The sequence below is a fragment of the Trichosurus vulpecula genome, chromosome 6 (assembly GCF_011100635.1).
Source record: "Trichosurus vulpecula isolate mTriVul1 chromosome 6, mTriVul1.pri, whole genome shotgun sequence".
In the NCBI taxonomy this organism is placed as follows: Eukaryota; Metazoa; Chordata; class Mammalia; order Diprotodontia; family Phalangeridae; genus Trichosurus; species Trichosurus vulpecula.
Window position 1 is genome coordinate 169,095,062 of NC_050578.1, and position 72,089 is coordinate 169,167,150.

The 72,089-nt window shown below is 40.4% G+C and overlaps 1 protein-coding gene across 3 annotated transcripts; it reads right to left on the reverse strand.

Annotated features, from left to right (window-relative positions):
• Nucleotides 1-11,052: 11,052 nt before the first annotated feature.
• KLF3 (Kruppel like factor 3) lies at nt 11,053-49,861 on the reverse strand. Of its 3 annotated transcripts, XM_036762643.1 has the most exons (7): nt 49,301-49,779; nt 46,865-46,921; nt 35,437-35,532; nt 22,842-23,337; nt 22,009-22,162; nt 16,900-17,060; nt 11,053-15,186 (listed from the first exon to the last, which is right to left on the reverse strand). In XM_036762643.1, exons 3-7 carry the CDS (start codon nt 35,491-35,493, stop codon nt 15,005-15,007), a joined length of 1,050 nt encoding a protein of 349 aa, XP_036618538.1. In that variant the 5' UTR covers nt 35,494-35,532; nt 46,865-46,921; nt 49,301-49,779; the 3' UTR covers nt 11,053-15,004. The 3 variants fall into 3 exon arrangements, with proteins under 3 accessions (XP_036618538.1, XP_036618539.1, XP_036618536.1); XM_036762644.1 differs by lacking the exon at nt 46,865-46,921 and having other exon boundaries at nt 49,301-49,861; XM_036762641.1 differs by lacking the exons at nt 46,865-46,921; nt 49,301-49,779 and adding an exon at nt 39,350-39,697.
• Nucleotides 49,862-72,089: the final 22,228 nt, after the last annotated feature.

Sequence of the window (72,089 nt, forward strand, 5' to 3'; positions counted from 1 at the left end):
GCAGTGGATTTCAGGCTTGTCTAAGCATGCAGTGGCTTCATACAACCCAGAAAGAGGACAACCACAGGGTTTTGCCTTGCCATGTTTCAGCATATCCTCTGGAATATATCAGAGAGCAAAAGGGCCTTCTGACATTTCATCTATTTTTAATTTTATGCTACTCCATACATTATTTTCATTACCTTCTTAAAACTTAGGTGCTTTTCTTCCCCCAAACCATCATTTTCAGGAAATCAGTTTTGAGGAGCAACTGATACAAATCAAGCCTTGAATTTTGTTAGGAAATAAGCAGGTAAGCCAGTGGAGACAATGGAATTCAAGTACTGTAACTTGGTTCCAAAGGATTTTTGCTTTTAAGAGGGGGCACAGAATATAGAGCAGCAATCTCTTTGTTCCAAGTCTGCTACTCTTCTGTGAATGACCTTCCATTATACTTTTATAATATTCAGAGAGTCCTGAATTACCTGAGCCCATATAATGAGAATTTAAAGAGCTCTTTGTGTCCTTCTCAGTAATTCTGACAACCTCACCAGCCCCTTTTACTCTTTCTTTGGTTCTATAAGTCTCCCCCCATTTCTGCTAGATACTTTGGTGTGACATAATGGAAACAATGTCAGAGATGGAGGGGCCTTGCAGATCCCTTATTTTATTTTCCAAATAAGGATACTAAGACCTAGCAAGGGGCAGTGGCTTGTCTAAAGTTACAAAGTTAGTGTCAGAACTAGACTCCCAGTTCATTGTTCTTTCCCACAAAGCTAGTACAATATTGGATGAGAGGAGAGCAATATAAAACAATTCCAACCTCCTAGGTGATAAGAAGAGTAGTTTAATTTCACAATCATCCTGAGAATGGACCACACAATCCAGGAAAGCATGTGTACAGTTTGGAAAAATTCAATGCAACCAGCATTTGAGTGCCTCCTATGTGGTAGACACAGTGCTAGGTACTTGAGATAATAAAATCTGGAAATTAAATACAAATAGACTTTTAACCTTTAACAATCTGGCCCTACCTCACATGGCTAAGCTTGTTATATATTACCACCCTTCACAAACTCAACATTCTATGCAAACTGCCAATTTGTTACTGCACCATTCACAACAGTTCATCTCTCACCTCCAGGCCTTTGCAGAGACTGTACTTTATGCCTGGAATGCCCTCCCTCCTTACCTCTACCTCTTCAGATCCCTAGTTTCTTTCAGATTTAAGGCTTATCCCAATTTCTACCAGTTGCAAATGGCCTTCCTCCCCCTGCCTCCCCCACGCCAGTTCATTCTGTATTTACTTGTCTGTTTACATGTTGTTTCCTCCCAGTTGAATGTGAGCTTTCTGAAAGCTGGGACTGTTTTGTTTTGTTCTGTATCCCTAGCACCTTGTTCAGTGCTTGCCGTTTGATGCTTGTTGGATGAATGAATGTATGAATAAATGAATGTATGAATGAATGAATGAAAATGCTACACACTGGATGAGGCCCTCAGTAAAATCCTAGTGGAGACCACAACTCTAAGGAAAAGTCAGCTAGAAACAGTTAAGTAACATTGGCAAATTTGTGCTTCTAAAAAAGATTGCAATCCTGTTCTTCACTATATGACTCCTGAATAACTGATTCCTCAATAACCAGGGGCATCTTACATATCATGAAAAATAGAACCGGAGAATAGTATTGGGATAAAATGACAACTTGTATAAAAACAAAATTGCTCTTTTTTAAAAACAGTTGTATCTAGTTGAAATACAGAAATTCTTTGTCATCTCATTTTCTTTTCTCTGTTATTTAACATTGTGAAGTAGAGGTCAATTAAAGTTCAGAAGTTCCTTCATTCTTACCTACAACTTTTATTATGTTTATTGATTTGTGGGTTATTTTCTCCCTGAATGTGCTCATCATCAAGGTCTCCCAGGATATGTACACAATGGTGCAACAATGAGGCCCTTTTCGGTCTTGCTTACTTTTCCTGTAAAGTCAGGGTGTGGTAAGAATGTTTCAGTGTGCAGAGAAATTATACAGGCACAGAATTGCTTCCAGGGGTGGGGAACCTGTCTCCTCCAGGCCACATGTGGCCCTCTACGTCCTGATTCAGACAAAAGGCCCCACTTGAGGACCTAGAGGCCACGTGTCACGCGGAGGCTGCAGGTTCTCCACCCCTGAAAGGAAAGCAGGCAGAATCAGACACGATTGTCTTAGTTCTAACTGCTAAAGACAAAAACAATCAAATACCCAAAGCAGAAAAGCACTGGAAATGGAAAGTTAAGGAAGTAGAGCTTAAAGAAAGAGCGATGGATTTGGAGCTAGCCAGCCAGGTCTCTGGATTTGAATCCCAGGCTCTGCCACTTACTATCAATGTGAACTTGGGCAAGGCAATTAAAGGGTTTTTCTTCACCATAGAGTAAACAGATTAAGCAATAGTTGCAGAATATGTGTGTGTACACTGAGTTGAGTTTTTTGGTTTTGTTCAGTCGTTTCAGTCATGTTTGACTCTTCATGACCCCATTTGGAGTTCTCCTGGCAAAGACACTGGAGTGGTTGCTATTTCCTTCTCCAGCTCATTTTACAGATGAGGAAACTGAGGCAAGCAGGGTGAACTGATTTGCCATGGATTGTTGTTTGTCCTTTGTTCTCAAAGAGGACCATGACGTCAAGAAGGTGATGCCATGACTTGCAAGTGAATTGGATTTAAGTGAGGGAAGGCTATGCAGAGTCACTAGCCTCACTTTCTCCTCTGGAGCCATGTGGGTCCAGTGGCCATATACACATTAGGAGGATTGGAGATGGCCCCAGATGCAGTGGAAGACCTTGGCCTTTTAAAGCCAAGGTCCTTAGCAGGTCTTAGTTTGACAGAGGCAACACCCATTCAGCGTTTAAGGCTAGGTTAAAAAAAAATGAGACAAAAAACTGGCCTCTTTAAAGTAGTCAAAAAAAAAATCAAACTGGGAGGGGAAAACCCTCAGGGTTTCTGGCCAAAACTGAAACAATTCCTATTTACATTCCCTCTCAGTCAATTGGAGCCCAAACTATGAACAGGGTCACACAGCTAGTGAGTGTCTCAGGCCAGATTTGAACTTAGGTTTTCCTGACTGCAGGCCCAGAGCTCTATCTAGAGCTGCCTGTGAATTGAGAGTAGGATCCTTCTATTATCGGTCACCATGCCCTTCTATGAGGCTCACCAACCTTCTCCCACTATACTCCACAGCACTCAGAAATCCCTTCACACACTCTGAGGAGTGAATCCCCATTGACTAGTCCTTCATACATATATATGGAGAGCATTCCAGGGTGAAGAGATATCTGGACTTGAAGTCAGGAGAAACCTGGGTTCGAATCCTGCTTCCAAACCCCATTTGCTATGTGAACATAGATGAGCCTCAGTTTCCCTTCCTGTAAAAAGAGGATAATATATTACATCTGTAGTAGCAGTCTTATGAGGTTATTGTTGGGCTCAAAATGTCAGCTGCTACGTGATATAGAGCAAAGAGGGTGCACTTGGAGATGGGTGAAACCTTGGTTTGGAATTCTGCCTCTGATGTTTATTTGATCCACGACTGGCAAAGCCACTGAACTCTTTGAGCCTCAGTTTCCTTATTGGCAAAATGAGGAAATAATATTATGTTAATTATAATATGACAGTGTTACATTATCTGCAAAATGAGGATATTATATTAATAATAATATAGCATTAGTATATTATCTGAAAAAATTAGGAAATGTTATATTAATCATAAAATTATGATATAACATTAGTATTATATTCCCTACAAAATGAGGTTTATAATACTTACCTCACAAGGTTGTCATGAGGATCAAAGCCATAATATTTATAAAATGTTCTAGCCTTATATAGACCTGGAAGGTAGCTGCTAGATCACAAACACTATCTGGAAAGTTTATAAGTCATTCATACCTTAGCTTGAATTACTCTGTTGTCTAGCAGAGAATAGGGCCTTAAGGAAACAGGTTCATTTGATTGGAGGAGAAGGGAAGAAAAAAGAAAAAGGGCAAGATCCCAGCAGACTGTAAGCTCCTCAAGAGTAGAAACCATGTCTTCTTCTGCTTTGTCTCTGTAATGGTAATCAGGGCAGGATTTTTCACCATCCTTCTCTTAATGACTTTAATGAATCTGGCCTTTGTTTGAATCGGGCAGGTAAAGTGGGATCTTTTGTCTTAGAGTGTTTCTCAGCACTAAGGCAGTCTAAGAGTCATTGATTTGTACGCAATGTTGCTTTCCCACACCTTGGTTTCCCACACCCTGGATGGTGAGCCTCAAGCCCCCAGGGGTTAGTGTTTGACTTTTGGGGGTACACTCATTGAAAGGGTGACAGGACTCTGGGCAAGCTATTGAAACAGCCTCCCAGCTTTGTATCCCAGATGTTGGTGCTTCTCTGGTAACTATGAATTGCGATTTGATCAGACAAGGTCTGTCTGTTGATGTTTGTAATTTCTGTTTGTATTTGCCCTGAAGTTCAGGGGGCTGATCTTTTCCCCCTGAACTAAGTGAGTGATATATGTATGTTTAATTAAAGTTGCTTTCCTTAGAAAAGCAGATCAAAGAACCTGTGTTAGCAGCCTTTGTGTGTGCTCTTGTTGGTCTTATACAGCCACGATAGCTGCTAGCCACATTGTTGTTATAGTCTCTCCTCTCGCTGTGCTCCTCCAACCCCAGGTACTTGTCATAGTATCACACATAATAGGCACTTAAGGGGTATTTATTTGATAAACGAATGATGAATGAATGAAGTTGAGGGTGCTTGCTCAGTGCTGTTCAGGAGCAGGGAAATCATAGACTACAGTAGGGAGTCCTAGGAAGCTGAGAGGTAGTAATAATGATAATGATAATGATAATAAATATATATATCACTTTTAGGTAAATATGTATTTATGTATATACATATGTGTGTATATATATATATAAACTTATATCACTTTTAGGTCTGCAAAATGCTTTACTTGGGTTATCTCATATGACTCTCACAAGAACCCTGGGAAGTAAATGTTATCCCCTGTTTTACAGATGAGGAAACTGAGGCTGAGATGTGAAGTGACTTGCCTAGGGTCCTACAGTTAGTATGGTAGCATAAGGGTATTGACTGTGGAAGGGATAGAGGTGTCGAAAAAGAGAGGCTTAGAGTAGAGAGGGAAAGGAAGGGCAATTTTTTTTTCCTTTTCAATTCCTCCTAGGTCTGTTGATGATTTCAAATTTATTCTGTATATAACTCGTTTGTACAGAGTTTTTTTGTATGTTGCCTCCCCCATTGTTCTGTGAGTTCCCTGACAGCAAGGACTGTCTTTTACCTTTCTTTGTAGCCCCAGTGCTTACCCTAGTACCTGGCACATAGTAGGTGTTCAATGTTTCTTGACTGACTGACTGCTCTCCCTCCAGGACAGTTTTAAGTATACAATGAGTATAAAAACACTTTGAAAAAGTTAAAAGAAAGATGCAAATGCAATATTTCATTATGCTCCTCATCCTGTTATACTTCGTACAATGTTAGATGAGATAATATTTGCAAAGCACAGTGCCTGACACATAGTAGGTGCTTAATAAATACTTGTTCCTTTCTCTTCCCTTCTCTTGTCAAAAAATTCTACCTGGGATATTTGGTTTTCCTTGCTTGGCAATGACTTCTACTCACACCTGTCTTCTTCAAATACTCATCTGAAGATATTCCTCCTTTTTATCCCACACTGAATCCACCCCTTCCAGTGCCTTACTAGACTCCTATGACATGAGGCTCTTAGAATCATAGATTTCTAGAACCTGGAGGGGATTTTAGAGATAATCTAGTCCAACCCTCCCATCTTGTGGATAAAGAAACTGAGACCCAAAGAGGAGAAGGGACTTTGATGTCTCCAACTACTTTGGGATCAGAAGCAGGATGAGAATTGAGGTGTCCTGACTCCCAGCCAAGCACTCTTTCATCTGTACAATGGATGCTTCTGAGAATGGTCCTGTCTTCTCACATCTTGGACACCACAGTCAGAAATCCCACCTCCTGAGGGGAAGCTATCATGAAGTGGTGGGTGGACATTCCTTTTTTCAAAGGCACATTTACAAAGACATACACAGACTAGCAGATAATTTATCTCCTATAATAATAACCCAAATAAAGCATTTAAAGTTTACAAAATGCTTTCCTAACACGAGGGTAGTAGTGTAAGGATTATTATCACCATTCTATGGATGAGGAATAGACATCTCAGAGACAATGTGGTGCCTCGTTCAAGGACGCACAACTAGTCAGTGTCAGAGCCAGGACTGGAACCCAGGCCTTCTGACTTTAACCTCAGTGCCATAACCACTACATCATACACATTGTTAGAGTCTGTTCTTGGTTTCGTGTCTTCTGCTTTAAATCATCATATCCTACCAATTATCTACTGTTTTTCTTCCATAGGGAGGTAGCATTGATAACCAGTAGAAACGAGCATTGCTTCTGGAGTCAGTGGTCCTGGGTTCAAGTTTTGCCTCTGATAATTGCTACCATGTATGGCTTTCAGCAAATTTATTTTCTCTGGACCTCAAGGGATCTGTGTGTGGCCCTGGGGGCTTTCATCACTTGGACAAAAATAGGAGGGATAGCTAACATGTTGGAATACTGAACCAGGACCCAAAAAAGTTATCAACAGATTAGAATTTTAAGATAAATCTAACATAAATTAAGTCCATAGGCATAAGATGGGAAAGGTCTGGCCAGGGAGTAGTCTGTCTGAAAAAGATTTGGGGATGTTCATGGACTGCTGTTGTTGTTTGTCCTTTGTTTTTGAAGAGGATCAATGACATCATGGGGTGGTGTTTTGACCCATGTGTGAGTCGGATTTAAATGAAGCAGACTTGCACAAAGTCATCAGCTTCATTCTCTAAGTGCAGTGGCAGGACAAAAGTCAGGATGACTGGTGATGGCCCCAGATACAGTGGATGACCTTGGCATCTTGATGTCTGACCAAGCTCTAAGAGCTCCACAACACCTGCTTTAGCCACCTTCATGGCCTTGGGAACAAATTGTTCTCATCTGCGCATTCCTCTGGAGGAAGTCTTCACAACTGGGGTAGACACCCCCTAACTCACCAACAGGTTTGAGGCCTGTTGGCTACCCTCAACAGTCTTGGAGCCACAGGTGAGAGCTGAGTGCCACGTAGACACCAAAGGTGGATGGGCAGCCATGCAAAGGGCTTGGCAAGCCCTCACACCAGAGGTGCTAGTCTGCCTTGAATACTCCACACACCCCTCATGGTCAGCAAGCTCTATATGAATGAAGAGTAAGACAGCTAAGAAAGCTGATGCGATTAATATAATGTGAAGAGCATAAACAAATGGTATCCATTCAGGACTTAGGAGATAATACTTCTGCCATATTTTGCCCTGGGGAGGCCACACAGTGAATATTATATTCAGTTATGAGTGGAAGAGCATCAATAAACTGGAGAGTGTTCAGAAGATAGAAACCAAGGTACTGAAGAGCTTAGAGAGCATTACACAGGAGGACTGATTGAAAAAATTAATGAGGGGCTGTGCAGCGTGAAGAGAGAGAAGGCCAAGGCAGAAACAGCATGTCCGCTGCAAGTTTTGGAAGAGGGGTCAGCTGAGCTAGGAATGATGGGTAGAAGTTGTGAGGATGCAGATTTAAGCTCAATGTCAAGGGAAACTCCCTACAATTAGAGCCGTCTTCCAGTGGCATGGACAGCCTTTGGAGGCAGTGGGTGTCTCTTTGCTTGAGGTCTTCAGTCAAAGGCTAGGTGACCACTAGCCTGCTATATGGTAGAGGAGACTCTAATTCAGTACTCTTGTTCTAGGGGCAGCTAGGTGTCACCATGGTGCGTAGATCGCTGGGCCTGCAGTCAGGAAGACTCCTCTTCCTGAGTTCAAACGTGGCCTCAGACACTTATTAGTTGTGTGACCCTGGGCAAGTCACTTAACCCTGTTTGCCTCAGTTTCCTCATCTGTAAAATGAGCTGGAGAAGGAAATGGCAAACCACTCCAGTATCTTTGCCAGGAAAACCCCAAATGGGGTCATGGAGAATCGGACACAACCGAACAACAAAAGCAACATTCTTGTTCTAGCACACCGAACTAGATGACTTCTGAGGCTGTGGGATGGAAGGGACCTCTGAGGCCCTCTAATCCAATTCCGTCACTTTGCACATGAGGAGACTGAGGTCTAGGGGGGTAAGATGACTTGCCTAAGGTCACAGAGGCAATAAGCAGCAAAGGTAGGATTTGAAGTGAGGTTCTTTGATTCCAGAGCCAGGGGCTTTCCACTGTACCACCTTCTTCCAGCTTTATTTTTTAAAGACTCTGGGATTCTAGTTAAGTATTAAACAAGCAAACAAATAAGCATCCATGCATAGATTCATTGATTTGGTAGTAACAGGGATTTCAGAGGCCTGTTTTTTTTCCTAAGCAGTCTCAGCAAGCACCTTATGAATTGCATTTAATCTTTACTTCTAAAAATTTTCTTCCTCATTTTCCTTGTCTTTGAATCTAAATGGGTCCAAGTAAAATAGACCTGCCTTCTAGTGAAAAGGTACATTCTTCATGTGTCTGGCCTTTGACAATGCTCAGAAAGTTCTGACTTATAAAATAAATATAATAACTTAGTTTTAACTCTGTTTGGATAAGTTGACTTTCCTCTCTCCTATGTGACTTCTAAAAATGATAAGATGAATGATACGTGTTATGTCAGCGGGTAGGGATAAGTATCAGAACGGCATTTCGTTGATTTTGGGGTCATGCTGGGGCTCTATTTTTAAGAAAAATAATCTTCCCTATTTAGAGAGCTTCTGAGGAGTTCAAAGTACAGCTCATTTGATCATTTATCTCTGCCAAACTCTTGATGAGAAACCAGTGCATACATTTTACAGCCTGGAGAGATTACCCATGGCCAAGAGGACAAAATCTCAAAATTAGAATCTGGAGCTTCCAGAACCTTACTAGGCATTTGCTCTTTTCCATAGTTATAACTGGCAGGGATGGGAAAGAGGCTGATGCCCTTTACCTTGAGTGCAGCCTTGTCTAGTAAGAGTCAGGCAGAAGAGTACTCCCTAACTTAATATGCTAAGAGTATACTTCTGGGGAGACAGGAAATGATAGAAGGATGTAGCCAGGTGGCACAGTGGATTGTCAGGAATACCTGAATTCAAATCCTGCCTCTGACATGTACTAGCTGTGTGTCTGGGCACTTAATCTGTCTGACTCAGTGTCTTCCTCTGTAAAATGGGGAAAATGATAGCACATATCTCCCAGGGTTGTTTTGAGGATCAAATGAAATAATGTTCGTAAAGCGCATTGCAAACCTTAAATAAATATTAGCCATTATTATTCTTTCTACTTTATCTCATGTTATGAAATATCATTAGTATTATATTGAGCCTAGATGTCAATACGAACAATAAAATTCCACTTCCAGGTGGTTCTGTAAGTCCTTCAGGATCCTGTCTGTTCACCTTCCTAAAATTTCCCCCTCCCCCCTCCAAACTTTCCCAGGGAACTAGGGCACCACTTCTTTCCACTTGATTACACTGCTTTTTTCTGAGAATTAATCCATAATGTGTCTATTGCCCTTCTCTCTCCCCTTTCTGCCATTCTAAGGTCACATCAGATGTTACCTATCTGTCCACCTTCAACTATTTGGAGGATTGTATGGTATACTTTACGTATAAAGATGCCACTTCCACTCTGGCCTTCATCTTCACTGGAAACTTGGGACTCCGCATCCCTTTCCTGCCACCAGCTCTAAACCAATGTGCTACTCACATTGATCCCCCCCCCGCCCCCATCCTGCTCTCCTTTATGTATTTATTACTTTTTGACTAGAATATAAGCTCCTCGAGGGCAGGAGCTATCCTGCTTATATTTGTATTCTTGGGGTTTAGCACAGTGACTGGCATGTGAATTCTTCAGCTATCAACAAAAACTCATGAGATAGAACTTATGTTTTCTACTGTTTACCATCGTTCTTAATGTACATCTTCTGAGGACAGGCTCCACCAGTGATCTGCAATTTATAGAATATAACTAACTCTCAGTAACAGTGTAAACTGCATCCCTGCCCAAGAAACAATCTTTCCTCTTTCCCTTCCACTGTAAGCAGTGATCCACACTACCTTTTTCTTCCCTGCCCTAGTACAAAAGCGCATCTGCGATGTGTGAAATTCACAATGGTACTCACCTGAAGACTATGCATATGTGTGTTCACCTCATACCTTCCCAGCATCTTTCCTCTTGACCCTATTGGTTCTGACCTATTTATCTTAGAGATTGTTATGCCTTCCACCTATCTTTAATGTATGGCTGGAGGGAAAATTTCAATTTTTTTTAAAAAAAATCTTATTTCTGCTTTCTAGAGATGTAGCTTCCACTGAAGTTAATTAAGTAGGGTAAGACTCTTAAGGGGCCAATATTTTAGTTCCAATTGATAAGATTAAAAAAAATTTAGTTAGAAAAACAATACAAAGTTATTCAGCTAAGGAGCTACCCAGTATCTGCCCAGGCTTCAAAGTATCTGGTCCAAAAACGATCTCTCTGGGAGCAGGGTTAGAGAGTGTGCCGATAAAAGATTCTGAAGAATGTTTGCTATCCAAACACAACCACAGGAATTTAAGCAGAAAAGAAACCAAAGTCCACAGACACACAGGTTGGCACAAAAGTCACACAGGCAGTCAAGTAGCGCATCAGGACTGTGAACCCAGATGCTCTAACTACAGGCAGCTGGGTGGAACAGTGGCTACAATGCTGGGTCTACAGTCAGGAGGAAGGTCCAAATTCAGATCCAGCCTCAAGACACTGACTAGTTACGGCCCTAGGCAAATCACTTAACCTGTTTACCTGTTGCCTCAACTCTAAAATGGAGATAGGACCTACTGTCCAGGGTTGTGAGCATCTAACGAGGTATTGGCAAAATGACAGCTATTATTACTTGTAAAATTTATTACTTATAAAACTCCTTTTTACTTTATTCCACAATCTTGTTGCCTTTCCCTATGTAACCATTTCCTTTCAGGAAGCATCTTTTGCCCTCTCTGACCTTTGTGGGTCATACGTAATAATCATGTGATCCCATTTAATATTCAGATGGTTTTATTAACAAGTTTATAATACATATATTGCATATGGTATATAGTATATGAGGACTGTACAGTACAAATTTATGTTCACAGTTTGACATGACAAAATGTCATTACTGAATTCCCATTGGACTACCAAAGTAGAAACAGTGAAGGTACATTAAACATTCACATCTTTAGTAAGAAAGATTACCAAAATGTTTCAGTATTTGCAAGTTATACTAATGCATGCTAAAAACCTTTTACCCATTCAGTCTTATTAGCTTATAAAATATATTACACTTTATTAAAAATTTCTGCATAGTTTACACAAGTATTAAAGTACTGTAAATGTAATAATCCTGCTATATTGGCAGGTATGGTTTCAGAGATGCTAAGCAGAAAGATTATTTTGACCCTCTAACATTAAGTACATAAATAGCGGGAAAAAAAAAGTGCTAGTATTTGTAAAACATAACATTGTTGTAGCCCTCCTTTAATGCATGTAAAATGGCTTTATTTTAGGAAGAACTTTCAGTCATTTTAGAAGTTGTTAACCTTGACTGAAAGGAGAAAGAAGACAACATACTCTGACCAACTTTATGTACTCCAGGGATTAATCAAGAACTATGGTATATTTTTCAAACAAAATCATTGCCCAACCTGCTTCCCTTGAAGAGATTGTCTTTAAAAAAGAAAACTCATCACAAAAGACACACAGGGCTAAACAGTATCAGCAAAATCATCTAAAATTCTTTATTAGTGCAATACTGATAGTGCAGATCAGTGTTTCATTTTAAAAAATATACGTCTAGTTCGCCTATGAATCTGTTTCAAGGCTCTAGAGAACCTTCTGCTAATTTAGCATCTCCTTAGTTGCATGTAGTAGCTATTCTGCTAATACATTCCCCAACCCAAAAGTCCATTAGAAAGTTAATGCCCATTGAAGGTGTAGATTCACATTTAAAAACTCTAATATTAAAGAGATTTAATGTCAATTTCCTGATTTCTTCCCCATGACACTTAAGTAATTCAAGAAATCCTATAGCAAATGGAATTTTTAAAAATTCCACATGTATAAACAATTACAATTGATTACGGATGTTGTTACTAAAACCACCATTGAGAACGATAGGGTATATAACATAAAAATATGTTCAAGGGCATTTCAAGATTATGCTGTATTTCAGTCCTTCCACAATAAACTGCTAAAAATTGCTATAAGACTAGAATTTTCATCTATGATAGTAAAATACAATATTTATAAAGAATTTGGTAAAAGGCCAAATATTAAAACTAAAGATACAGAGAATAACGTGGGAACACATAATCATGTCTCAGGGTTGCTTCCCTTTTGAAGTCAATTAGTTGTCGATGGTTCTTTATTACTGAAACAAACCAATGCTAAATGAATTAAAAACATTGATGATTATCTTCGAAAGCTTGTGTCCACTATTTCTAACATAAAAATGCCAAATAGGAAAACCACAAATTTCAGTGTACCCCATTCTATTATACAGACCCATACAAGTAACAAAATCATACAGGTTACTTTTTTGAGGGCAGAACACAACAAATTACGTTCATTTGGTCAGACAAGCTTTGTATTCCATTCCATCTTGGTTCTTGAGGATGTTAACTGCATTTCAAGCTGGTGTTCTGGCATGAATGTGGTATCATCCACATGACAACAGACCTCTTCATGTTTTTTGGGGGGGAGGGGAAGGAGGAATCAAACTGCAAATTCATTTTTTTAATTCCTAAATTGAATCACATTCTGCACTACTTAGGAAAAAAACCCAAAATAATTCAGATAAGCCAAGATAATATATTCATTCCCAAAACATCTTAAGGTGGGTCATCAATGCTGGAGAAATTGGGTACAGAGATTTGAAAAACACAATTATTCCATATCTGATTTCTCGGAAAATGACTCGGATTTCCCAAGGCTTAGTTTACTACAATCGCAACTGGCTGTGCCACGTAATTCATGCAGGATTCAAAAGGTGATGGAATCTTCAAGATGGTGAATTACACAAGCCTTCTTTTGGTCGTTACTGAACCTAAGTTATACCTTTTTTAGTATCAGTCGAATGGTACCAAGGGATAAACTTTTCACTTGCTCCTCTCCTCTCCCTACTTCTGCCAAAGAACAGAAACACATCTGATCGTAGGTGTTCACTTTTAGTCCTGGGTGCCCCTACCTGCTAATTTAGAACATGATTATTTGTACTCCCAAATATCTGAGAATAGTGACAGTACTGCTCAAAAGCCAGCTTTTGAGGAAGAGTTTCCTCATGGGATTGGTGCTGTTTATTTCGATTCCAATTCAAATAGAGGTCATGACTTTGGTAATGTTCATCCCACTGTTAGGATACCTAGTATGGATGGAATCTTGCCAGTTCCAATCATTAGCCTGTTGGGAATCTGAGTATGCTAGTCACTAAGGGGAGTAATCGTGAACGGACAGACATGAATCCCTGAATGGTGGTTTGCTAAATTATTTGGAAATCTGTTACACAAGTATGGTGTGTATGTGTGTGTGTGTGTGTGCTTCATATTAACCAGTTATATTTACAAAGTGTCACTTAGAGGTCTTAAATTGAATGAATCTACCAAAGCATTAACAGATGCTTCTTTAGGATGCTTATTATAAACACAGATGAGCGCTAAGTTGGCACATTATAGCTTATGCAGAATCCCATTTCTGCATAAAATTGTGTGTGTAACCTATTAGGTTATGGGAATATTGTTTTTAAATATTTCATTGTTTAAAAGCTATGCGCAGATACAGGAAGACGCCATCTGGAACCCAAAAGATTACTAAGCTAAGGAAGGTATTCTTTTGCACTGTTACCTTGATCAACTCTTCAATTATTCATCCATATGGTTGCACCGATGACCCAATGTTAAAGAACTCAGGTGGTTTTGTGCTTTATCATGGTACGAAAATGCAAAGGCATACACAGAACATGGGCTATGTTGGAAGACCCTAGGGCCAGGGGTGAGGGAGTGGGAGAGCATCTCATTCGTCTTTGCCATGAAATGAAACATAAGGGCTGATGAAAATGCTTTCCCAGGGTGTGCCAGTACACTGGCCCATGCTAATGTTGGTGTGTCTGATGTTCTGGGGGTCTGAAGCACTTCGAATAAAATAACAGAGTTGGAGAGGCAGTCAACACCAGGTTATCCAGACCTTCTGGTCTCCCCTCGATTCCCACCCCTGCTCAACTCCTCCTTGCTCCCCACTTTATGGTGGACGCAGAGGGCATTCACTCTCTAGGACTGATGCCCCAGACTGAGTGAGAAACGCTAGCTCACCTGCCCATTTTAAAAACATTTTCTACTGGGCTGAATACAGGAGGTGGAGACAATAAACACCGTCAAAGAACATAATTTAGGTGAGACGATAAATCCAACTTCTGACAAGTGGGACCTCTTGAGAATAATGAAGAGTTGACCATAATAGCATCTCATCTCACACAGTTCTAGTTAACTCATGTCAGGAAGGTTCCATTCTTTCCAATGCAGAGCATCAAACAAGATTCTAGGTCACAAAGCATGAAGATCTCTGGCAAGAACTAGCAGTCTGCATATTGTATTTCTAATACATTTACTGGTTTGTCAATATATGATGACTGAATACATGGAGAAACCGACAAATGGCTATGTTAATTTACATATTCCCTTATTTGCAGTACATTAAACATGTCTATAGGAAGGGTTTGCTTAGCATCCCCAGAAAAAAAAAAAGTGTTCACATTCTTTAGGTCTGACCCGTGGTAAGGAGAAAGGAGGGTTAGATACCATCTATTACTGACCATATGGAAGTTTTTAATGGTATAAACTCAGTGATTCAGACCAGCTGAATCAAAATTAAAATGTACATGTAAAAAAATGAGTTAGAGAAAGGGAGGGAGACGGCGAGAGGTGGGAGAAATGGGGGTTGATCCAGGAGATGGATGTGTTCAGACTAGCATGTGGCGTTTCCTATGTAGAGCAAGGTGATCCGAGCGAGAGAAGCTTCGGTCACAGTCTGGGCACTGGAAAGGTTTAATCCCAGTATGTTTTCGAAAATGCCTTGTAAGTTCATCAGACCGAGCAAATTTCCACGTACATCCCTCCCATGTGCATTTGTAGGGTTTTTCTCCTGCAAAAAAAAAGAAAAAAAAAAGAATATGACTAATGTGTAACAAGAAGAAATGTAATCGACAACATAGCCAAAGACTGCTTAACATTTCTACTGTGGGGTTCGATGAATACTGCTCCCAGGTCATTTCCCCTACAGGGTATTTTGAAATGCGGTTCTTTAGAAGGCTGGCCAAATGGATTCATTTTCTAATGTTTAACTTAAAGAGTCACTGCTAAAGCAAAGGCAGGACCGAACAAATGCCCTGGGAGCTGCCACAAGCCACAGCAGGTTGAGGGTCTATCCTCTCCCAGGAAGATAGAGTATTTGCTCCAATGGATAAATACATTTGATTGACACTCTTAAGCTTACTTGAGAGCCAATGTGGTCTAGTGGAAAGAACACTGGATTTAGCATCAGAAAAGACTAGCCTCAAATACATGCGTATTTCCTATGACCTGTCTGATCTTGGACAAAGTCACAACCTCTTTGGGACTGGACTAACTGTTCTCTAAGGTCCATGTTCCAACACTAAATAAAACTCTATGATCCCAGCAGATTCATTATATGACTATCACTGTTTTGAGAAATACCAATTAGAAAAAAAGACTGATGGACTTTTTTAGGTCTGAATCATTAGATAAATCAAATCTCCCATCAATCTGAAGGATCCATCAAAAACACACACCTCGTTTGCTAACTTTGAAGTGACATACGCCTCATGTATTGTTTATGGTTCTAAAAAGTATAATCATTAACTGCCAAGAGGAATTCTAAATGTTCCAAGTGAAAGAGCCACAAGAAACTTCAGAGGTCATCTGATGTCACTCCCCCATCCCCCAACTGGGTCATGAGTTTAGAAGTCACGTGCCAAGGTCAAGCAACTAGAACTGTGATAACACCAGGACCAGAGCTTGAGTTCCCTGAATCCCAACCCAGGATTATTTCCATTAAACCATGATGCCTGCCCACGGCCTCTGGTCATGTTGTTTCTCTAAAAGGCAAGCACCCAAGGAGGCCCTAAGCGCTGCTCCTAAGTACTGTGGACTTTAAACATTGTGCAAAGGAATGCTTCCTAGAACCCCGGCACTACGGATCCGGGAATGGATGCAATCAATTTGAACACTTGTTTTTCCTGATCTTCCCTGGTCAGCCATGACTCCAAATGTCACCCCTTGCTTGGAGTCCTGGTTCTATTAAATTGACAATTACATCCCTAAAAATGAAAAAACAAACTCCTCCTCTACCCGCTTCATAACTCCAAATCCAAAATTTCCCACATCATCTTTGTTGCTAGGTGGTGCCATAGATCAAGCTGTAGACTTGGGCGTCGTGAAAACCCGAGTTTAAATCCAGCCCTGGATAGGGAATAGCTATGTGACCTTGGATCAAGACACTTAACCCCTTTTTGCCTCAGCTTCCCCACAGCTGGGATGATAATAGCATCTACAGCTCCCAGGGTTGTTATAAGGATCAAATGAGGTAACATTTGTAAAGCACTCTGCAAATGTTACAGTATTATATATATAAATGCTATCATTCTGTTTAATGATTTTGATAGATCTTTCAAGGTTGAGACAGTAAGTCCAGAGTTTGACACGATGCCTTTATATTACTTACTATAATCAGCTCTTCCCCCAAAGCTCAAACAGAGGCTAAAAAACGGTATCTGGGCCACTCTAGTCTAAAGTCCTTCTGCAAAGGACAATAAGCCAGCCCCGTTCCCATCCGTACCTGTATGTGTTCTTCTATGGGCTTTTAAGTGAGAGCTCTTGGTGTAGACTTTATTACACCCCTCATAATCGCATCTGTGTATCCTGCGCTTTCTTTGCGTATCCGGAGACTCCACCGGTAAAGGTCTCTTTCCAGGTTGCACTATGACTGAAGGGTGGTTCCTGTTAAAAGTTAATTTAAAAAAAAAATCAGACAAAAAGTCTAACCTTGCATCCTTCAATAATTTCATGCCAATTAATTTATGTTCACTCTTAAGCGCCTGCAATCACCTTTCTTTTTCTTTAGTTCTGTCCACTCGACAGCATTTTATCATAGAAGCAAAATGATTAGACACTTTTCATAAGCTGCCTTGAGTTCAGTTTACTTGTACTGAACAATAAAACCAGAGGCCAAATACCCGACTCAGGGAACGATACTTTAAGATATACCTTGGGGAAAGGGATAGAGAAGGGGAGGGGACAGGGGAATGGTCTCTAATAAAAGAAAATTTGCTTTTAATTTTTAAATAATAGCTTTTCTGTATCATCAAAGTAATCATTCCTTTGTCTCCACAAAGACAAGGCTTTATGGTCACTGCCACTCCTTTTAAAGAGTAACTGAGAATTTCCTGTTTGGTGTTGGCAGGCGGGTGTGGTCTCCCTTTCCCCCAGGCATCAACTCCTAAAAGAAGAGTTCAGGCAGCCATCCCGCCCACAGGATGTCTGAAGTTGGCTTTCCACCTTCACAAACAGCACCTGCTGGCTTTTAACACCAGAGATACATATATTCCTGTGAACACACACCCCTCTCAAATGGGACTTTGAAGGAACATCATTAATGATATTCATTACTAAAAGCTGCTGGTCAGTAATCTTTTGGGTTTAACTCTTTGCATCTCTAGCACTCTGCACATAGTAGGTGCTTATAGTAAGTCCTCAAATGAGATCCTGTGGGTAAAGTGCTTTGTAAACTTTAAAACGCTACAATAAACAGCAGCTATTATTATTCAATAGGAATATTAAGGGAAATTTCCCCTACTGCTTAAGAAAAAGTTGAAACCCAGTCTAGCAGCTTAGCTAATATTTTAAAATGTATTTTTCTAAGGACTGAGATTAATCCAGGGTTCATATATGTATACTTTTTACCTTTTAATTAAAAGATCCCATGCTTTTTTATAGCATCTGGATCCAATTTCAATGAAAACTTTTTTCCATTTTTATATCTGATGACAGAGAGACTGAAATATCAGCAAGTCTCAACTTGTCCCTAATAGAATTACTTTTTATGCTTTTGTGTTTACAGAATGGAAAAAAGAAATGACTACAGAAGGGGAAGAAAAAAAAGTCCCTAACCTAAGTACATGCCCCTTAAAGCCTCTTATTCTCTCCCTCCAGCTCACCTCAGGACCTGTCTACTGCACTTCATCACATTCTACGTTAGTCATTTGTGTTCTGTACCTTATATGCTCCTTGAGGGCAGGGATCATTTCTTACCCATCTTCCTTATTCCCTGAGGACCTACAGTAAATGGGTGTTCAATGAATGTTGAAGAAATGAATCAAGGGCTCAGGAATAAAACTGGTTGGAGTTACAACCGGGGAGAAGAAATTCTACGAGAAAAGATCAGGGTGTATGAGAGTTAACTAAGGCAGGAACGAGAATGAAGGAGGAAGGGAAACCAGATGAATTTCAAATCAACATTTAAGCTTCTACAACATGGTGGTGAAAATGCAGTTATTATTCAAGCATAAAGAGGTGAGAAATCAAATAGGACCACTTCCGCTCCAATGGCAGAATTTTTCCTCTATGCTCACTTACAGCAAGGCTTTATAGGAGGAAAATGTCACCTCTTAAAAATCAATAGCTGGATGACACTGTTTCGGGAGTAAATTACCCCAAAAATTCGCTCTTCTAGTCATGAACGATGATGATGATGATAATAAATGATGATGATCAATAGTAACACTGATAAAACGACTTATGTGCCAGGCACTGTGCTAAATGCTTTATAATTATTATATCATTTGATCCTCAAAACAACCCTGAGAGGTAGGTGCTATTATCCAAGTGACTGGCCCAAAATTTGCCAAGTTTGAACTCAGGTCTTCCTGACTCCAGATCCAGTGTTCTATCCGCTGTGCCCTCTTGCCACCCTATACGTATTATCCATGTGATTCAAGCTGAAGTGCAAAAATATTTCTTTTTTTATAAAAAATGAACAAGCTGAGGTATATGATTGTGATGTAATACTACTGTGCTGTAAGAAAGGATAGGCGCGTTGATTTCAGGAAAACATGGAGACTTGCATGAAGTAATGAAAAGTGAAAACAAGCAGAACCAAGAAAACACTGTATACAGTGACAGCAATATTGTTCCAAGAATAACTGTGACAAAGGACCTATGAAGGAAGATGTTATCCACCTCCAGAGAAAAGAAATGTCAAGTAGGTTGGTTTAGGTATGTGTTTGGGGGAGTGATGGGGAAGACAGTTTGGAACTTAAAATTATCAGGAAAATAAATTAAAATTTTAGAAACGTGCACTATCCACCTTTGTCTAGATTTTATTTCTGAATTTAAGTTTCATAGAGAGGGAACATATTCATCTTGTTTATGAAAAAATACTCCAACAATTATAATCTGTTCGTGAATTATAACAGATTATGACCCTTCAAAAAAAAGTGCTAGGATTGAGATCAATAATAATTTAAGCAGTAGACAGATAATATATGAACTAGTGTGGCCAACCGAGGTGGGGGAAGGGCAGTTAGAGGAAAATTTTTAAGGTTTCCTTTTGGGGGGGGATGGGAATTTTCAGCCTTTATGATGTTTTATATTTTAACACAATACTTCAAAAGAAAAGCCAAAAACTTTTAGAAACATTAAATGTCTTTTAATTTCACGAATCAATATTTAAATATTTCACATCTGTAAGCTAATTTATTAACTATTGTTAGTGGTTTCCTGTACCTCAGATTCACCAATGACCCTTTCCCCCCTTTTTTGTAGCTAAGGGTAGCAGGCTATTCCTACCACTTTTTTAAAAGCTAACAGCCTACTATTGTTAAATTTTTAAAACTGTTTTGAGACTTAAAAACAAGCCAAAAACCCTCTTGAGGATATCAAGAGATAAGGGGGTATTTTAAGAGTATGCCAAAACCTTAAGTGAGAATCACTGAGTTGGTATTTCCAGAGCTTTTTCAAAAGCCAGAAGTCCAGGGACCTGCTTGCTGGTGTGAAGCAGCTCCTCCAAATCCCCCAAGTCCCCCAGAATCCAAACTTAGGATAAGCTGTGCTTCTGAAAAAATGAGTGAGGGTCTGGTGCTTTTGCTTCTAACTCTTAGCTTCCTATTCTTTAAGATGGTGTAGCTGTTGGAAAAGGTGGCAATCTTGAAGCTCCGTGTCAGGATAAATTTCTTAACTAATTTTTCTAAGCTGGCTTTACTTATGTCTGCTAGAGTAAAAAATAAAAAATTCAACTAAAAAATATAAAAGGCAAGACATTCCATTCCCTAAAACTTTTTTTCCTTCCGAATGTGGATGCATATGTATAAAAATGAACTCTCACACAAAAAGTATCTTCACATATACTTAAGTACGGTTTAAAAACAAAAACCTGAAACATTCTGAAGTATGCCATGTCAGCATGCCATTCTTCAAAGAAATTAGTTTTGAAGCCTTATTCAGTGTCTCCAGAGTAAGGAATACATAATGGAAATATCACTGGAATTGTTTGAAGCAATGCTATTAAGCTATAGGCTGAGGGTTACAAGTGATTCTTTCCTGGCTAGCTAGTTTACTATGTGGGACACCACTGGTTATGTTCCAAGACATGACTTAATCACATCTGTGTGTGAACAACATTCATCCAGGAGCACACTGTCCAAGTGGTGGAAGACTTATTTGTTAATAAGCTTTTGGTAGTGTATCACAAAGTGTAACAACCACTCATTTATGTCGTGCTTTAATCGGTATTTAAGTTTTTGGTAATGTTAAAAAATGGTACTTTATCTCTATGCAGTAATACAAAGTGTAACAATCATTCTTTTATATAGTACTCTAAGGTTTGCAAATAAAAGATTTTTGCTATTAGTTACAATAATAAGAAACAGCATCGATTAGAGATTTTATAAAACAGAAATAAAAGTTTATCTGCAAGTTGTGGTGTAGTTGGGAGTTATAGGCCTGGGTTAGAATCCGGCTCTGCTATTTACTTCCTGAGTGATGAGATCATTCAAGACAACTGAGTTCTCTGGCACTCCTTAATAAAATGAGGCATTTTAACCAAATGGTCTCCCAAGTCCATCTAACTTTAAGTATCAATGAGATCTTAATAGTCTGGGGTGCTATTTTCAAAATAGCCTTTTAAAATTAAAACCTATAATAATCAACATTTAGGATTATCATTACACTTGCTTTTAATCATCATGGACTCCCCTCTGGCAGTCTTGGTGAAACTTATGAACCCTTTCTCATTTTAAAAAAAAGTTTTTTGCATAGAACAATATACTACCAAAAAATTGTTCTCTCCTCCTAACTGATGAGAGTGTTCACATTCACAAAACCAAAATGAGAAAGCTGAGGCTTATCCAGTTTGTAATGATCAGAGTATAATTTATTGTGACTATGACTGAAAACATTAGATCTACCAGGAAACACTGTCATCTTTTGAGTCTGAAAAAATTCTGGCGTTAAAAATAAGGCTCTCCTTATTCTGAAAAAATGGCTTAATAAAAGAAGAGAATGAAAGTGAAAAGGGGGTGCAGGGAGACAGAGGTGGAAGGGAGATTGGAGGCTGCAATTTGGGTCCCTTGGTATAAAACTACACACTGAGCTGGCCCAAAGAGCAACATATTAGGATGCGGTTCCAATTACAAAAGATGGAACCTCTGTGGTGGAAATCCCTCCAGGTTCTTTGATTTGTAATTGTCACCATTATGTACTTAGCCTATTTGTAGAATTCCTTTAATTTGTAGTCAGGCACAAGATACCACCCCCCCAAAACCCACTGCTGGCACATAGCCACACCACAGCATCGTATTAGGGCTGAGAGGTCCTGCTGCTGCTATGTTCTCTGCCACCTGATGGTACATGTGGTTTTGTGCAAATGACAGGAAGACCCAAATATACTTACTCTTGCAACATTGCAACTTGTGGAGGGGATACTGAGTTCATTAGTGGGGGTGACATTTCTTCGGGATAATAATCTGTCCTCTGTGGTTCAATCCCAGGCTCTATTTTTATTTTTTTCTGTAAAATAGGCTTCTCATATGATTCAATTACAGGTACTGGATGAGGAGAAAAGAGAAAGTAAAATCAATTTAAGTGCCCTTGTGGAAAAATGATGACCATTTATTTACCAATCTCACTGTGAAAACACTTTTGAATAGCCACTCTCTCTAAACCAATGATCTGCTTGCCTATCACAAATACAACAGAAATAATTAAGTACTAGGTAAAATCTCAATGAAACTCTTGTTTCAGTAACTAATCATTTTGCCAGAAAGAAGCATCCAAAGGTTTTGAAAATATCCTATCCACCTTCCAGCCTCCTGCCATTTGTCAGCTTTAGAATAATGGATGTAAACAGCTGCATACTTATTCTGACAATTCCCTATTTTTAAAGGATATTTAATAAATGACTATTGGCTTTACATTAAAAATCTATATGCGCAGGGAGCTGTCCTCGAAGCACATTGGAGAGCATGGTCCACAATAATCCCAGCAATCCCATCCTGTAAGGCATGAGGTTATGTTGGTGTGTTTTATTAGGCTTTCCACCATCAACTTTAACAAAACTATGTTTTCTACATCCTAGATGAGGTCTACCACCAACATCTCGTCATGCTTCAATTGCTCCTGGCTCCTTCCTCATGCACGATTTCTCCCTCTCAGATGTGCACCTCAAGTCTATGAGTCATCGGCCAGGACGGACCCGCAGCACCCTATCTCACGAGCAGGTCTTACCTTGCATGCTACTTGTGTTTTCTAACTCGTCCGCTAGAACAGTGGACACCATTATAGGCTGCTGAAGGTGACTTGCGTACATGAAAGGTACAGGTTGCACAACAACCGGCTGTATGACTGGAAGGATCCCAGGGCTTCGAATGCCGTGTCTAGAAAGAGCCGCCATCACCGGAGGGATGGACAATGGCACGCTGAAGGGCTGTACGCCCGGAGGAGGTGGGGTGAACTTTTTCATAGGCGGGCTAGGCGAAGGCATAGTTAATCCGGGTGAGGCTCGCCTATGAGAAGTCTGAAATTTCAGCGGGGAAGGTGAATTGGAGGCTGAAGGTGGAGAACTTCGCTTGTTCACTGTGAGATCGACTGGTTCCATCTGGATTCCATTAGAACTGAGGCCTTCCGGAGCCGGGTAGAATTTATTGTGTAACATGTTCGGTGTAGAATAAATGACGCTGTACTTGTTTGACTTCATATGTTCCATGAAATTAGATGGATAGGACTATTTGGGGGAAAAAAAAGAACTATGTAAGCAAAAAAACTCCACGTATGCATATTGGAAGAAAAGCACCAATTAAAAAAAAAAACAAAAAACAAAAACCAAGTCTGATAGTTTTAAATTTGGGACTACATCCCAACGTTGCTAAACTATATGTACCTTTGACTCAGCCAGTATTATGCCCCCGGAGCTCAAAGGAAGAGGAAAAAGGCCCATGTATACAGGAATATTTTTGGTAGGATAAGAAACCGAGGTGATGCCAACCTACTGGAGATGGGCTAAATCTACTGTGGTATATGAATGTAATGGACTATTATTTTGTCCCAAGTGAGGAGGAAATGAAGTTTCAGAAAATCTATGATCAGAGGAAGTGAGCAGAACTAGGAGAACAACCAGGACAGCATTTTCGAGAAAAACAACTTTCCAGACTTCAGGACTCTGGTTAACGCAATGATCAACCCTGAGTCCAGAGTACTGAAGCTGAATCACACCACCCACCTCCTGCCAGAGACGGGAGGGACTTAAAATCCAGGATTCCACCTGGCCAACACAGGCATTCATGTTTTGCTGGACTATGCCCATTTGCTTGTTTTTGCTATGTTCAATGGGGTTGAGGGGAAAACAGTGAGGGGGAGACAATTTTGAAAAAAAATTAAGTTTAAGCTTTAGCTCCACAAGTGACTGCTTATACACTGTCCTAAGGCACACTTTTTGAGCGAGGTCAACCAAAACGAGAAGGCCAGAGAGGTGCGGACAACACGGTTCTAAAAGCACACGGAGAACTCAAATAGAATCTTCGCAGAAACCCCTATTTCCAATTAAGCCGGGTAGCTAAGTGTTGAAGAAACAACTAGACGGTGCAGTGGATAAAGCGCTGAGACTGGAGAGAAGAGCCAAGTTCAGATCCAGCTTCAGACACTTGTTAGATGATGATGACTGCTCTTATGAAGGGGACACTGGGCAAAGTCCCTTAAGCCTTCTTCATCTGTAAGAGGGGGAGAGGGGGGATAATAATAGCAGCCACCTCCCAGGATTGTTGTGAGATCAAACGAGATCAGATGTAAAGCAGTCTTGATTTTTAGCGTTGGACACAAATCACTTAAGGTCTATTTTGTCAATAAAATGGAAACATGTGGGCTGGACTTAATTCTGAGTGGGAGGAAGAACTGTACCCAAAGAGTAACCCTTCAGGATGATAGGCTGGCAGGGAGTATTCCAGTTTATCTGTTCTTGACTCTGTCTGGGTTCAACATTTTTTAACAATCGCCATGATCAAGATTTAGAAGATCCACCTATTAAATATGTAAATGACACAAAATTGGACATGACAGCTCAACATGAAGCAATAGCATTATGCAACTACTTAAAAAAAAAAAAGGAAAAAAGCTAATGCAAGCACAGGCTACGTGAATTACTACTAGGGTGTCCAAACCACTCTTGGTTTGGTAAGAGTCTGACGTCTGCAGTGCTGTAATTAATTCTGGGTGTTACATTTTAAGAACATTGATGAACTGGAGTATGTTGAGGGTGGCAAACTGGATGGTGAATTGTTTTCAATCCATGTTGGGTGAAGAATGGGTGTAAGGAAGGAAGGGAGGGAGGAAGGAAAGGATATAAGCATTTATTAAGCACCTACTATTAAGCACCAAGCACCAGGCAAAGTGTTTTACAAATATTACCTCATTTGACCCTCACAACAACCCAGGAAGGCATCTGAGGAAAATGAAGCAGAGGTTAAGTGACTTGCCCAGGGTCACACAGCGAGGAAGTGTGTGAGGCTAGATTTGAACTCAGGTCTTTCTGACTCCTGGCCTAGCACATCAAGTGCTAGCTAGTTGCCTCCAAGGAACCGGAGATGTTTTTCATACTGAAAAGATAAGGCTAAGAGGAGGCGGCTATCTTCGATCATTTGAAGGGCTCTCAAGCAGAGGCTGGCTGACCGTATCTACAAAGAATGTATATATGCATGTGTAGCCATTCCATAGCAACCAACATTTAGAAATACCATTGCGTGTGTCTTATTATTGTCATTAGTAAGAACAGCTAGGCTTTATATGGCTCCTTAAGGTTTATACTTAATGACCTTAAGATCTCACTTAATGATTGCTGCCTGTTCCCAAAGAGTATGTATGTATGTATGTATATAAAAACAAGCTATAAGTAAGCACACAGTGGACTCTATCTATATGCACTTTTCATCCAAAATACACAATTTTCTCTTAAAACTCACATAGGAATCCACCCTCCCAATCTAATTGTGTCACCCAGACTTGAGCAAGACACACATGCATTTCTGATGTTAATTCTTCATCTCGCTAGCTTACTGTTTTTACGTCTCATTGTCGGTGCCAATAGGATCTGCCTTACATTGTAGGCTTCCACAGAAGGAGCAGGAGGGGCTGTCTGTATAACCTGAGTCAGAGAGCTGCACACTAAAAAGCACACACATGATGTTTGGGATGATGGTGAGAGAACCCATTCCTCCATTCCCAATACTTCAATGGATAGATATATCCAAATGCTGCCTAGAATGAGGTTTAACACTATGTTAACTGCTTAGCTGCACTAGTTGGAGGGAGAAGCTTTAAAGACTATCAAAGAATGGAATTCAAAAATAATTTCCATTTGGTCTTGAGATGTAGTCAAATCTATCCTATTCCCTGCCCCCCACCCCACCCTTCCACTGCTGGCTTGGTCCCACAACTGTGTACTGTTTGTCAGGGGTGGAGAATCTCTGGCCTTAAGGCCACATGTAGCCTTCTAGGTCCTTAAGTGCAGCCCTTTGATAGACTTAATTTGAATAGTCAAAAGGCCACACTTAAGGACCTAGAAGGCCACACATGGCCTTAAGCAGGCAGGTTCTCCACCCCTAGTTTCAGGTGGTGAGGAAACTCAGGTCAAGGCAGATAATTTATTGGTAGATAAGAGTGTTTAACAAATGACTCCAGCTACATATAATTCTAGAAGTTAGCTCCCCCCCCAGCCTAAAGCAGCTGCCACACCCATAGCATAGCCAAGTTCCTTAATTATAGACCTAGTTCTTAAAAGTTTCAGAGTAATCTAATTTTAGTTTAAACTTTTTGGAAAAGACAAAGGCCAGTTCAGCTTTCCTGGTGTACTGAGATTTAGGTGTACCCTATGTTGAGTCAGAGAATTCAGGTATTTGAATCTTGTGCCTTCTGCTTGCTAGTTGTGTGACCTTAGACCAGTCAGTTGACTTGTTTGGGTCCCAATCTTCTCATCTATATAAATGAGGGTGTTGGCCTAGATGATCTACCGCCTTCTAAATTGATGGTCTTGTGAAATAAGGTTCCCCATGGGTTTAGATGATGCAGAAACTCTCATTGCAATGAAAGTGGATATTCTTATGGGAGAGAAAAAAAATAAACTTTTAAACAGAATTAAAAGCAGCACATTTTTCAAAAACGACGCTGCCTTGATGGTTTACACCATCTCCAATTCAAAACAAAGTGAGGTGCAGTGACAGCCAGCTTTGGAACCAAGGAGACCTGAGTTCATTTTCCATACTGAGTGACCTGGGCAAGTCTTTTGCCTTTCAGGGCTCTGGGCAATTCTCTAAGTTGCAGAGAAGGGCCTTAACTACATGGGTTGAAGGAGTTTCCTTATCTGGGAATTCCCCATACCAATGAAATAAATCACAGATCCAGTCTCTATACCAATAATTGACACTATTCTCACTTTAAAAACAGGGAGTGTGGAAAACCAATCTTAAAATGCATACAAATTTCCATCTTAAGAATCAGCTACATGCTGATGTCAATGATTTTGTAGATGTGAATGCTCCCTCCACCTTATAAATCTCTAATGCAACTGGGTATGGAGTCTTCAAGAACATTCACGCCGGTCTTTTGCTAGGCTGGTCCTTGAATGGCAGACACACGTCCTCCATCACTGGCACAGACCTAAAGTCTTTCTAGCTTGGCAGGGCCTGCTACAGCTTGCATTCAAATGGCCAACTTTGAGAACACAGGGTCACCTCTGGGCCATGAGAGACAAGTGAGTATGACTTATACAGAATATACCCCCCATCCCAAAATTTCAAAGTATTACAGGACCAAGGACCTAGTGCCACACTAGAAGGCATGAAGCCAAAAATGGCACCAGGTTTAGTGTGAAGTCAACAAAACACTATATATGATAAGGAATGTACAGTGAGGGTTTAAGTTTATGACACTGCAATTAAATACAGGACAATGGGAATAAAAAAAAAGTTTCCACCATCAATCTGAGGTCTCACTAAAGACAAAAGGTCCTGCTTGGATTGTAAACTTTACAAAAATGAAGAACAATTTCTAATTGTTTTGATTCAGGAAACAGCAACTTTCCTCTCCTAGTTTCACTCTCTTTTTTTCTCTTATCCCTAATAAAACCGCAAGTAGCTAGAACCTTAAATTAACTGGAATTTCCCCCTTTTTATTTTGCCTTAAGCAAAAGCAACAGATCAGATTTTTTTTTAAAAATACACTCAAAACTCAGGGATCCAAACACACTTTCAGAGGCTATCCTGAAATCAGAACACAGGATCGTATCTTTAGATATCTTTCATATCTTTAGAGATATGCATTTATATCTAAAACAACTATCTCTATCTCCAACATCTATAAAGACTCACAAGGCAGACTGGCCTCAAAATCACCCTTATGAGTACTGGATTCCATTTGGTCTGTTGTTTCGATATATTATAATTCCAGGCCAGGTGGCCCACTGGATAGAGCACTGGGCCTGGGGTTAGGATTAAGATCTGAGCTCAAATCTGGCCTCAGAAACTTACTAGCAGTATGATCCTGAACAAGTCACTTAACCCTGTTTGCCTCAGTTTTCTCACTTGTAAAATGAGCTGGAGAAGGAAATGGCAAACCACTCTTAGGAACTTTGCTAAGAAAACCCCAAATGGGGTCACAAAGAGTCAGACACAATTGAAACGACTGAACAACTAAGTCACTGAAGCATATATTTGAAGATTTTTTAATAAAAGGTTGAGACTAAAAGGGATTTCTGTTTAACTTGCAGTAAAGACAGGAAATTAAAATTATCCAGATCACCCCATTCCTGGAGTATTTTGGTCAACCCAAGTATGGAAACAGCCTCACAAAGGACTCTATATACGCTCTGCATCCGGACTCACAGGATTGAGAACCAAATAATCTCTCAATAAAGGGCCTTCCTAATTTAATTTCTCCCTCATTTTATTGACTGTGGAAACCCAGGCTCAGAAAGCAATTTGCCAAGATCTGACAGGTAGCAAACCGTAAGCCAGGGTTAAAACTTGAGAGTCTTCCTCTACCAATGCAAACTGTCATCTTTATAGAATTTCTAGTCCTAGAGAGCCATCTAGAGAACCTGGGTCACACAGTCAGCATGCGTCAAAGGCAGAAGTTGAACTCAGGCCTTCCTGGCTCCAAGGACGGTGCTCTATCCACCATGTGGCTCTCAATTCCGACCTCAGACACTTCCTAGCTGTGTGGTCCTGGACAAGACGCTTTGCTGATGCTTGCCTCCATTTTCTCATCTGTAAAATGGGGATATAATATCACCTCCCTCCCACAGGGTTGTGGTGAGGACCGAATGAGATAATAACCATAAAGCGCTTAGCACAGTGCCCGTATAAGCCCCATTTAAATGTTAGTTACTATTATCATCATCAATGAGCACACTGCCTGTTATAATGAAAAGACTTCATTAATGCTCTGGAGGTACCAACCCCTTAAGAAGGTCTATAACCTATATACATATATACATACACATACACACACCAGATTGTAGACAATCTCTGTTGCATCCTGTGCTCATGGACTTCCCTGTGGCCCCATATATTATTGCCAGGCAAAACAGGACATATCTGGAGGCTGTAATTGTTGGCTTCCGCTATCTAATGTGGCAAGTTTCAGAGAACTAGGAATTTAGAGGCTGGGGAGGATTTTAAAATTTAGTAACATTCTCAAATTTTTCAAACCATAAACTGAGGGAGAAAAAAAAAACACACAAATAAGACGAAGCTTCATAAACATCTCGGGCAGTCTTGGCTTGTGTCTTGGTTTCAAATGAATCCCCTCTTCTGTAACAACTCATTTTCTCTCCTGAATACTGGAAACCACTTAGGGACATGGGTCACAAGGACAAATCACTAAGTTTAAGACAAGATTTAGCTACACGGGCCTGTGTACATGACTGATTATTTCGAATCTTATTGCACCACAAAAGAAGACAGGCAACTGCCATTAATAAAACTCTCTTGCTAAAGAATTTTGCTTGAGATGTTTACCTGGACATCTTATAAAAGATGCATTTATTTTAATTATTTAGGTGGAGCTAATAAGCAATCATAATTAGGTTGGTTTTACACCACCACTTAGTATTATCTTAATATTGCAGAGAATTCTGCAATACAGTTCTCTCTACTGTATGACTGATAAAAGGTTCATAGAGGGTGTGTGCCTTGGGTGTGTGCCCTGATCACCAGAGAAGCATAGTTCTAGTTCATTACCTACCCATCTTGAAACACTCCCTTTGTAACAAAGTCATGCAAATTACCAAGAGGGCTCTGGCTCGGAAAAAAATCAAATCAAAATCATGAATATTACTAGAGAGAAAAAGAGCTAGCAACTTCTTCCCTAACTACTAATGGTCTTAAAAATTTATCACTGATACAATATTTGAATGTGGAGGGAAGACAATTTTTTTTTTAAACTGCAGGTCTTAAAAAAAAAGTAGCTTGCTCAAAAGTATGTTTTTTTTTTTAAAGGAACACACTATAAAGGAACCCTCTTCTCAGGCCACCCACTGACCAAACTAAATAAGACAGCATGCAGCAGCAAGAACAAAAAAGAATTGATACTAAGAAAAAAACCTTCACTTTAGTTACAACATGCATCCACATATTGGTTTTAGATTTAACTGTTTAAAAAAGACCCCAGCAACAAACGATTAAGGATGAAAGTCCATTTTATCCTAATTCCTGTGCAGGTCTAAAAAAAAAAGAAACCCTTTAAAAAGGGGAAGGTAGAGAAGATTTTGACATACGATTAGATGTTCTCCTAGACAAAGTTTTAAGCAGTACTGCTAACACAATGAAGTGATGATTTTCTATACTTCCTTTTCTTCAGTATTGTTTTAGGAATCCATCTTACATACTGTTGCTAGAATTAGATTTTTTATGAATAAATGGAGCTGGTCAGGTCATGACTATGGTGAAATAATTTTCACCAGCTCTCTATTTCCTAGAGAATTAAAAACTCCTTCATCTGGAGCTCCAGGCATTCCACAAGCTAGCACCTTGCTCAGTCCCTTTCCAGCCCTTTCTCATATTACTCCATATAATACCCGATTCCACGGCCAAAATTACTCTTTGCCTCTCAAAATGCATGCTGCATTCCCAGGGCTCCATGCCTTTCTCACACTATCTCCCCAGGTCCTTTCTCCCTCTTTACCTGCTGAATCTGTACCTATCCTTAAAGCCCAGATGCTATGCCAGCTCCTCAAGCTCTCCTCATCCACGAGACCAGTCATGACCTTCCCAAAAGACCTCACATAATATTTTGTTCCATAACTATTATAATGATCATGTCATATAGTGCATTACAGGTGTCTGTGGTTACGTTTTCTCTTTTCCTTTAAAGCTTTTATGTTTTTTAAAGCATACCAATGCTCGGCACAGTGCCTGGCACATAGTAAATACTTCCCTCCCTATGCTTCCAATCCGGTCCATGTGAAAAAATCTCAAAAAGAGAACCAGAAAAAAAATCAGCCAAGTTAATCATCAGTAACAGAAAACTGCAAACAGAAACACTTGAAACTTCTGCCTCAGTTTACCTCTCCCAGTCTCAGCTTCTTCATCTGTCAAATGAGATAATGCCTAAGGTTCCTTACAAGTCTACATCCATGGCCATATGTTATTAAGAGCTCCTTTGTTAAAACTAAAATACTTTTGATTGGAAACTGTAATGGATTGTAGGAATGTCTCCAGCAATGTCCGAGGTGCAATGGGAGTACGACAGATGGGGCACAAACTAGACCTGAACTCCAGATCTGAGTTCAAATTCTGCATGTGCGACAAAACTCTAAGCATTAAGTTTCCTGTCTGTAAAAATGAGGCTATATGGAAAAGCACTTGGCTCCCAGGGTCACTGTGAGGACAAAATGAGCTAAATGAACAACTCTAAAGTGCCATATAAAAGTGAGTGATTATCAAGCTTGTCCACTAGCACCATGATGCTAACGAAAAGCGTTGAAGCCTCAACCATATTGTTAACTTTTAACATTTACTTGTCATCACAAGGACGACGAATAATGAGTATCAGAGGACCCCAGTTCAAATCTCAGCTCCGCCTGCTGACTGCCACCTACCTGTGAAAGCTTTGGCAATTCGCCTAATCTTTCTGGGCCCTGGTTTCATCACCTGTAAAATGGGGGGACTTGATCAAGGGTTTTTAACCTGAGGACTGTGGACTTGTTTTTTAAAAAATATTTTGTTAATTGCATTATTGCTTTCTTTTATCATCCTACTAAAAAAAACCATTCTGAGAAGGGATTCGTGGCTTCTATTGTACTGCCAAAGGGGTCCAGGACACAAAAACTGATTTAAGAAGCCCTGATCCGTAAGGCCATCTTCAGCTCTAAAAGAGAGATCCTTTGTTAAGGATCCCAAATGGCAGGTTAGCAGGACCTTTTGGCTCACAGAAAGTTGAGCTTCAATGGGGTCTAGCTCTTTTCTTGTCACAGTAAAATCTCTGCTTCAGGAGAAACCACAGCCCCTCAACAACAAACAAACAAAAGGTCCTAGCAGTCGGGGGTCCCCAGGACCGCTGCCCTAGACTTGGCATTCTTCTACCTCTTTCCTCTTCCCTTCCTTTTTTTTCCAGGGCTCCCAGAAGAGGAGATGGCTTACGGCTGGAAGCAGAGAGCTGCTGTTATGTTCCAGATGTAAGGGAGAGGACCCGGGCAGATTCCAAATCTCAGTATGTGGGGAAGAGTCCTGCAGCCCATGGAGCGAAAAGGAAACTTGAAAAATGAGTATCAGAGAGGGTAAGTGACTTAGCCTAAGATATTTTTTAAAAAAAATTTTTGTATTTAAATCAAATTATTTGTATTTAAATACAAAAATAAAACATTAGTTTACCTAAATACAAAATATTTTTTAGAAAGCAAGTTCATGGTCCTCAAATTAAGAACCTCTGCATTTTATAGGCGAAGAAACTAAGGCCCAGAGACAGTAAGTGAATTACCGAAGGTTATACAGAAATGCAGAACCAGGATTTGAACCCAAGTTCTTTCATTTTGAGCATCTGAGCTCCCCCTGCACGCCGCGCCCCCACCACTCTACCAAGGAGGCAATTTCACTGTTCCTTTAGGCAGAAGTTCACCCAGGAAAGAACAGAGTAGAATTCTTCCATATAACCACTTGCATATATCTAAGAGATTTAACCCAGAAGAACCAAAAATTTGAGATCCTAGTTTGTTAACAGCCTACACAGGAGAGTTCTGCCAAAGAAATTCAATGTTTTTTTTTTTCCAAAACGAAGTATCCATATTCTGAAATTTCAAAGTAAATGCTATTCTCCCTCCTTATTATTAATAAAAGTGTACTTTTAAAATTCATTTAGGAAAAAGATGTGAGTGGTACTAACTAAATACTAGGACTCTGCTCAACTTATCAAAGGAATCTTCAAGACCAGGGTGGAGTTCTAATACCAGGAAGGTGTGGTTTATTTATAAACAAACAGAATGTAGGAAGAGCAAATGGCACACCCTTCTAGGTAAATACAACTAGAGAAAGGTCTCTTTCAAATCAGACTCACCAACTTCATATAAAATTTCCCTGTTAGAAAAGAGTAGAGAATAGCAATAAATAGAATTTTAGGGGCTTGCTGGGTAAGAGGGAGTTTTTTTTAAATCATAAAAGAAAAGACTTCAGATGTCACCTCTACAACTGTATAAAGAGAACTTAGTTAATGCCTTTTCCCCCCCTTTCCACCTCCTTCAATTTCAGTAACATTCCTCCAGGGCTTTGGTTTTAGTTGCAATGGAACCCCAGGGTGCCCATTCTATTCTCAATTTGGCCAGTTTTATAGAATCCTTTAGCTCTCTTCCAGCTCACAGAGCTCAGGGTGGCATAAAAGGGTAGTAGTATTCTATTATAAAATCAGAAATTTTATTTTTCTCTCCTAACTCTGAGGTTGAAACTACAAGAAAACCTCAAGGAACCCAAGCAGCTACTGGACCAGGTTTTGTTTTTAATGTTTGTTTTATTCTGCTCCTAAGACAAAGAGTCGAATCAGAAGAAAACATATTTGAAACTAGGGATAAAGACATTCTGGGCACATACTCGATACTCAGCTTCAGCATAACCTTGCTAAATACAATTTCTGTAGCATAATTAGCATTTAGAACTATGACCGTGAGGACACTGTAAGGTCATAGGGATCAAATTTAAACTCACTGTCTTCTGCCTATAAAGGAAATATACCTATTTTAGAAAGATGTTCAACTAGAGGAATTTCCTATTCCCTTAAGGAATTCTAATGTACTGAAATTTTTATTGTATCTAAACAGAGTTTCCCGGAAAATTGAAGGATTCTAATCTATTTCTGGGCACATAAGGAAAGGAACCATCAGTTGCAAAGGGTCATGGAGAATAAATGTATTTTGATTTCATTTATGAGCACAAGTTAGGATGTTACAGAAACCAGTAATAATTTCACAATTCATTTTACTTCCAGTTTTTGCGGTTAGGTGAATTTTCTTGCTCTCAATTATCATATTAACTTAGCATACAGGTCTGTGTTTTTGCTCTAAATTAGACTCCTGAGACCGATTTCTATGCCTGATGCAAAGTGCCGGAAGCACACTGGATAAAATGCATCACTTGATAGTTCTGCATCATTTACGAAATTAATCATATTTTCTGGTACTGAAAAGTTATTTGTATTTTAACGAACTGCCTCACATTTAGGGATTGTCAGTGCATCTGGAGAAATTTTATACCTTGATTTTCTCTAGTGTTACTCAAAAGCTCGGAGAGAAGATCCCTCAAGGGTCGGGGAAAAGAAAAAAATGGAGGCTTTTCCGTTATCCTACTAATGCTAAACAATTCCAAGATTCTTCTTTTAAATATTAATTTTCACTGCTAGTTTCCCTGAACCTGTTCAAATACACAATTACTCTATATTTCTTTCAAAACCATTATTGCCTTACGCTTAATTGTAGGCAATTGTATTAAATTTTACTGGACTACTTTATGAAGATTTTCTACCAAAAATTATAAATAGTCATATCCATGGCAACTCAGTTTCTGCAGCCTCAGGGTGACCCCCGTGTGTCTTGTATAATAAACACTTTTGGCAGGAACAGCCGTGGCCAATACATAAAGATGATCTAATTTTAAAAGCTTCTTATTACCAGCCCTTGGTCCAAGTTTTTCCCCTTGTGAATATTTTCCAAGCACATGGAAGTAAAAGGAGAGAGAAGAAGAGAGAGTAAGAGTTGTTACTTAATACTGACTAAGCTGGAACCTCCCAAAGCTCAACTATTCCCCCTTCTTTGAAGTCTGGGACTTTTGCCTAGTTAACTCATTCAGGTTACTCTAAGGCCAAATAACTAATCAGACAAATGACTGGTAGCCAAAGCTGCCTAAACTTTCCTAAAGGTATTCATGACAGTAAAGGATGGATTAGCCAACGTGGCAACCAGAGTCAACAGATTTAAAATTTCTATTAAGTGTCATACGGAACACACGAACAATAGAATAGCTTGGATTGATAGAGCACTTTATGGCTAACAAAGTACTTTTTCTATAATAATGATCAACACCCCAATTTTACAGAAGGCAAAACTGAGGCAAAGCCATTCAGGGACTACCAGTATCAGTACAGGGACTTTGCTCACCTGGGAGTTCCTTCTAATAATAAAGTCTCATTACCGGTTATCTAAACATTTATCGGAGTTACCACTGGTAGCTTTAGGAAACCTTCCATTCAGAAAATCTTATCAGGTACCTACCAAAGATTTTAAGCAGGAATAGAACACAAGAGCCCTTTTGTAGCAGAGAAACTAGGAAAGCAAATCTTTCTTCTTTGAAGACCTTACCACTGAGACAGGATCCATTGCCTCTTGCTTAACAGGGACAGGGTCAAACATCAGCATTCTTTTAGTTAAATCCTCTAAGATGTTCTTGTGTTTTGTCTAGAAAACAAAAAGAAAGGTATACAGTTGAAACCACCTGAATTGATTCGAAACATAAACTGGTACCCCAAAATTAAAAAACACCTCCCCAAATGTATACACTACTAGGAATGTCTGGAATTTGCTTCCTTTACTTAAGAAAGATGCCATTTTATATAATCAAAACCAGACTGTATGGTCCCAACCAGACGATAAGTCAACCAGAATTTCCTCCAGTGAAACATATAACTCCCCTTTCTCCTTCCCACCCCAATTCTGAAAGTGTGTGTGAAGCCACTTTTGAACAGCCAAGCAGGCCTGGCTTTCTCTTATTACAGATAAAGACCTCATCTTAAAGCTTTTATGCCAACAAAGAGATTCTTAGTCTGGGTCTATACACAAAATGAGGCTCATGGGATATGGGGAACATCACATCATGTTTGTCTTCACCACGTGGATACAGGAACTGCTACAAAATTGGAATTAGCTGGAATACGGGCATAGGAAAAGGTGAACTTTGTCCTGGGGCTCACACCCTGTATGAAGTCCAAGTCTTACACATACATGCAAAACAGACCTAATTTATGTATTTCTTCATATAGATCTCACATTAATAAGTACAGCACAGCCTCAGAAGAAAAAGTACCCATGTCAGAAACCAGGAGCCCTAAAGCAAGAGCTAGTCTGGCTTCTGTGTGAACTCAGAGTCAGAGCACAGAGTCCTCGCCTGTGAAACGAGGCTTATACTTTGTTCCCTAGCTCACAGGGCTGCAGGTAAGGATTAAATCAGATAATAAGTATAAAAGTGCACATCTGCATCTGTCCCTAAATATAGTGGAAAGAAGTCGGCAAGATGGTGAAATTTACTTTAATGGTAAAGTTAGTCAGGCAGAGGGCCTTTAATGCCAATCATCTGAGGGTAAAGCTGGCCCTAAAGAATTAGGTAATATGGAATAGTAGAGAAGGCCCTGAATTTGGAACCAAAAGGCACCAATCCCACTTTTCCAATTTTCTGTACTCTGGATGACCTTGGGCAAGTCAATCGTTCTCTCTGGGACTCAGTTTTCTCATCCATAAAATAAGAGAAATAGATAACTTTTAAGGTTTCCTCTACATCTGGAACCCACGATCCACAGGAATCTATACCAAAAAGAAGTCAATTCCTTGAACTCATCCAGTACCCTTCTGTCTTATTTCCAAGACCTTAGGCATCTCACTACCTATACACACACACACACACACACACACACACCCCCCAATCTGTCAACATCTCCCAAATGCCCACAGAATAAACAGACTAGATACCTTGGCTTGCTTTTCTAGGCCCTCCATAATCTGTCCAGGCAGCCTTACCTCTATTATTCACCTTCAAGAACCCTCTACTCCAGCCAAAATAGTCTATTTACTATCTCCCTAAAACATACCTTGCCTTTCCTACCCTCTGCTCTTTTGCCCACACTGTTCTTCCTTTCAGAAACCTCCCTATTATTTCCAATCCTACCAATACTTCCAGTCCCAGGTCAGAGCCACCTCCTCTAGAAGAACCTGAATTACCCCAAACTGTTCATTCACTTTTCTGTGCTCCTCTAGAAATTACTCCCCACGGAAACTATTTATTAATTAAATCATGCACAGTCCTGGAATTTCTCTCATTTTCTTGCACTACTATTTTAAACTTCCCATTTAACTTATCTTCCCAACTAAAGGGTAAGCCCCTTTAGGTGTGGCAATTTACTTAATACTTCCCTCTCCTTGTCTAGAGTTAATATAACATTTGCTGCTTGAGCTCATGCATGATCTTAAATCAACTTTCTAACTTTAGTATTAATATTACAGCTCCATGGCACAAACTAACTACCTTTAGGGAAATGAATACATGATAAAAACCAGTATCTTCATGACACTCGTTATCATAAGAAAATGAAAAGTCCAGCATACAGCACTAGGTCTATACCATCACAAACTGAGTTCTTTATGCTAAACTCATGCTGAAGCATTATCACCTATCATATTTAACAAAAAAGCCGAAGTGTGTTATCTGGCTTACTCGATCCATAAGCCTAGCAGCATTTTGTTAGAAATTAGCTTCTTCTGTAAAACTAATATTAGACTTTTAGGAGACCGTCACAGGATATAAATGCATAAAGACATATTTACTGATGGAATGTCACAAAAAGACCAGGAACTGGGGAGAAGTCAAGGGATAATAGTCAAACAGAACATCCAGAGCTATCATGAATAAAAAGAAATAAAAACATTATTAACGTTAAAAAAATATCTAAGAATCTCTGATTCGGTTTGAATTTTTAGAAATAGTATTAATCTTTTAACATTGTTCTCTTGGTCCAAAAAAGTTGATGGACTTCTCCCCCAAAGTGTCTAGCCCGTATCTCAGAAGTAATTTAGGTGCTGGGAGAATCTGGGTTGTTTGTATAACATGATTTTAAATAAGGCATGTGTGGTGTAACACGCTAGGGTTGTTCCATTAAATGTTATATTGCTACAGAACCTAGTCTTCCCGTGTAAGACCTTATACCCAATTGCATTTCTTCTTATTTCCAGTAGATGGCAGGCTATATCCATCCATACACCATGTTGCATATCAAATAAGGTTGATTCATGTAGGGGAATTTTAAGTCACTTTAACTTTAGTTGTTATAGACTGAATTAGAGAGGTCACCAGAGATACATAATCAGTTACACTTGTGTTTTAACTTTAACTTTTCATCTATCTACAACCAAACCACAAAGTCTAAATTTAAAAAATAAAACCCTTTTAGGACAAAAAACTTCCCTAATTTACAGGATTATTAAAGTTGAATATAAATTACAATTTAAGCTTTCAAGGAGAAAGTGAAAATTTATGCCAAGCAACAGCAAGGTAACATGAAAATAGAAACAAATGTTTCCTTGTCAAACAATCTGAGGAAGCACGGGGATGGGTGAAAGAGGTTAAAAAAAAAAATAAAAGAATCCTAGTATTTTCCCCCAAAAGGAGGAAAGGTAGATTTGCAATTCTCTTTACCTTATCATGCTATTCTTTCAAAGTTGTCAAGGCAAGGGCCAGTATTTTGCTAAATATTTAATAAAATGCCTGTGTTACCCATTCAGTGAACTTTCAGAAAAGGTACCAATCCCATCATCTGGTCTCCAACTCCTCTCCAAGGCTCCAAAGTAGCCCCCAATTTATGAAAGGACCGTGCTCCAAAGTTTTACAAGTCAGCTTTTTGGAAGTCAAAAATGCACTTTCCCAAAGAAAAATGTTATAAATGTACCCATTAGCCTTCAAAAAGCCTGCTTAACTCACAATGTACTTTCTATGGTCCCTAAGTCTGTGTTCTGAGAGCATTTCACCATTTGGTGAAGTGGGAAGGTGTTTTTTTTTCCTGCATTTCTCTGCCTCCTGGTCTCTGGCCTTCCTCTCTAGGCCCCAAGTGCCCTCCTACTGGCCCCAGCCTTAAGCCTTCTTCCTACTGCAAAATCCCACTGAGACACAGACTGCCCTCCCCCAACACACACCCATATGCTACAGAAGTTTTTCTCCCTTCTAGTCAAAACCCATTTTCCCCTCAAGTTCAGCTGGTCTTAGCTAGGTATTAGGAAGAAAGCAATTTGAATGAATTAATATGTAAATGGATAGTAGAGCCTTTACCCTTCCCAGTCCAGTTATAATTTTTAAGAGAGGGATGTTAATATACCAAATAAGAAGCCAAGTTAGGGGTAACAAAATCAAAACAGGGGAAGATATTCTTGGGCAAGAGAGTCATCAGTGAAATTAGCCAGTTTCACTTTAGGCCTTCTCCCCTACCTACCCCCACCCCCCATGCCCTCCACTTACTTGACTGCCAAAGACTGCAAAAGTTCCAAGTTTTCTTCACTCCAGTTCCCATGGAAGCAGGAACAGGATCCCCCATCCCAAACATCATCTTAAGTCAAGCCCCATCTTTCCAATATTACAATGGAAAAAGAGCTTATAGTTACTTGGAAATTAATTTTACTTCTGTGACTATCTTCAGAAACCACAAGCCTGGACTGTTTGCATGAAACTAAAAACCATATGGAACATTTCTGCTCCTCATAAATTAAACCAGTGCTTCTTGCATTAAAATGTCTTAAACGGAGATAGTTAATTATTTGGTTTCAGATTAAATACAATGATCCACTAAGCAAACTTTCCCATCCTGTCTCCTTTCTGTTGCCCTCTCCTTTCGAGCCACCCAATTTTACTTTCCGGGCTCCCACCCATTTTTGCTACACCCAGTGGATCCGGGCCAAAGCAGTCCAACTTGTCCAAACAGGACACGGCTTTTGATAAGATTCTGCCCACACCCTGTACTTCGGAAAGACAAGTGAAGCAATTGATTTTGCATGTAAATAAGGACAGGTGCAAAGGTAAAGTCCAAGCAAAATCCCTCCCCATTTCTAGGCTGAAGTCTCAGAAAAGGAAAGAAAAATCCACACACAGAAAACCTTTATCAAAGGTCAACTCTCAAATTCAATGCCACCTTGTTAGCAGCAATCCACACCTTCTTAAAGAAACTTTAGCAAATACTAATCATTTTCCCTACCAAGGTTACGCGCTGGTTTTCTTTAAATTGATAGTTGCCTTTTAGATTAACTACCTACCATTCATAGCCTGTTTTATATAAACCCTTTCTCTTCTGTAAAGTATTATATAATCAATTCTGGAAGGTCCACAGCAACCCTTCAGCAGCCCACATCATTCCTCCTCTTCTTTCCCTGGTGTATTTAATTTCTCATCTTTGCCTACCACATCTCACTTGAACTGGAGTCCCACCCTGCTCCACCCTGGAGGGGACCCCACCCAGTGTCCCACCCTGCTGGGTGTGGGAGTTTGGGAGGGCCTAATTGGCTTCAGTCAGTAGCCAGTTCCTGGAAATTCCGGCCTGAACAGGGATAGCTGGCAACCTTGTAAATAACCAAAATGTATCATCTAGGACTGTGGTAATTTATTGAAGGCTCATGAAAATTTTTTTTTCAAACATCTAATGGACTTAGGAGCAAAAGCAAGGGTCTTATTTTTATAACTGCCCTTACCCTCTAAGAAACATCGTAAAGCTTAAAACAAAAACACAAAAAAATAAAATTCAGCGTCTATAAGATAAACCTCTTCTACTTCCCCTCTTCCCCACCTCCCTCCTCAGCTTCCCTATTTTTTTCTCCCAATTACCCAGGCTGGAAACCCTGGGGTCATCCTTAATTCCTCCCACCCCAAAAAAAGAACTCATTAGGCCTTTCACATCTTTTCAATTCTTCCTTTGTCTTTCCTTTCCTTTCTATTTCCAAGGCCAAAAACCTAATCCAAGACCACACTACCTCAAACACAGATGACTGCACTAGTCAGCCACCTGATTATAGCCTCCCCGACCTGCTGCCATCTTGCCCTAATCAGAGACCCTAACACAATCAAAGTTGGTGTTCAAAAATCGATTTATCTCCTCTCCCTTCCTCCCACAAACATTCATTAAGCACCTTGAGTGTGCATAGCAATGCACAATTAGTTTCTGATATTAGGCAAAATTAGAAAGGCAGAAATATGTGAATGTTTGAAAAAAATTGAATTTTCAAGCATGAGTGACAATGACCATATGTATATACAAAGTAATGATAATGGGATGTCAGAGCTGAAAAAGAACTTAATAAATGACTCATTTTCTTCACCATCCAACCCCCTTTCACACTTAAATGGTGTTTGAAGGTTTACAAAATGCTTTTCTTACAAACACCTAATGAGATAGATTATATAGTATCTATCCCTATTTGTACACTCAATGAGTCAGTCAACAAGCATTTATTAAATCAAGTGTGGCTTAGGATAACAGATCTGAGGCTCTAAGCATTTCTAGTCCAACCCCCCCATAAGAAACTGGTCAAGTCCAGAACCCTAGGGAAGAGAATGGAGAAGAGAAGACCTGTTGGATCAGCTGGCCATGAAGGGCTGTTGTGAAGAGGATGCTTTACAAGACTTCGAAGTTCATAAAATGTGGATCTTTATTTTGAAATGATTACAGTAGTCCAGGTGACAAAACTCAACAAACTTAAGTATGCACCTAATACGGGTACCCGAGAAGCAAAGGCAAAGACAACAGTCTATGTGTGCAAGGAGCTTATGTTCAAAGCATGGGGGTGGGGCAACGGGTACAGAGGTAAATATATGAGCCAGATAGAAAGTTTAGGTAAAGCAGTCCCAGCCTAGGATCATTCAAGGAAGTTTGAAGTTATCCTCTAAGAGTGTAAGATCTACAAGGAGTAAATGTGAGAAAACTGACGGGGATATAAATGGATATAAAGGCGATCCACTGAGGAAGGAAAGGCAGGAACTGTGACTTCCAGAGGTTCTTCAGTCAATGTTATCACCTTAACCAGTATAAGAACTCAATGGGTACATCTGCCAAGGTAATGGAAAGGCCCTTTCTAAAGAAATGCTTGTATAAGCAGGAGATGGGAGATAAATGTACGTTTGCACTTCTAGTATTCAAAGCTAGGTCCTAGGCCATGGCACCTATCCCTCTGAGGACAACAAGTAGGAATTTAGTATTAATGGAGCCCCTAAAATAATTCCAGGGAACACAAACATACACATACAGACACACAGGACTTTTAGCTTAAGCTCAACTGAGGTAGTACCTCAACACACCCCTCCCCCAAGACAGTTAATTATAGCCCCAGTCCCATCATTCTTGGACTAATAAATAAGCAAAAGAAACAATCTAGGCATCCCAACTTAAAGCTATCTATTATTCTGCTTCTCTGACACACCTGTACTTTTGTCCATAAAAATCCAAGGGAAAAATTGGCAGCTTTATCTAAGTCAATACGGAAATCCTCACTGTAATTCTCTGAAGTTGGAAGGGTCAGGCACTTTCATCCCCACTTTAGAAACGAGGAAATAAGAGGGACAGAGGTGGAAAGACTTGCCCAAGATCAAACAGCTCGTCTGAATTGTAGCCAGGACTAGAAATAGTCCTAATTATTTTAGATCCTTCTATGTAATGAGGACCTTGCAGCCCATGCTGTGGCCCTGTCTTTTAGGTGAAATCATCCTATAAAGAGGCTCTTTTTGGCAGTCTGGTAATGACACCTCACTGGATGGGTTCCAAGAAAAACTTGCCTTCTTCTGAACTCTGTTCTTTATCTCTATCATAACAAAGTTCTAGGGCAAGAAATCAGGTTGTAAATGCTTTTTTCAGGTCTGACTGGTGAAGAACTTCACACATCTCAACCTTACACATAATAGGTGTATAAGAGATCACTACTGAATGAAGGGCGAACCTCAAAATAGACACCCCTCCCCTCACCCAATCTGGTTATAAAGGGTAGTTTACCTGATGAAGAAAGTGTTTGTACTATCATAGAATAAAATGATTAAAATTAGAATTTTATCTAATAAATTATTACTAATAACTAAAAATTATCCTAAACAATTAATAGGAACAAAGTTAGAGAAAAACTTCTAGATTAGATGGCCTTCACTTTTAAGAATGTTTTCATAAAGTGGTACTGGAAAGAGAAGCTTTGGGGAGTTACAGGATGCAAAATACTGAAACAGATAAGGGAACAGAGTTAGGTGATTAACCTCAAAGAACAGTAGTTGGGAAAAAAGAATAAAGAATAGGGGCAGGAAGGGAAAAAAAAACTCCTTTATTTACAGGCAGCCCTTTTTTGTGTAGAATGGACTGAGCTAAATGACTGTTTGACTCACTGATGTTCTGAGGTCAGTCTGGTTCTGGCTAAATTCCTTAGATTTAGGTCTAGACTGGCCCCTAGTCATCCCTGGGGACATCTCAGGCCTGCCAAAGATTGTCAACAATCTCAAGGGTGTCCCAGAACCAACCTAGGTCCCTCTAGATCTTCCTTCCAGATGAAGAGGCTGATTCACATTCCCCTCTCGCTAACTCTGGCCTAGACCCAGGGATTTGGCTGGAATGGACCAGCCTCAAGCGTGTAAATGGTTTAATGCTCGATTAATTTACTACATTTTACTACTGTCTGTCTCTCATCCCTTCTTTTTCTCTGGAGGTGGGAGAGATTATTGTAAAACATGGGGCAGGAAAAAATGGAAGAATGAGGCACTACTTTGCTTGAGTGAGCAATAGGGGTGGAAAAGCTTCCCCATCTTGTTTTGTGTTTTTTTAATACCAGTTTATTCTAAGATTAAAAAATTTTACCTAAGTTATGAATATACAGATGACTTCAAAACTGCACAGAAATGTCACATTTTCCAGAGTTTATATATAAAAACTGGTTAAAAATCAATATTCTCATATAGAGTTAAATAGAGCTCATCCAGACTTTTGACTCAGAAATCGTAGATTTGCACAGCACTGTGGTCTCCTTTATTTTAATAACCACTAGACTCTAAGGAAGGAGGAGAATGGGGGGGGGGGGAAGCAGTGGCTACCTCCCTTAGACAATACCCAGTCTTATCAGGGCAGACTGCTGTCTGGTTTCCTGTCTCTGCACTGGAAAGGAGAAACTAAGTCTAGTAAAGTGAACAGATCAGACTTCTAAAAACAAGTATGCTGAATAGTCTAATAATCCTCTCATGCATATGACTTTAAAATTAATTTGGTATGGAATCATATAGATAAATAAACCAGGCCTTAAGTTTTAAGGAAGAAATCCTGGGAAATAAAGGAGCTGAACGTTTGAGCCAATTTCAACCCCTCTTTAAAGAAAATGCCAAAATAATGCCATTTCCTAGTTTTTAAGGATGAATTTGCCTTTTTTTTTTTTACTTGCTCAAACAAAACTGGGTCACCCATGAATAGATCTGACAACAGGGTATGAAGTTAGCATCTAGGAAAGCTGAAGAACAAACAATTCAGCTTGTTAATTTTATAGAAAGATGGGGATTTAGAGAGCGAAAGGAGGTGGAGATAAGTATCCAAGGGGATTTCACTGAGGAAGAACAAAGATGAATGGAAAAATGATTAAATAAATGTGGATTTTCTCAAGAGATGAGGCTGTCGTTCCCCAGCATACCAATGTTTGTTAGTAATTAGAATGACTGTGTACCAGACATCACTAAAATTTCCCCCCATTATTTTTGAGTTTATCATTTAGAAGTTTGCTAAAGTTTTTATCTTGCTGGTTATCTGTCATGTTCCTTCTGAAGCCAAGGATCATTATTAGATCCCCCAAAGGGAAACCTATTCAGGAAGAGTTAAACTTCTTTCTGAAAGCATGTCTGCCAAATACCATATTCTGGACTGGAAGCAAGCAGCTTTAGAATGAAAACACAAAAGTTTCGATTTTTAAGGGCTCCCTACCCAAAGGATGGCTTAATCTCTAATGTTTGCTTTCCTTCTCCCCAAAAGAAAGCACAATTTTAGTTCCTTTCCAACACCTTTCTTACCATTTAAGTCATAAAATGAAGATGAGGTGGAAATTGTGCTGTTTAAAGGCAGACTCCTAGATTGACACACATATTAATGAGATTTTTCTGATACTGAATATCAATTATGGAAAATTATTTTCTGTAGAACTTTATGGATGAATACTACACAGAAGAATCTAATCTCATCCCACAATTCTTTCCTACTGGAAGAAAATTTAAAACCCACTCAAGGTCAGCAAAGTCAAAAAAACTCACCAAAAATTAAATTATTTTTTCTTCTAACCAAAACTTTTCCTTAAACATTAATTTCTGTAGAGGTAAGAAGAAAATAATTTATAAATGTACTTTTTTTTTTAAAGCTAAACTGAAACGTTAAACTGCAAATAGTATATAGAAAAAAATTGATAGCAAGTCATGGAATGATACATAAAAGTGGTCAATGCTCCAAATAGCAAAATTCTCCTTATGTAAGTTCAAGGACCTAAGAGTTCCCAAAGCATCCTAAGTTTCCTTATTTCCAGCTCTCTTTTTCTTCTCATTTTTCACTTTTAATCCTTTTCTGAAGTCAGACTCTGAATAATAAAAAAAAAATCCTGATGTCCCCTTAAGAAATTTATCTTGGTTTTTCTTCAGTCATGCAATGCAATTACATAAAATATATATGTTCTTCAAAATGTAAGCAGAGAATTCAAGAGCACTTGAACCCTCCAATTAAAGACCAACGACCTATGTCTGAATAGTATCTTATGTTAAAACTGAACAAAGTAGACCATCTTTTTCAGATCAGTCTTCCCTCCATCATCTGCACAAAACTATATATGGTTAATCTCAATCCAAAAGTGGTATCTTCAGGGCAGAATACATTTCTCAAAACAAAAACCACCCCAAAACCAAAAAAAAAAAAACAACCCTCAGAAACCTCCCCAAATAGTGCATATGCATCAAAAATCATAATCTGGGATTAAAATAAAAATGGAAAATTTATTCACACATATAAACACACTGAAGTAAAGGGGTGTGTGTGTAAAAAGGTTAACTGACTTCTCATTATGACATAATACAGGCATCTTAAGCAATCATGAGTGTGTGGAGACATGATAACTCCCTGGGTGGGGATTGGGAGTTAAGGGGCAGGGAGAAGGGGCCTGGTCTGGGCTACTGATCTACCAGAAAACAGCCTGAAACAGGAAAGAGCACACATATGCCACTAGGAATGTATGACGCAAACCCCAGCCTTGAAACAAAGAACAGGAAACAGCTCTGCTGGCTGTGCTGGAGAGAAAGCACAGAGAAACATTTAGCCGGCCCTCCCTGACCCTATATTCATGAGCAGCTGGAGTTTTTAAAACAACAACAGGGGGTGGAGGTGTTTGTTCGATGGGTGTGAATAACAACACCAGCCTATACATGGGACCTACCCTATTTACAAATATAAGGAACCACATACAGTAAACATCATAGGTGAACATTCAGACAGGAGAGCCCATCATAATTAACACCAGCCTTCCCTCCCGATTTCTTTTGTCCCTTTCTCCTTCCTCTCAGGGATTTTTCAGTCAGGTTGCCCAATATTTTTATTATTATGGTTCAAAACAGGTCGGGTTTTTTTTGGGGGGAGTGGCTGGGGGGGAGAAGCTGATGACTGAACAAATCAATGAAGAACACTGATTATAAATCCATTCCCAGTATTACTATAAACACAATGGGATTCAGTTACTAAAATACTCATCAAATCAAGTTCATTCATTCATTCATTCATTCGTGGTTCTGAATTGCCAAAGCAAAGAAAGGTAGGAAACTCAGAACAACCCTAAATTTCACTGTATTGATTAATTCGCATGTACATATAAACTCACATACATATACCTTATACCTGGGATTTCACTGGTAGAGATGTTATGCAATTTGTTTCATGATACTAAATTTATTAATGGAAAAATGGTGATTAAAAAAAGAATTCTTTTTAACTATATGACCCTCCACCCTCATTACCTTTCTTTGCTTAAATGATTCCTTTGTTGCCTCTTAGAAATGTCGGACTCTGCTTTCCTTAGTGAGACATTTAGGAAGCCATGTGTGGAGACATAATGAAAAAGTTAAAAAAAAAAAAGGCATCACTGTGACCATAGTAACCAAAAACATTGATCTGGATTTAGAAACTTTCCAAATTACAAATAAAGTAGATACATTTCTATATAAATGGCCATATGATTATTCTGCTATTTGTCCTAATGTCTGGATTTTATGTTGTTATTCTCATACTGTGGTTTTTTAATACTTGTTTTCTTTTATTCAAACAAAAGTCAAACAAATACAAAATGATTTACATTATAAAGTACATCTTCATGGACCACATTACAGAACTTGTACACTTGATGTATAAATATTTTGCAGAATAAAAGGCCTCCTAGCTTTGAAAATAAGTAAACTTGGTACCCATAAAATTTAAGGGAATAAAAAAAATCTTCAGACTTTTACAACAGCTAAAGTCAGTAACTATTATCTATGTTTCAAGTAGTCACCCAAGAAACCTATCCCTCCAAAAAAAAAAAAAACCTCCAACCCCTCCCCCCCAAAACTATTGAACTCCCAATACTTAGGGATGTGTTAATGCTTTCGCATTAAAAACTGCCCCCCACCTCCAAATCTTCCTTCAGGGATAGGTAAGCAGGTTATCAAGTCCAGATGTTACTCACTAATATGTAAAACACTAACAACACGTCACAGCTATTTTGTAGAAAAACCTGTTAGGAGCAGCAATTCTATTTATTGGATAATGCAGAATACATACAGCAACTAAATCTTAATGAAATCACAGTACCTCTTCATTTTTTTCACCAACATAAAAAAAGGGAGGTATAGAATGGTGCAAAGAAAAACTTTTAGGCAAATAATGAATCTACTTAAAAGTCCATTAAGAGGAAGGAGAGACGGAGTTAAAAATCTGAATTCCCAAGAAATTCCACCCGAAGGGACCAGTTGAGTCTAAGGTGGTTGGTAAAGCCTGCTCCAATCAATACCCAAGATTCCTTTTCCAGTTACCCTGAAAGTGAGCTGCTTCTTCAAAAGCTAAGCCTCTTTCTCATTTTTCCCCACAAAAGTGAAGGAGTCGTATGATTTTTTTAAAAAATTGAAGTGGGGATTAAAGAGAAATCCTGTTTTCCTTGTCCCATATAAGGAAGGGGGGGAGCCATCTCTGTAATATATGCATTTATATCACACTATACAAGTTTACAGTTTCACATCGATGGCCACACACATGCACTACACAGATGCTATTTTAGCCCCTGAGAACAGTCTGAAATTTGAAGCGGTACTTTCTGGGAGGAATAATTGGGTTCCACCCGCCCCCCACCCCCGCCCCGGGCACCAAGATGAGTGTCCAAAAAGCACGCGATGCGAAGGCAGGGACTGCGGCAGCCTCTCCACGCAGGATACCCAGCAAGCTCCACGGAAGGCAATCCCGAGAACATCCGAGTCTTGCCCCCCTTCCTTCCCAAGGAGGAGCCGGGTCTGGGGAAGCGGGACGAGCGCCTGCCGGTTCCAGTCTCTTGCCCCCACCCCCACCCCACCCCGCTTCCCCCCCCTTCCCCCAGCCTCCCGGGTTCAGTCTCCTGGAAAAGCGCTCAGGAGTCCCCCACCAAGTTCCTTCTCGGCTCTCTCAGAGAAGCGGCAAAGCCCCGAGGAAAACTTCCGACACCGTCCGAGGCAGCCAAGCCGGCGGGGGAGGCAGGGAGAAACGGGGGTGGGGTGGGAGGGGGAGCTGGGGGAGGCGAAGGGGAGGAGCAGGAGAGAGAAGAGGGGTGGGGGGAGGGAGTTCGCGTTCGTGTGTGTGCGTGTGTGTGTCCAGTCTACCTTCCTTGAAACAAGGTTGCAACACACCAAGCACACTAATTTCTACTGGGGAGGGAGGAAGAAAGGAGGAAGGCAGGGCCGGGATGGGGGGGGGGGAGGGAGTTAAAGACCACACAGGTGTATCATCTCGGGTCCCCTTCTCCCATCTTTCCATTTGTGCCCCCCCCACTTTAAGCCCGGTCCCTCGCCTCAACTTCAGCACCACCTCTTCTCCCCCCACGAGCCCCCAATCCACCCCGCCCCCCCCCGCGCGCACACCACCAGCTACACCGCAGCGGGGTAAACCCCGGATTTGCACAGTCTCTCTCACCAATCCCACACTTTCGACCACGAACCCGGGGCCCTATCCTCCCCCTCCAATGCAATTATCTGTTGCACTTTCTATCGGGGCTAGAAAAAAAATTTGCACCCCCCCCCCTCCCCACTGCCTCTATCCCGACACGTCCACGGAGGGGGGGGGATGCACGGAGAGTGGCGAGCGCGCAGCTCCAAGGGCCGGTCTGGATGTATATCGTCTGTCTATAATTCTATATGCACATATGCACACACGTATATTTGTCAGGGAAAACTTACTTTGAGCGCCGTAGTGCTGAGCGCAGCAGGCAGGAAATAAAAGCCCAGGATCAGGGTTTCCTTTAATCCCCCAAATGCAACAGTGTCAGCGGAAAAGTCCTGCGACCATGCACGGCCGCCAAGGATGAGGAGGAGAAGGAGGAGGTGGAGGGAGAAGAATGGGGTCAGGAAGGAGGGCGCGGGGGGCGGCGGGCCCCTCTCCGGCGGGGATGGAGGTGGATGCCTCCCGGCTCCGGCTCCCTGTTCCGGCTGCCCGGCTGCCCGGCTCGGCGCGCTGCGTGCACGGCTCTCGCTGCTCTCTCTCTCTCCGCCGCGCTCAGTCTCCCAGGCTCCTGGCACCAAGTCCGGGGCCGTCACATGACGCCGGCGCCGCTCGCTCTGCGAGCCTCCCAGGGCTGGCCGGGTAAGTAGAGGCTGGGACCTCGGGTGGGAGGGTCAGGGAGGGGGAGAGAGGGAGCCGCCGCCGCAGCCCGGGCAGGGCGGGGCGGGGTCCCCACCCACTAGGGTGGAGGCAGCGGCGGCGGCGGCGGCAGCAGCCGAGAGGGGTCGGACGAGTCACTCACACAAACACGCACGGACTCCCTCCGCCCCTCCCTGCCACCCCGCCCTTCCCTCCTCCTCCTCCCCCTCCTCCTCCCCGCCACCCCGCCCTCTCCTCCTCCCCCTTCCCAGTCACCCAGGGACAGACTTACAGACACTCATTATTATCCGGAGCCGGGGTTCCGCCCCACATGCCAAACTTGCCCTTCCCTCCTCCGCGGCCGCGGCCGCTGCTGTTGGGGGCCGCGGGGCATTAGGCGTGCGTCCGTCCCGGAGCTCCGAGCGATCCCCTCCCCCTTTACCTCCCCTCGGTGCACACACCCACGCCCCCACCCAGCCTTCCCCTCACCCCACCCCGCCTCCCAAACCTGCTGCTGCAACACCGCCCAGGGCCCAAGGGGAAGGAAGGGCGGTGCTGCCCGTTCCGAGGCGTAATGGGGCTGCTGCTGCCGCCGCTGCATAGCTTCCAAAAAACACAGCAGAGGTTGTGGGACACCGGGCTGTCCGGAGGGATAAATCATCTGTCGCCCGATGGGAGGGGTGGAAAGGGCGGCCCCCCCTCCTTGGGATGAAGAAGAAATAAATTAAATTTTAAAAAAATTATAAAAAGAGCCCGGGGGTGCGCCAGCGGCTAGAGGAAAATTCATCCGGAGGAAAAGGTGGGGGTGAGGATGAGGAGGACGGGGAATGAGGTTTGACCGAACCAAATCCGAGGAAACTAAAGAGTTTCAGGTTAATACAACATCCTGTTTGCAAGCTGCCTTCTTTGTGCGCCGGGGTTCTGGGAAAACTCTGCTCCGTCCCAGTGAATGAGGAAGAGATGGGGGAGGGGTACGACTGGTGACCGCCTGGCCCTGGAGTCCCCGTTCTGCAGTTCTCTTGTTTCCCTTCCCCCCACCCACCTCCAGGGGTTTCTCTTTTCCAGACCGTTGGAAACCCTTAGGCAAAGCATCTTGGAGTTGAGCTCTGGAGTCTAAGATAAAAGTCCTCCGTGATAACATTGCAGTACCTTTTTTCTTCCTGCTACACATTTGCCTGAAAACTTTCCCAAAGATGGGTTCAGGTACACCCCCGTATAAAACTCACTCATGCGAGTTTGGTAGGACTGGCTGAGGTGGGGGTGGGGGGTGAGGGGCGGGAGGTTAGCCTCAGCGGCATTTCCACTCAGGCCATTCCAGTGGGAAGAGACCATGCCCTGCCTGTACTTTATTCAGCTTGCTTCGCTATGTGTGTTCCGAGGATGGCCGCAGATACTGCTTTACTTTATTTGGAGTCAAGGCCTGGAGAGTAGCTTGCTTGTATATTTAATGCCTTTTGATTTTCTTTTAAAACAGTATTAGTGTAATAAAGATTGCAATAAAAAGAACAAAGGACAAATTGGTTCAATTGTTTTAGTGCTGTGTAATATTTGAAAACACCCCTGCTTCCATCTATGGCTTTTTATTGATTCAAGATGTTTTAAAAGGCCTTTAAGTTCACCCTTATTTTGCTCCTTTCCCAGTACTACATAATATGCAGAAATATATTATAAACCTAGTCCTAGAGTTACATGCTATTCTAACAGTAGAGGAAAATCTTAACATAGTGAAATTTTATAAGTATCTTGTACATATTAAAAATTACACCCGGAGACACAAAAAACAACTGAGTCACAGTGTTGTAGTAGAGAATTGTACACATAACCTCTGAAATTTGCATACCTATAACTCATGTCTTTGAAATAGTTCTATAAAATATGAATGACCTAGGACATTTAAAACTTGAATTATGAGTATTTTGGTTGGGTGAAAGACAAATTCAAAGTAAAAACCCAGTCCCTGCAAAAAATGCATGCAATTGATTTACAAACCTATAAACTTGACTCAAGATTTGGGGTCTAGTCATTAAGTAATTTAGGGCAAGTCAATTACCTTTCTTAAGCCCAAATTTCCTTATCTATAAAACGAGCATTATAATGTTTACCCTATTTACCTAACTCCCAGGATTAAAAGCAAACCACTTTATAAAATGTGAAGTGCTGTGTAAACGTGGGTAATAAATATTATTTAAATGCTGGACATTATTATTATTAGCTCAAGTCCATTGAATATGGGTGACTTTGTTAGACTGATGGAGTTTATTTGCATTATGTATTTACTCACTGGATTAATTCAAGGGAGGCTTAGAGTTAGAAACTTTTGTCTACAAAAATCAGTTTTCCATTGTTCATACAGATGAACAGGCCAGAACCAATCAACAGGCATTTATTAAGTACCTTCTGTGTTCCTGATTCTGTGCTAAGTGTGGACATAGTGATTGAGTGTGTGACCCAGGAAAAGGAGAGATGAGATTCAAATAGGAAAGGGGGAGAATTTGGTGACTGACAGCTGGAAATGAATTAATGATTCATCAATGAATATTTATTTATCATCTACCCCATCCAAGGTAGCATGGAAATAAAAGAAATACAAGTCATAGTACCTGTCTCAAGAGGCTTACAATCTAGTTGGGCCAACAAAAAAACTGCCAAGGGCTCTTGGAAATTTAAAGCTATGATCCTATGACCTTTGCACAAGGTAGCATATGAGTGATAGGGACAATAAATGTTAAAAGAGTTCTAAAAGGGGAATAATCATGTGGGCTTGGATGGATAGGGAAGACTTCATAGTGAAGACTGGAGGTAAGCTTCAAAGGATGAATAGAACTTGGACAAGGAGAGAGAAATGGAAAAGGGAGTGGGGGTGGGGCACTGTGAGCTAGCTAAGCTATAGTAGTAGAAGAGGAAATAAAGCATACTTAAAGGTAAGTTGTCTAACTAAATGAGAGCAGGAGAGTGACAATAGGTCGAGGCCAAATTATTTTGTATTTACTTCTCTGTGTAATTACTGTATCTTCCAAGTAAACTCCTTAAGAAAGCTTCAATTTTGCCTTGGTATCCCCAGGGCTTAAGGATGCATTGCATTGCACATATTAGGAATTTAATTAACAAATGGTTGAATTTAATTGAATTGAAAGTTTATGAAGTGTCTGATGGCTATGGAGGAGAGGGGGCAGGTTAGAAGAGGAGCTTGTGGTATAAATAACCCTTACCCTCAAGAACCTCACCATTTTGTTGAAAAGACAAGACTTGAACACATGAAATAATTAGGGAACAATTGAATAAAATAGCATATAATAAAGTGCTAAATTAAATATAATCTTGGTTTGCAACCTATTATTCTTATTGCCACAGACAGGCATTCATGATCATGTTTCTAAGGAGAGGCCATCCAATGGGTGCTCCAAACATCTGGACTTTTGGCCTAGAGTTCCCAAGAAGCACACTGGCTAAGAGGCAGCAGCCACGCCTTCTCTTTCCCTCCTTTTCCTCTCTGACCTCCACCCTACCCCACCCTGCTTAATGAGGGAGGGAGTGAATGTAGGACTCCTTTGGACTGCTGACTTCACTCCCTAGAAGAGATAATAAATACTGGTCCAGTATCTCTAGTGTGTGCCACACAGTACAAAAATTTGCAAAGTGACTTTTTACCTGCCGTAAACCTTCAGAAGCCCCCGAACATGTACCTGGGGAGGGCAACAGGGAAAAAGCATACTGCCTTTGAATCTGGTTCCTCTGCTTTCAGTAAATTAAAATGTGTTTACTTTAAAGCCTTCTTAAAAAAGGAAAAATGCAAACCACTGTAGACAAAACTTTAAGTTCCTTCTTTTCAAGAAGCAGAAATATACTTCCTTGAGCACAAGGTCCATTTCTGCCTCTTTGTTTGGCCTTTCTCCAGGATCTGGTGATTAAATATAAGACCAGAGTGTAGCTACGGCTGTGAATTGAGTGAGAAATTGCCTTTCAGTTGACACAGTCAGCTTGTAGACAGTCTACATAGGTGTTAAGGTCCTTCACGAGCTAAATTTTTGGATTGAGAATGTACTTATTTGTCGTCATTCTTTTCTGCTCCCAGCATCTTTAAATAGCAGGGCCAGTTTTAGGAGTGCCTATGACTTCCCACCTTCATTTCCCATGGGCACCCGGCTTTTTCCCTCCAACAGAGCCTATTCCTCACTCTGTTTCAGTCCTTTATTGTGTGTTTTGTTCCTCGTGATGATCTTCATTAGAATTTGCTTTATTTAGGGATCCAACATTGCAACACTCATGATGTAATCAACATTTTATTCAACGATCCATCCAAATATCTTTTAATGTGTACTCCTTACATATACATGTTTTTGTTTCCAGTCTTGTGTCTGTTATATGCTTGGCAGCTACATGGTGATGGTGATGGAAAGGAAGTATTGGAGGCAGGAAGATACGAGTTCAAATCCTGCCTCAGATACTAGCTGTGTGACACTAGACGTGTCACTTGAATTCTCTTAGCCTCAGTTTTCTCATCTGTAAAATGAAAATAAATAATACCACTACTTGAAAGTGTAGTTGAGAAAATTAAATGAGATAATCTGTGCAAAGCATTTTATGAGTTTTAAAGCACTGTAAAAAATGATATACTATTATTGTCCTGGAAGTGTAAAATTTCTGGAAATTTTGAAGCCATAGAGAGAAGCTTTTTCCCCCTTGGGTTAACTGAAATCTGAGCTTCCCCTAGGGATCTATAATATAATCCTCTAGGCAGAAAATTCCAACCTAAGGTTGAGGCCGTCCCTAAAGGGAATTTTATGCTTTGTGTCGCTAGAGTCAACCTTCTTCTGATCAGACTGGTAGAGACCTCAAGTCACAGCCCAGGTTCCTCCCACAGTGTCATGCTCTGTTCCTTGCTGCTCCTCCACCTTTTGGGCCACATGCTTGCTGTTCTTTTCTTAATGAGGCTTGTTTCAGGAATGTGAATGCCAGAATCACAGAATTTCAGAATTAGAAGAGAATCTCACCAGTCATCTAGTCCAACCCATACCCAAAGGAATCCCCACTCTAACACCCTTAAGTGGTGACCTAGCCTCTCCAACGTGGGGAGGGGGAAATCTACCAACTCTTGAAGCAGCTCATTCCACTTTGAGACAGCCTGAAGTGTAAGGAAGATCTTTGTTTTATATCAAGCTTAAACTTGTCTCATCAAAACTGCCACCATTGCTCTTGGTTCTGTTCTCCTAAATCCACCAGTACTAATTCAATCCCTCTTCCTACATTACAACCTTTCAAATACTTAAATGAAGTCCCTCCCTTAGATCTTTTCTTCAGTAGGCCAATTTTATGACAAGAACTCAAGGCCCATTAATATAGAAGTTGTCCTGGCCAGCTTATTATCAAAGTCTTTCTTAAACTGTGATGTCCAAAACTGAACACAATACCCTCCATATAACCTAGTCAAAACTCTGGAGAACTGTAATTTTGTGTTCTGAAATGAAGAATACAAAGGAGGCATCACCTCCTTATACCTATAATCTATTCCTTTCATCAGCCCTAGGTCCATGTTGCCTACCCATGGGCCTTTTCATTCTTGAGACTTCCCAGGGAGGGTTGCATCACCTCCCTATGCAGACCACCCATCAGTGTCCTTTGTTTTAACCCTGGGGGTCTTTTCCAATGCTCTACGATCCTTTCTGCAATCAGACCCAATCAAAATTGACAAGACATTTCCTCTCTGGATGCCTTCAGGTATCCCTTTACTTGTTCACCTGCTGTAAATCCCGCCTCCCTGAGCCTCACTCACAGATCACATCACCAGCTTTCTCTAGAGGAAGAGTCTTGAATAATTTAACTTCCTCCTTCAGTGGACCACAACAGATCAGTAGCCCTCTAGCCATTGATAGTTTACCTGGGCACATTCCTCAATTGCTAGCCTACTCACACCCTGTGATACTCTCTCCTTCCGAAGTGATTCTGAACTCTTCTGTTATTATGATACAAATCCTATTCCCCACCTCTACACCCCCTGAACACCCCTTACTTCCATCCCCTTCAATCATACTTCCTGCGTGTCTCACTATAGCTCTACTTGCCCCTTCTGCTGTGCTCTCTGGAATGCCTACTCAATAGTTAACAGACTTTTTCATCTTAAACCTTTTCCTTTAGCACCTCTGTTTTCTGGCACTCCCTGAGAGCTCACTTCCTCCCAAAGATACTGCATCCCTGGCCATGTCTTACAACTCATTGGTCATAGTGGGGGCATCAAAATACTTCTTGGTCCCCATTGCTACTTCCAGACTCTTCCTCTGTCACCATTGTCCAACAACCTCTTTTTCTTTCAGGTTCATTCAAACCAAACTTATCACCCAATCAAGATTCTGGTAGCTGTTAAATAAAGATTTTTAGAATATTCTCCTTCCTCAATGAATTTATGTCTGTCTTACAGTCTTTTTATCCATTTTAACCCCTGCCCTCATACTAGAAGTCTTCAGTTGATACTCCTTCAAATATACTAACTTCCAAGTTCTTCAATTTACTCAATTTCTTACTTACTCCTTAACTATAACTCAGCTACACACAAAGGTTGATCGTGATCTTGCTATCATGCATGAGTGTTGTATTTCCATGCTCATGAACTCTAAAATTCTTGTATTTGATCACTCTTTTATCATTCCCTCTTTTCTTCTGCCTTACATTCAAGTCAGTGAGCATTTATTTAGTGCCTATTATGCTAAGTGCTGGAACCCCCAACCCTATTTTTTTCTCTTGCTGTGACCTCTAATCCCTTTACCCTTCAGTTCTTTCCTAGGTCATTGTCCCTGTACTGGCTACATTCTCCTCCATTCCTTATATTGACTTCTTGGTGAACCAGTTCAAATCTACATTGTCCTCTATACTCAGATTCCTTGCCCCTTATCCTGTAGATGAGCATGCCTTAACAAGCCCAACTCTAGATTATTTCTACCATCCACTGACTCAACACCTACTTACATGCTGCTTACCAGAGCTGGAGAAAACTATGCTGACTGGGTCCACTACAAATTTGTGTTACATAATCTCATCTGAACCCTCATTGAAAAAAGGCAATCCTTTTATGCTGCCCTAATAATTGATCCATTATCACACTCACCAAAGTGGCTATTCCAAACTTTTTCATCCTTCAGAAAGTCTTACCTATCCCTGCTCCCGTCTTCTCAGCTGAAGACCTTGCCTTATACTCCACCAAAAACATCAAGACTGATGAGAATTTCCTGTTCGTCTCCTCTTCCTCATCTCGCATCAGTCAGATGTCTTTTCCATAAGAATAAAGTGAGATATGTTATCTAATGCTTCGGGGGCAGAGCCAATATGGTGAGTAAAGTCTGTATTTTTGCTGAGCTCTCTCAAAATTTACTAAAATTTAGGCAAATTATACCTAGAGCCTTTCCTCGATCAACTAGTTTAGTGATCCTGACAGAAAAGAAATAAGGTTAGGTTGGAATAGCCTGTTTTTGCTGAAGCTGTACTGATACCTTTCCTAGATATTCTCTAATCACCTTTTGAGGGATCATTTTAGAATTTTCCCAGACATCAAAGTCAAGTTTATTGGTCTATATTTGTGGATTTCATTCTCTTTTTCTTTCTTTATTAAAATTGGCCCTTCTCTAGTTCTGCAATACCTCTACCATTTCCTGAAATCTTTCAAATATCATTGATGGTAGCTTAGCAATCTTTTCTGTCAGTTCTTTTGGTACTTGAGGATGTAGCTCACCCAGGCCAGGTGTCTTTGACTTTATCAAGAAGGCTGGGTGGAGTGTAGAGCCAAGATAGCAGAGAAAAAGCAGGGGCTCTCCCAAATCCCCTTCCAAACAACTTTAAAATGATACCTCAAAATGAATTCTGGAGCAGCAGAACCCACAAGAAGATGAGGTGAAATGATTTTCCAACCCAAGACAATCTAGAAGGTCAGTAGGAACGGTCTGTAGCACCAAGGTGAGAGTAATAGAACAGTCTAGCTCAAACAACACCTTGGTAAGCCAGCAGCAGGTCTTGGGGGCAACTGAATCAGCAGAACAGCTTCTGGAGCTCTGAGCCCACAGATGGTAAGGGGGTTGGACAACTGATCAGAAGGAGATTACAGGGATCCTTTGGCTGGCGCTGGGTGTAGGACTCTGTTGCATTGCTCATTTACAGATCTGGGTCACAGTCTTGAGTGGCAGTCTCAGGGCAAAGAGGAGTACTAGAACAGCAGAGCTTATGGCAGTAAAGGAGTATAGACCTTGGTCACAATTTCAGGGTGGAAAAGAGTACATGTGGTCACTCACAGACCAGATCACAGGCCAGGAGAATAGTAAACATACCTCTCCTTAGATCATACCACCTTGGAAGAACTGAAAAATTATAGGCCTTTAGAACTAACTCAAAATAGCTGCACAAAAACCTGAAGCTTGGGACAGTGTCCCCTCCATCTAGGGAGTAGAGCCCAACTTTAACATAAAGTTAAAAGTCAAGAAATAGGCTGGAAAATGAGCAAACAACAATAACAACAACAAAGAATTTGACCATAGAAAGTTACTATAGTGACAGGGAAGATCAAAACACAAACTCAGAAGACAGCAAAGTCAAAACTGCTTCATCCAAAGCTTCAAAGAAAAATGTGAATTGGTCTCAGGCCCAAAAAAGAATTCCTGGAAGAGCTCAAAGAGGTTATTAAAAACCAAATAAGAGAGGTAGAGAAAAAAAATAGGAAAAGAAATTAGAGTGATGTAAGAAAATAATGAAAAAAGAGTCACTAGCTTGGTAAAGGAGGCGTGAAAAATAGTGAAGAAAATAACACTCTAAAAAACAGAATAGGCCAAATGGTAAAAGAAGCACAAAAATCCATTGGAGAGGACTCCTTAAAAAAGCAGAATTGGCTAAATAGAAAAAGATGTACAAAAATTCACTGAAGAAATGAACTCATTAAGAGTAGAATTGGACAAGTGGAAGCTCATGACTCTATGAGACATTAAGAAATAATAAAACAAAATCAAAAGAATGAAAAAAAATTGAAGAAAATTGGAAAAATCACTTACCTGAACAATAGATTGAGGAGAGATAATTTGAGAATTATTGGACTACCACAAGTCATGATCAAAAAATAAAAGAACCTAGACATCATTTTTCAAGAAATTACCAAAGAGGGGGCAGAACCAAGATGGCGGCCGAAAAACAGGGACTCAAGCTCTCCCCCAAATCCCTCCAAACACCTGTAAAAAATTGCTCTGAGCAAATTCTAGAGCAACAGAACCGACGAAATAACAGAGGGAAACAAGTCTCCAGCCCAAGACAGCCTGGATGATCACTGGGAAGGGTACATTGCACCATGCTGGAATTAGAGCTCAGCCCAGCGTGGGCTATGCCAGGACCAACCAGACTGGGAGTTGGGCGAAGCAGGCCTTAGGGCCCTGAATCACTGAGCTGTGGCAGTTACCAGACTTCTCAACTCACAAACAGGGTTGACAAAGACAACGAAGCAGCATACTGGGAAAACTGCTGAATCTGGGTAAGAGAAGTGTGCGGTCCAGCCCTGTATTAGGTGGGCAGAGTTTATAATTTCAAAGAGGATCATATATATGTCTGAAAGGTAAGGGAAAGCACAGGTTCTTTCGATCTGCTTAAGCAAGGGAAGCAAGGTGAAGGGGCCAACAGGCTTACTCCATTCCAACATACAAACAGCATTAAGTTAGTTCAGGGGAAAAAGCCAAACTATTCAAGGGCACTTGTTGACTAAGTGCTAAGGAGCCCATTTTTGGTTACCAACACACTCCGCCCCTTGTTCTAGGATACATAATCTAATCAGCCATGTATCCTAGAACATACATTGTGATCCAATTACGAAGGAAACTAAAACATATCATTCATAATAAAGCAAAACATACCATTCTGTGACATTCCAAATATTGGTTTATGATTCAAATGTGACCCACCCCTAGGTCCCAGCAAGATAATCTTTTCAATCAATCATCCCCAAAATAATTGTTAATAATTCAAATGTCCACCCCTAGATCTTTGTATCCATTACATAGGGTCAATAATATCATAACAATAAAACAACATAGCAAGGATAACACAAAATAAGTACACAGAACACTATCATCATTCCCCCGCCCCTGAACGATTGGGGTAAGGGGTGAAGGTCTCATTTTCCATAGCTTCTTCTTGCTGAAATTGGACGTAGAGGTATCCCTGCCCCAAACAGTCCTATTCCAGAGGTCAGTTCTTTAATGAGCTGGCAGGAATTCCAAGAATAGGACTGTTTGGGGCAGGGATACCTCTACGTCCAATTTCAGCAAGTTTTCACAGGGTCCAGCTTTTTTAGCCAATTCCTTTGCTAGGCAGGAACAAAATGGATCCTCCTACCCTGGGATATTCATCTCTTCCTCTGAAGTTCTTCTGCTTCTAAATAGAGACCTTATACCTAGCAATCCCATCCTTGTTGCCAAATGTATTAGGAGGGCAGAGTTTATAATTTCAAAGAGGATCATATATATGTCTGAAAGGTTCAGAATCGCCGGATATAAGTAATTCTCAAAGTAGGAGGCAGAAGAATCAAAGCATATATTTAGGCTCCACAGTAACCAACCCACAAACCAGCATCCCCATTTTGATATTTTGATCAAAAGCTTCCAGGCCCAATAAGTCCGCCTCACAAGAGTAACCAGGAAGCCACAGAGAAGTATGATGGTATAAAGCAAAATCATATACATGTTTCCCCTCTATGGTTAAAAGATTACCCACTGGCCTCAAGTCCTTGTTCAGCACTCCTCAATCCTCACGTATGTCAGCTCTGCTACCGGCAGCTCCTGCTTCAGCTTTGGCTGTAGCTGTAGCTGTAGCATCCTCTGGCTCCAACAGAAGCTGTTTTTAACCATCCGGCTTCTGCGGGGGTGTAAGGTACACTGGGGAAAGCACAGGTTCTTTCGATCTGCTTAAGCAAGGGAAGCAAGGTGAAGGGGCCGACAAGCTTACTCCATTCCAACATACAAACAGCATTAAGTTAGTTCAGGGGAAAAAGCCAAACTATTCAAGGGCACTTGTTGACTAAGTCCTAAGGAGCCCATTTTTGGTTACCAACACAAGCCCCAGCCCTGGGGGTGGTGGAGGTGGCGCAGTGGCAGCAGCAGGAAGCTCCTCGGACTGCTTCCAGAGCTCCAGTGTCAGATGCTTCCGGAGTCCCTGGCCCACACAGGGGGAGGAATCAAGTAGCTGACCAGAGTGGGAGTACAGGGCTTGTTTTGCTAGTGCAGAGGCAGGGATCTCTTCCTTTGCCCTTCTTGGATCTGGGTCATGGTCCTGGTTGGCGGTTCTTGGGGGAGGAGGAGCACTGGTGTGGCAGAGCTTGCAGTGACTGTGGAGTAGAAGTAGCTCTGAAAACAGCAGCACAAAGCCCCTAAATCTTGGGACAAAGTACTCTCTACTCTACAAGCAGTCATACCCTGACAAAAAGCTCAAGGGTCAAGTAATTGGCTGGGAACATGAACAGGCAGTGCAAAAGGACTCAGACTATAGAATCTTTTTTGGTGACAAACAAGATTAAACCGTATAGCCAGAAGAAGTCAACAAAGTCAAAGAGCCTACATCAAAAGCCTCCAAGAAAAATATGAATTGGTCTCAGGCCACGGAAGAACTCAAAAAGGATTTGGAAAAGCAAGTTAGAGAAGCGGAGGAAAAGTTGGGAAGAGAAATGAGAGTGATGCAAGACAATCATGAAAAACTTGCTAAAGGAGACTCCCAAAAATACTGAAGAAAATAACACCTTAAAAAATAGATTAACCCAAATAGCAAAAGAGCTCCAAAAAGCCAATGAGGAGAAGAATGCCTTGAAAGGCAGAATTACCCAAATGGAAAAGGAGGTCCAAAAGACCACTGAAGAAAATGCCACCTTAAAAATTAGATTGGAGCAAGTGGAAGCTAGTGACTTTAGGAGAAATCAAGAAATTATAAAACAGAACCAAAAGAATGAAAAAGTGGAAGACAATGTGAAATATCTTATTGGAAAAACCACTGACCTGGAAAATAGATCCAGGAGAGATAATTAAAAAATTATTTGACTACCTGAAAGCCATGATCAAAAAAAGAGCCTAGATATCATCTTTCAAGAAATTATCAGGGAAAACTGCTCTGATATTCTAGAACCAGAAGGTAAAATAGAAATTGAAAGAATCCACCTATCACCTCTTGAAAAAGATCCCAAAAAGAAAACTCCTAGGAATATTGTTGCCAAATTCCAGAGTTTCCAGGTCAAGGAGAAAATATTGCAAGCAGCCAGAAAGAAGCAATTTGAGTATTGTGGAAAGAAACATAATCAGGATAACACAAGATCTAGCCGCTTCTCCATTAAGGGATTGAAGGGCTTGGAATATGATATTGCAGAGGTCAAAGAAGCTAGGATTAAAACCAAGAATCACCTACCCAGCAAAACTGAGTATAATACTCCAAGGCAAAATATGGATTTTCAATAAAATAAAGGACTTTCAAGCTTTCTCAATGAAAAGATTAGAGCTGAATAGAAAATTTGACTTCCAAATACAAGAATCAAGAGAAGCATGAGTCAAATTTATTAAAAAAAAAAAGAGCCATTCCCCAATTGATAAATGGTCAAAGACTATGAACAGGAAGTTTTCAGGTGAAGAAATCAAGTCTATCTATAGTTATATGAAAAAATGTTCCAAATCACTATTGTTTAGAGAAATGTAAATTAAAACAAGTCTGAGGTACCACCCACACGCTTATCAGATTGGCTAATATGACAGAAAAGGAAAATGACAAATGTTGTAGGGGATATGTGAAAATTGAAACACTAAATTGAAACCACATTGTGGGTGGAGTTGCGAATTGATCCAACCGTTCTTTAGAGAAATTTGGATCTATGCCTGAAGAGCTATAAAACTGTGCATACCCTTTGACCCAGTAATACCACTACTAGGTCTGTATCTCAAAGAGATAAAAAAAAACAAAAAGGAAAAGGACCTATATCTACAAAAATATTTAGATCAGCTCTTTTTGTGGTGACAAAGAAGTGGAAGTTGAGGACATACCCTTCAACTGGGGAATGGCTGAACAAGTTATGGTATTTTATTGTGATGGAATACTATTGTGCTCTAAGATATGGCGAGCAGGATGCTTTCAGAAAGTCTTGGAAAGACTTATTTGAATTGATTCAAAGTGAAATAAGCACAACCAGTAGAATATTGTACACAGCATATCAATATTGTATGATGATCAACAGTGAATAACTTAGCTATTCTCAGCAATACAATGATCTAAGACAATTTTGAAGGACTTATGATGAAAAATGCTATCCATCCCCAGAGAAAGAACTGGTGAAGTTTGGATGAAGTTGAATCATACTTTTTAAGGTTTTTTTTTCCATTTTTATTGTGGGGGGAAGAGTTGTGTTTTCTTTCCCAGAAATATAGAAATAGATTTTGCATGACTACACATATATAACTGTATCAAATTGCTTGCCTTTTCAAGGAAGGGGAACGAGAGGGATAGAGGGAGAGAATTTGGAACTCAAAATTTTTAAAAAACAAATGTTAAAAATTGTTATGTGATTGGGAAAAAATAAAATATTATGTTAAAAAATGACTTGGTGCTCTTTCATTACCTCTTTACTTGGGTATCAACACTGTGTTAACCATTTTGGTTCTGTCATTTATAGTACAAAGGTCATTCTTGTTGACAGAGAAAACAGAAGCAACATAAGAATTAAGCAACTCTGTTTTCCCTTTGTTATCAGTTATCACCATCCCATCCACCCCCAGCAAGGCACCTATCCTTTTAATTATTCTCCTTTTCTCCCTTACACACACAAAAAATTATTGTGGTGTTGTTCTTGATTTTCCTTGACAGCTTCAGCTCATCTTCTGTCTTAAAATAGTGTCTCCTGGCACTATTTCAATAGGTCACTGTCATACTCTTCTCTTCATAACCTGTCACCTACCCTTGCTTCCATCTTTTGGAAGCCTTCCCAGGCTGACTTCCCTGGTAAATAGGATCCTATCTACTTTCCCCAAATCTAGTATGCATGTCAGACTATGTGCAACTTTTCTCTCATTCTTTATCACTCTAGGAGAAGGTGATCACTGCCTCAAAGTTCCCATCATTTACATTCCAGCAACCAGTTCTTTCCTTTAAGTGAGAATCAGATCTAGAGTATAATTTTCTTTTCATGGTTCCTTTGCCTTTTAAAGGATAAAAGCATCAGTAAGGCAAGTCACTAAGTTGCTAGTTGCTCTGCTTTTGGCAAAGAAAGAGAGCTCCAAAAGATGTCTGGAGAGTTGAAGTCTCGATCACTACTTCATCATGCCTCTAGGCTTGTAATCCATTTCCCCCACTCACCTGTTTCCTCTTTTTATCCAGGTGGTCTGTAATATATTCTGATGAAAGAAATCACTTCTGTTTCTCCTCCTTTTATTTTCATCTAAATTCTTCTCATCACATTTCCCCTACTTCTTCTTCCTGGTTTGATGCACATGAACATCCATTCTTAATGTACAATTTTACTATGCCCCACTTTTGCCCATGTTAGTTCTTTTGAATAAGGTATACCCATACAGACTATAGTCTAGGCATTGTTTTTATGCCATTAGTGGCATAACTGAACAATAAAATTCAATCTGCCTTCTTGCATTAGGACCTCTGGTTCTTTTTCCTTGTTCTCTAAACCTATATACGTGTCTTGAATTTTGAGGACAGGGGTTTTTCTCATATCTCATTTCTTGGATTTCATCTCTTGGGAACTTCAACATGTCTCAAATGCTGTCCTTTGTTCATAGCTATGATCTATAGTATCTATCTTGGGTATCTTGGCATCATTTAAAACCTGTTTTAAAAATGAGATTTGCAAGTAAATAGTAAAAACATTCTAACCAATCTTTGTTAGGTCTAATCTAAACTTTGCTAGGAGTCTGGTCATTCTTTTTCCTCTTTTCTTAAGGAGTCTGGGTTTAGGAACTCTGTGTGTTCCAAGACAAATGCTCTTACTCTCCCAGTATCATCATCATCATCATCACCATCATCATCATCATCCTTGTCATCATCAGTACTTGCCTTAGCAAGGCACAAATCAAGATAGACTCCTTGAACTTCTACCATATGCAAATATCAGTTGGAATCTTTTGCACTTCAGGTCCTCAGGCTGGGGGTTATTTGACTCTAAAGACACTAAATGCTTCTTTTGAGGCAGCATTTTGCTTTTTTGCTCTTTTGTTTTAGCTAGCTATTTGTTTTTGTTTTCATATCTTTTAGTTGTGTGTGTGTGTGTGTGTGTGTGTGTGTGTGTGTGTGCACGTGCTTGGACAGATCCTTGCAAATACCAAGACAAGAGTGAGCTTAGAAAATATTACACAGTTATGTTTTGAGAGTGAATGTAAGTTATAGGAGGTTTAGACTGTCACTAAGAATTGTGATTAGAACATCATGGAAACTGCTGTGGGCTTTTTTGGGAGAAGTAAGGCCCAGAGAAAGGTATTCAGAGAAGATAGGAATTACTGCATTAAATAAGCAGCATGACACCATGGAGTGTTTCTGGGTCCTCAGAGTGATATTCAGAATTGGAGATGTAGACCAATGCACCTGGAAATCCCTTGGTATGAATTGCTAGGACTGAAAATTTTTTTATAGAGGGAGAGGATAGAACATGTTAACCTGAGTAGCCTGGAAAACCTAACAAGGCAAAAGTAGGAGACCTTTGAACTACCCATCACAACATCTCTCCATGGAAGATACAGCCATTTCTCTTGACATCTTGATGGGGATAGTTGATTGAGTCTCAGCTAGAGTAGACCTGAACCCTACTCTTCCCTTGGCCTATAGAAGGAGATATTAGAGAAAATTGAACTGAGCTTAGCGTAGCAAGAGACCAGAGCTGAAAGAGAGCTTCATACAAAGGGGGCTTGAGCTCCTGGGGGAGGGGAAACCAGTGACTTGACCTCAGATATGACAGTGGGCAGAGGCAATAGTGGAGAGGTGAAAACTACTGGATTTCGCCTTCTGTGTAGCAAATGGGAGATAGGTCTCCGACAACACTGAGTTCTTGGACCCTCTACCCTCCCCCAGTTGCATAGTGTTGCTCCTAAAAGTTTCCCATTTTGTATATTGAATTTAGGAGTATGGCTTATTCATATAATTATTTCACATTTACTAATTGAATTTACTTGTAAATGTTTTTCGTTTTTATTATAAATGGAACTGACTGAACTTTTAAAGAATCCGTTGTCTCTTCGTTTTTGCCTGTTTATAAGAAGCAGACAGAGACTTGAAAGCATAAGAAACCATCAATGTTACAATAAAACCAAGAAAGTTAGTCTGATTTATTGTCACAGCACCCGGTTCATTGTCAAGCTGTACAGAAAGGATTCATTTTCTGAAAAGGAGCTAAGGAGCAAAAGGAAGGGAAAACCAAAATTCACTAAATTCAACTTTAGCCCTGTGAAACTTCACTTAATATCACATTTAACTTCAGTTCCCTCTTTTTTAAAATTGATGGCACCTACCTCACGGTGTTGTTATGAGGACCAAAAGAGATAGCATGTGTAAAGTGGCTTGCAAACCTTAAAGCAATACATAAATGCTAGCTGTGTTATTATTCTTGCTGGTGTTGTTACTTAATGATATCTTTGAATTTAGGGCTTGAAGAGACCTTAGTGATACAACTTCCTCATTTTCCAGATGACCAAAAGTGAGGGCGCAGAGTAACTAGCCCCAGGATGCATAAGTTGTGGAGCTGAGATGCTGAGCTGATAATAAAAAGGAAGAATCACAAGAAGCAGAAACTATTTAGAATCTTGGTAACCAATAGTTAGAAACTAGATACAGAGTACAGAACCATTTCTTTCACATACTGAAGTTGGGCAAGAAACAAAACGACTCAAAAGCTATGTTGAACAAAGCCCTTGCCAGTAGGCCATAGGAGAGACAGGTTTGGCACCCCTAAACCAAACATCAAGAAATGTTCTTTGCCCTACACAATTTCAAAGTTACTCCTTTTGTAATTCAGTCAAATCCAGTGGAAGTGCTACTATCATGACTTATATTTCTGCCTTTGAATTCATGAGAATTGACAGACAAAATTCTTTCTGTTTCTTAACAAAGCCTTTAATTTTACTTCCTTTGGTACTTGTGACTGGAAATACAATTGGATTCTCAAAAGCAGTTGTTTTAATCTGTATCATTTGGTTAGGAATATCTGGGGAAAAATTATTCGATTCATCTTTCTGAGACTCATAGAAGAGAGGAGATTATCTAATCAAACCACTCATTTTACAGATGAGGAAATGGAAGCTCGGAAAAATAACTTCCCAGTACCACACAGTAGCGATTACTATAATTTTACTTAAATACCCCCTACTGTATTGTTTTTTAGAAATCATTCATCATACTTTTTTTTCAAAATTTTCCAATATAAACAAAAACTTCTTGAGAGAACAAAGGGAAAACAGTTGTTTGCTCTCATTTTTTTTTACTTTTGGGGGGTCATTCTACTTTGTCCCAACTCCCTTATTATCTCACAAGTTTCCTGAGGACAGAGACATTATCTTGTACCTTGTAAGACTGTGAAACTTAGTATAGCCTTCCATGCTCTATGATTGTTGCTGTTGTTGATCAGTCATTTCAGTTGTGTCTGACTCTTTGTGACCCCATTTGGGATTTTCTTGGCAAAAATACTGGAGTGGTTTGCCACGTCCTTCTCCAGCTCATTTTACAATGAGACGACTGAGGCAAACAGGGTCAAATGACTTGTCCAGGGTCACACAGCTATTAAGTGTCTGAGGCCAGATTGGAACTCTGGTCTTCCTGACTCCAGGCCTGGAACTTCATCCATGGTGCCACCTACATGTCTCCAACGACCATACTATAAAATAGATACTAATAATAGACATACACTTTAAAAACCACTCATTTCTCTGACAACATAAATCGTTTTTCTTCCTCTTGAGTTTCATTGTTCATGTCACGGGTGTTTATAGCTAGGGGACAGGTCTTATTGGTCTGGTATTTATTTATATTTTTATTATATATCAAATTATACATCTGGAGCCCAGGTGATAGGGAGGAGGTGAAGGTGATGGTTTGAGAGAGAAGGCATGGGTGTGGAGTGGGCTGAGAAATGGAATGGAGATGTCAGCATGGGCAAAATAAATGAACATTCTTTAACTTCCTTCTGTGTGCCCAGCTTTGTGCCACACTGGGGATACAAAAAAGAAGCAAAAGTCAGTCCCTGCCCTGTGAGGATTGTGAGGAGCTCACAATCTAATTGGGGAGGGAGGCAGCCAACAACAAGCAAACAAATGTGTACAAACAAGCTATACACAGCATAAATAGGAAATAAATAAGTGAGGGAAGGCATTAGAATGAAGAGGGGCTGGGAAAAGCTTCCTGTAGAAAATGAATCTTAGGTGGGACTTATAGGAAGCCAGGGAAGGCAGTAGGTGGAGATGAGGAAGGAGGGCATTCCAGGCATGAGGTACAGCCAGAGAAAATGCCCAAAGCTGGAGCCTTGAGATGGAAGGAATCTGTTGTTCATGGAACTGTCACTGATTCAAAGAGCATATAGCAATGAGCAAGGGGTAAGAAGACTGGAAAGGTAAAGGGGAACTAGGTCAAAAAAGGGCTTTGAATACCAAACAGAGGATTTTGTATTTGATCCTGGAGGCAATAGAGAGCTCCCAGAGTTTATTGACTTTGGAGGGTCATGCGGTCAGACCTGCACTTTAGGAAAATCACTCTGGTGACTGAATGAAGAATGGGGAGAGACTTCAGGTAGAGAGACCCACCAACAGGCCATTGCCAGGTGGGCCTATATCAGAATGGTGGCAGCATCAGAGGAGAGAAGGGTGACATCTCTTGAATAAGCCATTCAAGAGATGTTGCAAAGGTGAAATAGACAGGCCTTGGCCAAAAATTGGATATGGAGGTTGAGAGAGAGTAAGCTGTCAAAGATGATACCTAGGTTGTGTGCCTGAGAATCTGGGAGGATGGTGTTGCCCTCTATAGTAATAGAGAATTCAAGAGTGGGAAGGACTTAAGGGGAAAGATAATGAGTTCGGTTTTTGACGTGTTAAGTTTAAGATGTCACTTGGACATCCAGATCAATATATCTGAAAGGCAGTTAGTGATGGGAGTGAGAGATTAGAGCAGGATAAGTCGATTTAAGAATCTTCAGCATAGATATGATGATTAAATTCATGGGAGCTGATGAAATCTGTATTCAGCAGGATCCAGCAGAGGAGACTGAGAAGGAGTGATCAGATAGGTAGGAAGAGAACCCAGGATGGAGTGGTGTCATGAAAACCTAGAGAGAAGAGATTATCAAGGAGAGAGTTATCAGTAGTATCAAAGGCTGCTGAGAGGTTGAGAAGAAGGAGGATTGAGAAAAGGCCATTGGATTTGGCAGCTAAGAGATCATTGCTAACTTTGGAGAGAGCAGTATTGGTGGAATGATGAGGTTGTAAGGGGTTAGAAAGTGAGTGAGAAGAGAGAAAATGGAGGAACCTATTGTAGATGGCCTTTTTGAGTTTAGCCACAAAAGGCAGAAGAGATAGAGGGCAATAGCTAGTAGGATGGAAAGACCAAATGAGAATTTTTCAGAATGGGGTAGACATAAGCATGTTTGCATTTAGTAGGGAAGGAGCCCATAGAGATGGAGAGATTGAAAATCAGTGACAAGAGTAGGGATGACAGAGGGGCCAGTCTGTTGAAGGAGATTAGCTGGAATGGGATTGTTTGAGCAGGTAAAGGGATTAATTAGCTTTGGTAGTAAGTAAAACCACCTTGTTATGTGAGACAGGGATGGTGGAGGAGACAGTGGCAGCAGCAGGCTTATGAGTTGTGTGAAATGGGGAAGAGGGGAAAAATGGAGCTCACAGCAATAGGCCTCAATTATTTCTATAATATATGAAGCAAGATTCTCAGCTCAGAGGGTAGGAGAAGTAAGATCATAGGAGGCTTGAGGAAGGATGAAAAGGTTTGGAAGAACTATTCCGGAGAGTAGGTTAGCAGATATAATAAGATTGCCTAGCAGCAGTGAGGGCCCATTTGAGATGGTGTAATATAAATTTGCAGTGGACCGAGTCAGAATGCTTTCATGAAAAGCTCATCTATCAGAGCCATACCATGCCTTCTTTATTAAGACCATCACCTCCACCTTGTTCCTACCAGTAAGCTGTACTCCACTCTTGGGTCTGGCTTTGATAGGTGGACTTTTGTCTTATCTTGTTGGGCCCAGTCTTCCAAACCATTTCCTTGCCCTTGTAGAAGGTCTATTGGAAGGTTACTGAAGGGTAATTAAAGTTATTAAAGTTAAAGCTTAAGAACGTTGATTCTACCACACAGTAAGAAACAGATATAGCCTTGGTGATAAAATGCTAGCAGCCAGTTGACAAGCCAGTGATAGAAAGGGTCTGTGATAATGTGATAGCAATGGGAATACAGGAGAAGACAGAAATGAGAGGTTTTGGAGGAAAACTTCATGGCTATAGTAGGTGAGGGAAAATAAAAAATCGTATCGAGATTTTCCATATGTGAAATTGGGTGAATGGTGGTGCCACTGATAGAAACAGGAAAATCATGAAGAGGTTTAGAGGAAAGTCAGTAAGTCCAATTTAGGATATGTTGGGTTTGAATTATCAGAGGGCATTTAGGCTGAGATAGAGATGCAGATGTGGCACTTGGGATAGAAGTCAAGGGTTAAAGATAGAGATTTGGAAATAATTAATTTAAGGGATGGGAATGATTTGTGTGGGGGAAAGATTGTGTGGGGGAAAGATTGTGAAGGGAGAGAGTGTTGAGAGGTAAGAAGGCCAAGGAGAAGATATCGGGGAGTAGCATTGGATTTGGAGTCCAAAGACCTGAGATCACATCCTGACTCTGCCATTGACACCTGTGTGTCCTGGGACAAGGACACTTCACCTCTCCAGCCTTAATTCCTTCCTTTGTAAAATGAAGGGATTGGGATAGATGACCTTTACAATCCATGATGGCTCTAAATCTATGTTCCTGTGACCCGGCTTAAAGGATCCGGAAGAGGATGAGGAACTATTGTTTAGAGAGGTGGGAGAATATAGTCTTTAAAGCCATGGGAAGAGAGAACATTCAATTGGAGGAAATGGCCAATGGTGTCAAATGCTGCAGGAAGGTCAAGGTCCCCATCAATTGGGGAATGGCTGAACAAATTCTGGTATATGAATATAATGGAATATTATTGTTCCATAAGAAATGATGGCAGGTAGATTTCAGAAAAACCTGGAAAGACTTGCGTGAACTGATGCTGAGTGAAGTGAGCAGAACCAGGAGAACATTATACACCATAATAGCAACATTGTGCAATAACCAGCTTTGATAGATTTAACTCTTCTCAGCAATACAGAGATCTAAGATAATTCCCAAAGACTCATGATGGAAAATGCTATCCACATTCAGAGGAAGCACTATGGAGTTTGAATGCAGATTTTCTTTTTTGTTTGTTTATTTCTTCTTTCTCATGTTTTTTCCTTTTGGTTCTAATTCTTTATGACATGACTAATGTAGAAATATGTTTAATATAGTTGTACATCTATAGCTTATATCAGATTGCATACCATTTTGGGGAGGAGGGAATGGAGGAAAGGGGAAAAATTCAGAACTCAAAATCTTATAGAAGTGAATGTTGAAAACTAAAAATAAATAAATAAATAGAATAGTCCAGGTTTGGAAAAAAAAAGAAACAAAAGTCTGGGAAGATTCTGATTAGACTACCAAGCATATTATATGAGTTTTACCAGTGATTAAACTCTAATCTATGCTTGTAACTACATCTGCTACATATGTACTTAACAATTCAAGGAACTGAGTAAATTAAATTGAAGATACAGCCCCCCCCCAAAATAGAATACAAGTAGAGGGATTAGCCTTGGCTAGAAGTAGCAACATTTCTTCTTATAAGCCAGAAGGGAAGGAGAAGAAAATGGGTGAAGATATCATTGCTGAGTTTTTATGTATGGGGAAGGGATGTTGAGAGAACTCTGGTTGTATATCCTGGATCTTTGTGAAGTAGGATAGACCATCTTCAGTAAATATGGGAGTTAGAGGAATAGACGGGACTGAAAAAAAATTGCTGTTGGGAATTAGATAAGGACACATCACTTACCTATATCTCTTTGCTACAGTTTCAGAGAATGAGGTGTTAGTTCTTGCCAATCTTGCTCTACTACTTGTGTCTCCTGAAGGAGACTCACCTGTCTCCTTCAGGAGATTGTATACTCTATATCATTGTGTCTAACTCTTATCTTTAATCTCTAGCTATCAGCTCTTTCCTGGCTGCCCCCAAATACACAGAAATCTCTCCTGTCCTTAAAAAACAAATCTTTCCTTGATCTTACCATTTCCTAAAGCTATCATCCAATAACATCTCTCCCCTCT

What these genes read in the sequence shown, in the direction of transcription:
- KLF3 (XM_036762644.1), bottom strand. Translation starts at nt 35,493, where the DNA reads ATGCTGATGTTTGACCCTGTCCCTGTTAAGCAAGAGGCAATGGATCCT. An exon ending in CAATGGATCCTGTCTCAGTG is followed by an intron (nt 23,338 to 35,436) that starts GTAAGGTCTTCA and finishes TCCCCCAAATAG; the next exon opens with TCCTATCCATCTAATTTCAT. An exon ending in CCATAGAAGAACACATACAG is followed by an intron (nt 15,187 to 16,899) that starts GTACGGATGGGA and finishes TTTTTTTTGCAG; the next exon opens with GAGAAAAACCCTACAAATGC.